The sequence below is a fragment of the Haliaeetus leucocephalus genome, unplaced genomic scaffold (genome assembly GCF_000737465.1).
Source record: "Haliaeetus leucocephalus isolate CR32 unplaced genomic scaffold, Haliaeetus_leucocephalus-4.0 Scaffold251, whole genome shotgun sequence".
In the NCBI taxonomy this organism is placed as follows: Eukaryota; Metazoa; Chordata; class Aves; order Accipitriformes; family Accipitridae; genus Haliaeetus; species Haliaeetus leucocephalus.
In genome coordinates, this window is record NW_010972687.1 from 6,071,945 (window position 1) to 6,144,033 (window position 72,089).

At 40.4% G+C, this 72,089-nt stretch overlaps 1 protein-coding gene across 1 annotated transcript; it reads right to left on the reverse strand.

Annotated features, from left to right (window-relative positions):
- Positions 1-1,057: 1,057 nt before the first annotated feature.
- On the reverse strand, positions 1,058-43,834 carry SLC28A3 (solute carrier family 28 (concentrative nucleoside transporter), member 3). Its single transcript, XM_010568741.1, has 19 exons — positions 43,778-43,834; positions 43,173-43,190; positions 35,554-35,655; positions 30,738-30,820; positions 26,952-27,043; positions 25,343-25,532; positions 23,205-23,349; positions 21,422-21,535; positions 20,556-20,633; positions 14,250-14,330; positions 13,096-13,176; positions 11,945-12,070; positions 10,644-10,774; positions 9,661-9,829; positions 7,885-8,082; positions 4,665-4,746; positions 3,740-3,838; positions 3,051-3,174; positions 1,058-1,172 (listed from the first exon to the last, which is right to left on the reverse strand). Exons 1-19 carry the CDS (start codon positions 43,832-43,834, stop codon positions 1,058-1,060), a joined length of 2,085 nt encoding a protein of 694 aa, XP_010567043.1.
- Positions 43,835-72,089: the final 28,255 nt, after the last annotated feature.

Sequence of the window (72,089 nt, forward strand, 5' to 3'; positions counted from 1 at the left end):
GTACTTCAGTTCTTAGCTTTTTTTCCAAGTCTTTGGCATTAACAATGTCATAGGATAGGAATATATATATTGCAATCTTTTGCAAAACAATCTGCAAACAACTTTTTAATTTTGGAGTCATGAAAGGTCTGAAGCTTAAAAACATAGCAGATTTTTGTCTTCAAGAGGATTTTATAGAGGTGTTCAAGATCTATTAAATTTGCTTTCACAGGGAGTAGTCAGATTGTGACCTGATTTTACTCACATTTGGTTTGCAGCACAGCTCTGTTGTTTCTGGTAGGAATACTGCTCTGAGCTCCTGGGTGGTGACTCCAGGCTCAATTTTCACAATTATTAATAACAAAGATTGAGAAGAATCGATACAGGAAACTTTCTTCGGAATTTGGACATTTCCATTTATATGAGTTATCTCCAAACAGGAGCCAACCTCCTGGATCAAGATGTGGCCTGGATACCTCTGGGGGCAGAAAGAGGGGGACTGGGGCACACAGTGGCTAGTCCCTGATTTGGGTGCTTCAGTGACCAAGTTGGTGAGGTGCCCATGTTAGCGGCTCAGTTCATGTGCAGCCATAGTTACCAGAAGAAATGTGCAGAGATTTCTGAGAACAGAGTCATTTATCTTCGTGCAGTAAAACCACTTCTTCGGTATCAAAAAGAGCAGAAATAGTATTAGGAATGGATGGCAATTCTAACTATTATTTCTAGTTCACAGCTTTCTGTAAGTGACACTCAAAATCCTCGGAATCTGATTTTGTTCTTGCCTGCAGCAGTTTAATTCTACAGATTCATCGGTTTCAGGGTAGAAATGAAATCATGAGTATCGAGCTCAGAAATGTTCTCCTCTTCTGATCTGTAATGGGAGAAGACATTTGCAAAAAGAGGTGTTTTGCATTTATCCTAGTTTAATTTATGAGTAATTCCAAGCAAGTCAGAGGAATTGGGCTGGTAAGAGATGGACAATAAAAGGCGGGGGTAGGGGTGTTCACAATTGTTGTGGAAAAGGAAATTTCTACCAAGGAACACAGCTCTTATTTATGATCTGTCCCCGGCCCCCCAATTAAGACTTAATCCAAGTGCAATGAAAAGCAGGTTGATGCAGTATTTGGCAACATCCTTTCCAGGAACTCAGGCTGTAGTTTCCTCCAGGGAAGATCTCCTGTGAATGATTTACACTGGAGAAGGAGACAAAAGCAGAAATCAGATATACTCCTTTTCTCTTATGGGAATCTCTCTCTCTCCCCCCTCCCCCCCTGTATATGTAGTACATGTATATATACACACATATGCACACATACACATGCACACACACACGTAGTTTCTCCAAAGCAACTTTAAATGTGTTAGAATTTTCATGAGAAATGAAACAGAGAGAAGACTTTCCAAACACCAGCCATGTGCCATGACCAGATGTTCTCCCTTTTTACTGGGGTGATGCCTGGTTTTCTGTATAAAGTCCTTCTGCCCCAAGTATATCTTCTTAGATAACTGAAATGATTGAGGGTTTCACTTCACTATTCAATGTTTTTGCATCTTCAAAGCATTTGCTCAACATTGATTCTGGTGAAAACAGAGCAAGTTCTTGTCTTTGTAGCAAAATGGTAGAGTTAAAATTAGTGTGAGGAGGAAAAGTTGGAGTGATGAAGAAATATAAGTGAAGGAATGTACCCAATATCACAGATGGTTTTTACTGTGCAAAAAAGTTTTTGACACTGGCTCAATGTTATGATAAACTCATTTGGAACATGAGGTTGCAAGAACAGAAATTCCTTGCAGTGGTATGCAAGCACTGATGTTCAGGCAGAAGCTGGTGATCTTGATACCAACAAGAATAATTTTCTTAAATTACCTTTTTGTGAAATCTAAAAATGTTACCATAAAAATAAGGCCACCTTACATATTGTACATGCCCATATTCACAGCTACATTTTATGTCAAGACACAGAAGGAAGAAATGTGTGTCAAAAGAATAATAGAGAGAGAAAAAAATCACCTGAAGTTAGAATTGGAATTTTTATTCCTAACATGAGGAGTTAAACACCACAAGAAATCTCAAGTTGCCACAAGTCTTGACACTAAGAAGATGTAACAAGATACCTCTCTACTACACACACAAAAACCCTGTTTTAGTTAAGCGAGGGGGTGTGAAGGCAGATCTAGTGAAATAAAAAAAATTCTGAAAAATTTCACCATTTGGAGATTTTGTTGAGAGAATTCTTGCAGGTTAGATTACAGCACCTTCACGGTTACATTTACATTGTATGTTTTTGTTGCTCAGTGTCAGAGCATTGTCTTTGCTAAAAGAAATGTGAAAAGAAGGATGAAGTTCTTCTATTTTCAATAGCATGGAAAAAAGCTGAATTAGAGTACTTATTTCTAAAGCAATTAGTTGTGCAAATGTAAAAAAAAGCAACACATTAGGACAAATTTAAAAGGTTCTTGCCATAATCTAAATACATAGAACTTTGGTTCTTTGTGAAGCAGTGTTAAGTATGTCTGAATATACTCCTTATTTAATACCATTATTTCTTTCTTCTCTATCTTGGATAGAGAATTATCAAATACAATTTACCTCAGAATATTTTTCTACCTTGAATGTGTGTAAAGTTTTCTATGTAAACAGGCACAATTACTATTATCTTCAGCCAGATTAATAAACAGCAAAAGGAAAAGATCTTGGCTTTTTTTCAGCTAGTTATCCTCAGATACTATGTTAACATTATGTTAGTTCAAATATTTGATTTATTTTTTGTTAATATTTGAGATGAGCCTGAGCTAGACCACTGAATCTTTTAGCCTTCTGGGAAGCTCAGGTTTGGACAAAGATGTTTTGAGTTCTCTGTTGGTTCTGTTTGTGTTTGGCATGTAACAGAGAAATGCCCAAGAAAAGGAAAGCAATTCAGCAGCCTTAAATATTCGTTTCTTTAAAAGATGCAAGTTCATGGATAGCAGGTGCCTAAGAAAAAAGCCAAATTAAAAAAAAAATTAGGCTTTTAGAGAATATGTGAGCTCCCTAAATTATGCTGACAGAAGGATAAAGAGTTCCTCAATACCTGGTAAAGAGCTGCTGGCAGCATTCAACTACCTCTGTGCCGTTGGCAGGGAAATCTGTGGAGTTGAAGGTGTTTCCTAATAAGATGTGGCAAGGAATTTCCAGACCAGGGACAGTCAGCATTCCTGTGAAGTAATTAACAATTTTCTTAATGACTAATGAAGAGGAAAATAAGACTTGGGGTTATCAGTCACTGGAGCATGGTAAGATGAAACATTCTGGCCACTGTTGAGTCCCACCTTAGGACAGTTTCATTAACTTAACTGCTCTGTAGGAATACTACCAGCCCAAAATATCAATTTAACATTAAGGCAAAAAGTTGTTCAGCTTTCCCCTCGCTCCTTCTCTGTTACACTTCTCTGTTTCTGCTCCATAATTTCTTCTGTATTTCTGTAGCTAGCGGTGTGGAGGAAGGATTTTAACTCAGCTATAACTTGCTTTGCTCATGAGCCATGTGTTACACACAGACTAACAAAAAAAGAAGTAAGACATAATGGAAGAAATAAAATAAATCTTTTCATATCCCAGTTTTCAGGAACCTTTCATATTCCGCATATTGTCTTTTAATTCTGCCAAACCCGAAAATACTAGCGTTTGAGTGACCGGAGTCGCTCAGCTGTGTCTATCGTACCGAGGCACTGCCACCCTGTGGTCACTGACTGTAAGAGACACCAAACTTGGGTACGGTACCTGCAACACAGGCTGTCATGAAACAGGCAACAGTTCCTGCAATCATTGCTCTGAAAGCACCACCAGCTATTTCCTTCTTTTTTGAGGGAGCAATGCTTGCTAGGAAGAAAAAAAGCGTGTGTCAAACATAAATACATATAGACACAAAGAAGATGAACCTGCCAGCTCTCCCACCACAAGAAATTCCCACCCTGCAGTTTGAACTAGGAGAAAAAAGGAGGGAAAATGAGACATTGGCCATTTGAAGGCCTAATGCCAATGTTGGCTTTCTGTTAAAAAGGTGGCTTGTGTATAAAATGGAGACTTCTCTTTGGTTTGGCAGTTCGCACATCTGTGCTGGCTGATGGCAGCTTTCAGAAGCAAACCCCAGGCACAGCACTGGGGTCTGGCCCCGTGGCTGGGTCCTGCTCCTCCACGCTGCCCTGCTGCTGGTACCACGGAGCCCACCTGGGCTCCAGGGTAAAGGCAGCTGCCAGCCCGGTGAGGAACCCAGATGGTTTTTCAATTTTTCTTTTTCCCTCGAGATCTGAAAAGCCTTCCCCCACGCCCATAAGCCTACTGCATATATGTGATATTTTTACAGGAAACAGCCAACTTGTCTTTCAGACCAGCAGGCTACAGAGATGGTTTGCTCCTCCTGAAGCCCAAGGGCTGTACTAGCTCAGGTTCATGGTGTAAGGGCTGGACGGGGAGGCCTATTGGCAGGGCTTGGTCCCCTCCCCTTCCCCTCAGCCCCTCTCCCAGTACCTCCACACCAAAGCCTGCGCCCCTCTGGGATACCCCCCCATGCACAGTTGGGTGCTAGGTCTCAGCAGAGCAGCTGCTCAGCCCCTAAGGCTGCTAAGCTTCACCCACAGCCTGTTCATTTGGGTGTTTTCTTCGGGATTTGCTTGCCAAATAAATTGTCTGTGAGAAGTGTTCTTACTCAGGCCTCCTATTACCAGTCCCAGGGAGCCGAAATTGGCAAATCCACAAAGACCATAGGTGGCAATCACTTCAGAGCGAACCTGGAAAACAAACACACATCCTGTTGAGTGGTTTGAGACAGCTTGTGCTGATTTAGAGGTCTGAAAACATGGTATTGCAGCCCAGGCCTCCAAGTACTGAAATCACTCCATTTTGCTTGGTTGCTGCCCCAGTGTGTGGCTTTCCGCAAGCTAGGCTCATTGTCTTGCTGAAAGGTGCAGGCTTTCCTACCCACTGCCCATGTGCGGACTCATAAACCATGTGATGGTTTTATTTTTCATGTACATTGCTGTGCCTTGTTGAATTGAGTACTAGTAATTAAAGACAAAATATAATTCTTATCTTACTAGTGGCAATTTAGCTGCTGTTTTCTGAAGGAATGAGTCAGAGACCTTTAACTCAGCTTGTTGTTCATAGCTGGACTGCCTCTATAGGCTTGGGGAAGAGTGGCTGGAAAGCTGCCCGGCAAACAAAGACCTGGGGGTGCTGGTTGGCAGCCGGCTGAATATGAGCCAGCAGTGTGCCCAAGTGGCCAAGAAGGCCAATGGCACCCTGGCCTGTACCAGAACTAGTGTGGCCAGCAGGACGAGGGAAGTGATCGTCACCCTGTACTCGGCACTGGTGAGGCCGCACCTCGAGTCCTGTGTTCAGTTTTGGGCCCCTCACTGCAGGAAAGACATTGAGGTGCTGGAGCGTGTCCAGAGAAGGGCAACCAAGTTGGTGAGGGGCCTGGAGCACAAGTCTTATGAGGAGCGGCTGAGGGAGCTGGGGCTGTTCAGTCTGGAGAAAAGGAGGCTGAGGGGAGACCTTATTGCTCTCTACAACTACCTGAAAGGAGGTTGTAGTGAGGTGGGTGCTGGTCTTTTCTCACAAGTACCAAGTGATAGGACAAGAGAAAATGGCCTCAAGTTGCACCAGGGGAGGTTTAGATTGGATATTAGGAAAAATTTCTTCACTGAAAGGGTTGTCAGGCATTGGAACAGGCTGCCCAGGGAAGTGGTTGAGTCACCATCCCTGGAGGTATTCAGAAAGCACATAGACAAGGCACTTCAGGACATGGTTTAGTGGGCATCATTGATGGTTGGACTCGATGATCTTAAAGGTCTTTTCCAACCTAAATGATTTTATGATTCTATAACACTCTGTTGAAACCTCAAGTTTTGGTATATATCCCCGACTTCTTTGTCCCTGAACAAGCAGCGGGATTCATGTGCAAAGCTGCTCTGTGCATGCTCCACCCTGTGCACAGAAGAAGAAAAGGGAAGTGGTCTCCTAGAGAGTGGATGCTTTGATATGCTAACAGGCAGAGGGACATTATCATTTTGGAATCCCCATTAGAGACTTATTTCCTTCCTACCTTCAGGCACCTTCCTCCTCTTGGGCAACAGCATCTCAGTCTGGACCTCATATCAGAGACAAGTTTGGGTTGACCTTTGCCCCCATGGAGGGTCCCCTCATGGGACACAAAATTACTTTGGGTGAAATCAGGCTACAAAGCTCGCAAACCTTTAGACAAATGCAGTTCAACCATTTGGGGAAAGGAGGCAACATACCTCACATATCTCAGCACATGGATTTTTGTTCCCCTGGCAGCTTTGAACTCCTATTTACTGTGTTTTAGGCCCAAGCTGAAGATGCCTGAGTGAGTGTTCTAGAACATTTCCTGTTTATTAGAAATTTCTCTGTTTCCATTACTGTTTTATGAAAAGCAATTTGTAGAAATTTTCAATCCCTCTGCACATACGCAGGAAAAAGCTTTTCAAGTACCCACTCTACCTGCTTTTCCTAGAAAAGGCTTTGTGTACTGTGATTTCCCTGCTTTTATTTGCACTTTCCTCACTCTGAAAACAGGAAGCCTTGTTATTACTGAGTTCAGAAGACAGCTTGTTTGCTCACTTTGATTGAATATCTGTGCCTGGATGTGTTAGAGGGTTCTGAAACTGAAGAGAAATTAAAAGTGGAAGTCAAGCGCACCCTTACCTGAAGTGTTGTGCCATAATTAAAATGGTTATTGCGCAATTTTTACTTCTGTTATGAATCAAAATTATTTTTATATCTTAGAGTTTTTTACTATGGAAGTTAATATAGCTCTTTATAGGTATTAGAAGTGAACATGGAGGTTCTGTATGACATCTTACTAAAACAACAAAAAAAAGAAAAAAAGGTGGAATGTGGTTGATGGGGTCTGCATTTTAAGGCTGACTCCTGGATTTAAAAAAAACCTATTCACTCATTCAGAAGTTCAGAGCCATATTCCCCTTCTAGACCATAGCATGATTATAATAGGGCAGATCAAAGGTCCATCTAGCCCAGGATCCTATTTCCAGGAGTTCCAGGAACATTGGTAATGGATGCTCAGGCAAACATGTGAGTATTTGATCAGACCACCTGGCTTTCCACCTCCACTTGTGAAATATGTTCTTGTAATAAGGAACACAAGTGGTCATGAACATATTTGCAGTTTTGTAAGGCAGGTATCCACAGCATCACACCAGATTAAATGAAGAATAAAAGCTGTACAAAAGGATGCTTCCTAATTAAGGGTACTCTACAGTGACAATTTGTTTTGATTTGAGGAAGAAAGTCCAGTGCAGGTGTAAAGCCAGATATCATGGTTCTCTTTGCCTGTGCTTAGAATGAGGACAAATTCAGCACAGGCTGTGCATGTGGATGCCGCATGGGGGAGCAGTCATGGCTGCAAAGGTCAGCCTTCATCACTGCGTGCTCTTTGCCCGTGTGCACACAACTAGGACGCCCTTTGTATTGCCACCCTATAGGTTTCTTCCTCAGTGCATTGTATCCTCCACTGAATCCTCCAGTTCTTGCCCAGGATTTTCTTGGGATATATCTCATAGGCAAGTGCTAGCTAAGAATGAGGTAAGAAGAAACTCACCTTCAAGGCAGCCTTCATCTTAAGTGCAGTGTCCTGTGAGACATTGCATGTTCCCCAAAACTATGCCTTCCTTTTGCTATGCTTGTTTGAGATAGCTAGTGTGATGATAGTCACAGCAGCCTCACAAAGCAATGCTGAATTTTCATAATTGAACTCTGTCACTGAAAGACATGCTTTAGGGCAATATGCAGCCATTATCTCTTTATGCCCTTATTAAAAAATAAGTTGAGTTTCAGCAGAAAAGCATTAGATCCAATAAATCGGTAGAATAGAAAATGTTACTTACAGTCATATACTGTTTCACACCATCAATGTACATGCTCCCACCCTTTTTTCTGTTGTGAATCAGTTTTGAGAGGCGCTCATAAGCCACAAATTCATTGAAGAAAGTTTTATAACCTAGTAGTCCACCGACAATAAAACTGTCTTCCCAGTCTACCCCCATCATGAAAGAGAATGGCATGAAGACATAAGCACAAATGTTCTGCAAAATATGTAAGACAAAGCAGGTCAAAAGATATGGTTGGTCAAAGAACAATGTCATGTTGTAAATTCTCTAAATTTAAAATAAGGATGGTTTTGTATCAGCAGAGGAAAATTGGTCTTGAATTCTTACTGCCAACATGTCTTGGAGACAGCAGTTTTAGCAGTGAAGTATGCCTGAGTAATTTTTAAAAGACTAACCCAAATAGATAAAACAAAATAATTAGCTATGTCCCTGATTTTACACCTAAGGTAAAACAAGTTTCTGTGCCTTTTTTCCCCCCACAATGGCTTCAGATTGGGCACAGTGTTTGAAGCAAAGACTGAGGGTTGAGTTAAAAGAGCTGATAAAAGAACTGAGAAATCTAGTTCTTCTGCTGATTAAATCAAGTGTGTTAATGAACATGCTTAATTACCAGGTTATTGGACTCCAACTGGTGTAAACAAATGACTTCTCTCTGCATAAAAGTTGTGTATCAGACATAACTAAAGCTGTACCTTTTTGCTTAGCTTTACAAGTTCTATGCAAATTTTTAAAAATTCCATATCACAGTATCGCTGATTTTTATATAAGAGAGAAAATAGCTCCAGCTGTGAAAGGGCTTTGTCAGGTTGTCCTTAATGAATGTAACTGAGGTGTTTAAGCAGTTACTATTCCTGGTTGGTTTCTCTGTCCACAAAAGGCTGGAAGTTAGTGCCTCTCAAAAGGGATGGATGGCTGAATGCAACATGTCTGTGGGTCTCCACTCCTTGTGGGTTATCTGTCTGTCCAAATCTTACTCCATCTCTGCTGTGGGTGTCTGTGCAGTGGGATAATGTATGGAAGCTGCACAGGGTAACATCTTAATATTGCTGAAGCCACATCTGCTATGACTGACTGCCTATTCAATTCTGCAGCACTTTATTGCAATGTTACATCCTTGTTTCACACAGGACTTTTATCAGGAGCTTGCAAAACAAAGAGTTCAAAACCACTGAACCAAGATGGTTGCACTGGGTCAAAAAATTATGTATTGACCTAGGTTAAAAAAGAAATCCTGTTTAAAACCTGTTTCCTCAGCTGAATGATTTGGCTGCAGTTTTACAATGTAATTGTGTTGAGAACTAATGGGTATTGAGTAGGTGTGGGTTCAGACTTGCCCCAGTGTCCTTGTCTAAGTGAAGCTAGCGAGCATTAAGGACTTGATGGGGCTCTGAAGCTAAAGCCACTTTAATGTTTAGCTGGAGAATATGTTAATGGCCTGGCAAGTGTGTAACCAACAGATCTGCTGCACTGCCGTGTCAGAAGAGGCAGGTATTAGCATACAATGCTCTGTAAACATACTCTGCTAGTTAGCAAGAACACCACAGAGGGAAGGTACACATGGACTAATGGATACAGAAATATTTACATGGCAACAATTTTCCTTTGGCTGTAAAGATTTTTTTCAAGAACATGCATGTAAAAACACACATTTCTAGATCATATTAAAAAAAATCACACACACGCCCCCCCCCCAACAAAAGCACACAGGCACTTAATTTGAGAAAGACAAATTATGCATGTATATAAGCTGCATAAAGGACATGGAGACCATACCTCAAAGTTCAGCTGTGGATAGTCAAACAGATTGCCCACCCAAGAGAGGGCTGAGTCAAGGAAAGCCAGCAGGGCAAGGAAGGAGATCAGATTCACGACTATGTTTGCTACCAGCAGGATGGAGGTAGAGGCACCTTGACTGGCTGCTTCCAGCAGGTTCTTTGATTCACTTTATCAATGAAAAGAAAATCAGGGTGTTAACATTTTTTAATTCAAGAACAAATCACAGAACTAAAAGTTACATGGACTTGATTAGAAAACTACTACTGACGCTGTTTGTTCACTCATAGGGAAAATAAGGATGAGTTAGAGTAGATTTTTGCTCTTGATCCTCATGGGAGCCAGTAGGAGGGTATGCTTTTGTTGCCCTGAGGATGAATTCTGGCACATTCGGGGTTAGGCATGATCTGGATCAGGTCTCCGTACTGTGACTGCCTGTGGCTCCACTGCGACAGGGGAGCGGGCATTGTTCTTCTTTCAGGCACCCCTTTCCCCATCTATTCATGAACAGCTCCTTACAAACGTTTTTCCTTTGCCTGTTGTTCTCAAGGCAAGTGAGTCTCCCTGCAGATGGCCAACAAGTTCACTGCTGTCATTGTTGAAACGATTGCTCCACCTTTGCTTTTGTATGTTTGCATTTACAGATTTATTACAAAGCAAAGAGCAACAGAGCAAATGGAAAAACCTCGTGGTGGCTCACCTGAGGTAGGCATTTCCCTCTTTCTCTGGAGAGTTTACTATCTGGCCCAGGTCCTTGTTGTCTCTGTGCCTATCCCAATGGGTAGTGATACCACCATATGTTGTAATAGGCCATGCTGCACCTGAATGCACAAACTACTCATTTGGGGTATATTGGTGTGTAATTAATTTATTGATTGCACATCTATCAAGTACTACCCCTAAAGCTTATGTGTGAGGAGTTATTTTTCCAAACCCCATTTTTGCATCAGTGTTACTATTCACTAGAGCCTAGATCAGCTTACCCTTTTGCCATTTGTAGGCCACCCCTCAGAGTTACTGTTGGCTTTTCAGTTTCGGGCCAGAATAGTTTGGAGGTGGCTAATGATGCTGGTGCTGACATGACAGAAGCAGTCAGTAGGTGGGAGGCGGAAACCTAGAATTCCATGTGACAGAAAATATGCTGTGATAACTACATCATGCACAAACATAGAGAAAAGCAATTAAAATTGTTAGATGCTTGGATGATTTTTCTACAGGGGGTCATTAAAAAGTTCATATTGCTCATAAGGAAGAGAATGAGCAATACAGGAGAAAAGCCAACTGGAGACACGAAAAGTCTAAGTAGTGGAAAGTATGCAGTAATCTTTCCAAGAGGCAAACTGCTTCACTCCTCTCCAGTGGCAAGGCAGAAGGCAAAAGAAACAACAAAAAGCCAGGTACATCAAGTGCAGCTGGGCGTAGCAATTGCAGAGCAGGTGACTGAGAGCCAGCCAGCCTTCCTTTACACCCCCTGCGTGCTCTGTAGTGGCAGAAAAGTGGTTTTGTCCCTTGAAGTTGTATTTTAAAAAAAAAAAATTTACTTGGCCTAACAGAAAGTCTTCAATTCCTCTTTCAACCCTTCTTCCACAAATTTCTACACAAAACAACTTCTTTGCTAACTTCTACAGTATTTCCATCTGTCCTTTTCTTCTCTTACTCTCTTGGTCTTTTTGGCCAATAATCCCTTCTTACTTCTGCTTCTCCACTGTATTTTATTCATATATGGAACTAATATATTTATCAACCGTCCCACAGTGACTCTGATCATTAATCACACCTTCAGCCCTGTTTTTCTGCCTTTGTGTTGCCAGCCCCTTAGCAGATAAGATGTTTACTACCCATGTTTGTACAGCATCACTAGAACCTCAGTCACAAGTCAGGTCTTTAGGGTCATATGGCTAGCAACAGTTCCTGAAGGACTCTATCTATATCACTGCCACAGAAGTGGGAGGGTTGATCAGTTAATTAGTAAATTCCACATGTCAGTTCATCTGGACTGTAGGAAGATATTCAAATCAGTCATTTCCATGCAGCTATGGCAGGAAGTCTCTCTGCATTACTTAGGTAGGTGTTTGTGCTACTTAACAGTATCTTGAAGGCCAGACCTTGGTATCCTTTTTACTGTCAGAATACAGGGGATTTTTGTGGTTAATTCTTTCAGAAAAAAAAAAAAAAAAAAGATGGGAATGACTCAGGTATAATTCCAAAGCATTTTAGCTGGGCTTCTATATTGACTTGATTTCAGGTCAACAGTGTATTTTCCAGTTCTCTTTCCCCATCTTACCCCAAAAGAAATATATGCTCCTAAGACACTTCCAGCAATAGTTGAGAATCCTGCTGTCATGACTGCATGGAGTTCAGATCTGGTGATGTATGGTAAGTAGGGCCGTACCAGGAGAGGAGACTCTGTCTGGAAGTGAAAAACAACTACCAAATTAAGAACTTCCTAACAAACCCGCAGAGGTTTATTTTACTAACAGGGCAGAAAAACAAGTGGCTGCATCACACTTTCTTAGGTGTCTTTGACTAGTTAATCTTAGTGCTAATGAGTGCTCTGAATATTAATAGGCTGGGGTTTTTTTTACCCTAAGAAGGAAAATTGTACCAACATCCATCTTGTCTGAAGACAATGTTTGCTGGTTTGATGTCTGCCCCAAAGGTCCAATGAAATTGCCAAGAAATCCTAATCCAATTCTGAGTGAGTTAGGGACAGCACAGGCAAGGCTGTGTGTCAAGGGAAATGTGTACTAGCCACTACGGGCAGCTTAAAGCTCCCAGCCCCTCTGGCATATGTGCAAGCACATGCTGGAGGCAGTGTCATGAAGAGGTACTAGTTTAAATCTTGAAGCACTGGGATATAGTGATGCACCACTGCTAAATAACTGATATGCTAATGTTGCTTTTCGGCTTGGATGCTACTTGGTCATCTTTCCACATTGCTCTGAAGCCTGGGACAGACACTGCTGTAGTGCAGGTTTAATGAATTTCCCAGACTGTCCCATGCTTTTGTGGCTAAGGCCTTGCACAGCCAGCCCTGGATCTCAGTTTTCTGCATTGTCTGTCTCTCTTGCCCGTGCCTGACTCATATGCCCTCTTTTCACACCATTTGCCTTTTCAATTGAAAAAAACCTGATATTGTTATTTCTTCACAGCCTTGGAGTAGTCTGGCAGTCTTTTTAAGAGAGCTCTATGACCTACATATACGCTTGACCTTCCGTTGGGAAAACACATGGTTTCCAAAACCCACCCCATTGTGCATCACTGCTGACATATGAACGTATTGGAATTCTGGAAATCAACCACCTGTCCTGCTGTACTGGAGTCCTAGCTTCATATGAAATGATGATTTTTTTATACACAGATGCTCACTGAGCAGCAGTATTTCACAATACTCAGTAATCCTGTGCTAGCATGTTTTTCTATATTCCAACTCACCTGTCCCACAAATATGTTACCCGCAGCTACCAGAGACTCAACAGGAGTTGTCCCCATGAAAATTTGCATTATCCAACCAACCTAAAATGATTAAAAGAAAAAAACAACAAAACACATTGGCCTTGCCTATTCCATGCACTTGTTGAATTAATCATGTCAATGTAAAAGTTCTGAGACACCTTACAATATTTCCTGAGTTAATGATTTCAGCTTCAAGATATGGGACATTCATTTAATAGTAGCATGTTGAAATAAGCCAGAGGAGGAATAATTTAACAGAATGGAGAGTACCCCAAGCTCCTCCTGGGCACTAAATTGTTAAACTAAATTAATCAAAGCAGGTATTTTGATGTGTCCTTATCACTTATGTATCTGTCCAAAGGACTTGGATCATAGGAAGATAAAAAAGGTGAAATTTAGATTAAGGCTAAAAATGCCTCATAGAAGTTTTAGCACAGTATTTCAGCTAGGTGAAGTTTGTGGTGTTTATGTAACAATTCTGTGAATGAGAAGGACAAAGGACTTCTTAAGACTATCTTCAAATGAGGTTTAACTACCACCATGCAGGAAGATCTTTTCGCTCAATGTTAAGTACACTGGGTGGACAGGGCAGAAAATGGACTTTTGTGGACTTGCTCTTATCTTAGTTGTCACTGGCACTGGACACAGGAGCTGACAGAAATGAACACTTAGGGCATGAGGTGAGGAACCAGCCTCTGATCTTATTCTGGGGATCTGTGATAGGAAGGTATACACAATTGCTACTGCAATGCTTAGTAGAAAGCAGAAATCCACTGTCTGGGATGTAAGCTCCATCCTGCACTTCAGCGGCTGGGAAAGGGCCAGGCAGAAAGGAAGATTTAAGCAAGTATGGGATCTAAACACAGGAACACTAAAACTAGCCAGGCAAATCTAACCATTACTACGATGTTAGCAATAAAACCAGGTTGGGGGGAGGAAAGTGTGCTATGTGATGCCAGTTAGGATTTTACAGTGGTAACATTTGGAACTATTTCCACATTAAAAATAAAAAACTACTTTTCATATGCCTACCCCTAAGCAACTTGGTCTGGGCCAATGCTACAGTTTGGCTGCATGTGTGCAAGAAGTGTCCCACACTAGGCAAATGAATATCTACTGGCAAAAATTCATACCTTTCCAATGAGCCACTGCATGAATCCAATATGGTAAAGCATAGACATTACTGTGCTGAAGAAAACCACAATTGGCAGGACCTGATTTGGAGACACAAAATCATTAACACTTCTAGAGTGGTTTTCCTTTCCTTGATTCTGTAGGCCATTTAATTTTTGAAAAAGAGGCTCATGTTTTTGGAGATATACTTAAAGGTATTGAAAAGTCATCATTAAGTTTACACTTACGCTGTAAAATTTTTAACCTTCTAGACTCGTTGTTTATGTTTGTGGTGGAATTAACTATTTTTCATGTAGCTATATAGTTTTCTAACAGGACTGCAACAGTTTTGAAACTGTCTGGTTTAACATGATATGCATTAGTTTATAGCCATGTTTAAGTCAGCTCAAACATTTACTGGGCAATGGCACGTAAAAAGACTTGCATATGTACATCTGTAGACTTTGAAAACAGTGAACAGAAATATATACAATGGGACTGTGGTGTAGAATTCAGAGCTCAGCTTCTCTGTGTCTGTGTTTAAAAACCACAGTTTAGACTGCTATATAAACAGAAGTCGAAGAGATTTTGATTGCGGTTGTAGCTGACTTGATTTCACAGAATCAAGGGCAGCTTCCTTAGAAAACCCATACTGTGTAGCTGCCTTTTAATAGCACACTATAGAAAAACCTCTTTTATTCTGCTTTAATTGTAACATTGATTATGCCAACGTGGAGTATTCAAGAGCTCTGTAACTGTACACAGAGACAGAATCTGTTTAAAAACAAATTCATAGGTGTATATTTATTAAATATAAGAAGTGAATATAAGTACATTTCAGTGGATACAGAAGGAAAAATGTTTTCCTTAAACATATAATTTAAAAGAATTGTATGAATGCCTAACCCACTGTCTGATGGGTTATTAAATGTGTTTTTTCATCCTAAATAAAACTAGTATCACTTGATTCTTAAGTATGTTAAATACACAGGATCTCAGCATTTCTATGCTAGTGTACAACATGAAGAAAAATTCCCCCCAAAAGGCTCAAAATTAGGCAGGCAGATCAGTTACAGTTAAAACAGTACCACTAACACTAAGAATCTTTTATGTGTGTTCAACTGAGGGCATAACGCATTATAAATAAAAGCAAGGAACAGAACAAAAAGAACAAAAGACTGTGTTAGTTCAGGCCTTTTCAGTAAATAGAAGCTGTGGCTTTCTAGAGGAGAGTTCGTACTATCAGCAATTTTGATAAAGGTTTGGAAACTCAATTTAGATGATCAGAAACTTTCACTGAAAAGAGAGAGTGCAATTCACAGATACCATTGTGCTCTTCAACAAAGTTAACATGAGGCTGCTTTCTTGAGTTTGATTCTCTGATCCTTTTAGCAATCCTTTAGGGGTGGTTTGCCATGCAGCAATAGCAGAAAGTTTAGTTCAGTAAAAAGTAACACCTTTCCCCCCTGCCTTTTTTTCTCCTGCCATTTCCCCTCCCTGTTCCTAAGCGTGTGCTAGCCAGAAAGGCATCTGGCTTCTAGCCAACTTCATACTCTGGCACAAGTAGGGACTGCTGCGATGCCTGTAGGGAAATGGGTCTGGAAAGGCCGTGGGCAGACATGCAAAGGTCAGCTGTCTGTACCGGACAGTAAAAACCATAAGCAAGTGTCCTCTCGTCTTTTACTCCAAATGGATGAGAAAAGCTCTCCAGTTTGAGAGCTGTGGTTTGGTTTTAGCTGAAGGAGTGAGAAGACAATGTTGTGCCTATGCTGGGTGGCAGCTGGCACCCTTTGACAAGTTTCTTGTGCACATTCCTCTGAAAATACCTTAAATAACTTTAAAACATGTTTTTCCATTTTTGCGGTTGCAGGCATTTCTTGGATGAAACATTTTTCTTTACAAAACAGGGAGTTTGTTTTCCAGTTGTGATCATTTGTGCCTTAACTGCATAAAGAAGTTGAGGACTACTTTATAACTAAACGCTCCTGCCTTAATCCCCAGTGACTTAATGTGGTATCTGTTATGTTACGTCTTCATCAGAAAAGCATAGCAACCACTTAATTACAAGTAATTGTAATGATTTGTCATGTCCAGACTAGCTTTTATCTAAGGCATAACAAAATCACGTGGAAAGCACTGGCAAATTATTACTCTAAAATAAGCAGAATGTTAATAAGCTACTTGCAACACATGGCATTGTGGTGGGGTTTCAGTTGTGTTGTCTGCAGAGATAAATGCAATGAAAAGCACTTGAAACACGAAACAACTAGTTCAACTGAAAAAAACCAGAACTCTTTTACAGAAAGGCTCCCCATGGTGTTAATACACTGAAGTGTTAAGTCAGTGGTTTTGAAAGTTGGGAGAGAGAACAGCCTCAGGAAAACTCCTTCTGTCCCATGTCTATACGGAGGAACCACGTTCTCTCCACCAGCCCTGAGAGGAGTTTTGCCTTTGTGCTGGGCCCATGTGGGTTGCACATTGCGGGTGGGACAAGATGGGAAAACTGATGCAGGAGTGTCTTCTTCTGCTCCCCATCCTCTCCTTCCCCCTCTTTGCGGTGCCAAAACCAGGGGAGTAGGTGACATGGGGTCAATAACATCAGAGGGCTCCTTCCGTGGGTCTTAGGGCTTGGGTAGCAGGGCGTGCATGTCCAGGCAGTACCTCGATGGCAAAGAGCTGTGCAGGGGCATGGGAGAGGGAGGGGAAAGCTCTGGTGGTGCTCCAGGGTCAGGCACCTGGCGAAGCACTCAGAGGGCAAAGGGAGCCCAGGCTAGGAGCAGGTCTGGGGAGGGTGGAAGGAGCCCAGCCTTGCTGGAGCTGCGGGTACAGGATCTGGGGAGATGAGGAGGGGAATGGACTATGCAAACCTTTGTATTTGAGGAGGGGTCTGGAGGGCTAGGGGATCAGGGCACAGTCATATGTACACGGAAGCAGGACTGTTAGGAAAAAAGGGGGCATGGGGATGATCCAAGGAGTCTGAGAACAGCTTCCCTCTGTAACTATGGGGCTGACGCACACCCTATGTGTGTAAGAAGATCTGCACAGCAGGGGAAGGTCACGGTGGAACACCAGCCTTAACTGGCAGTGTTTCCTTTTTTGGTTAAATGTGAAATGTATTTGGAAATAAAAGGTCAAGAGTCCCCTTTGTTTTTTTTCAAAAAACATGCACTGATTGCATGAAATTGCCTTTAAGAAAAGAAAAGCTCTTAAAACTCATTCTTCTGTCTCATGGACTTCCAGTTCCCTCTTTCTGCTGCAGTGCCCTTACCCTCTGAGCAGCAGAGTCTGCTTCAAAGATGTGGGTACTCTGAACAAGAGGTGACAAAGAGATTGTCTCCAACTTGCATCTGCCATTAAAAAATCCACCAGTTTAATTTGGATATACACACACCATTACAGCCTGTAGGTAGAGACAGTTGTCAACTCTGAGAAAAGTGCGGGGAGAGCCACAAAAGTAAATATGACAGGGAAGTCATATGGACCTCAGCTGCAGCAGAGGCCTACTCCTCAAAAAGGGCTAGCCTGTTTCCATATGGGAGGAGTGGATGGGTCCTGCAGTGTAATTATACTGCATGGTTAAACTATTAGAGTTATATTTCTATCTGTGGACAAACTTGTGTGGAAATTTAGTCTCCAGTATGTATAGTTCCTGATACCTACTACATACCTTTAAACAGTCAAGTTTTAACTGATGAATAAATTTAACAAGAACTCTGAAAAATCCCACAATAATGCAATGGAGAATTTGTACCAACGAGCTCTTTAGAATTACATTTATGATGTGGCCTACAAATGTTGCAGTTAATTCTTCCCATAATATAACCTCTAAGAAAATAAATTCTTTAATTTGTATTTTTTATAAACTGGGTGATTTCATATTTATTATAAATTCTGGAATATGGTTTGACCTTACTAAAGAGCTACTTTCCGGATCATCATTACTGCCTATGCTACGTGCAGTGCAGAGAGTTGAAATTGTTGGCTGCTCACAACTCCTCTCCCATTTGTGGCTTGATGTTTAGGTTCTTCCTTATGTTTCTTTAAAGGAGAAGTTGCTACTGATGTTTAAGGAACATCCTGGATTCAGACACTCCTAAAGCCTGACCTTCAAAGTAAAGCCTTTCTTAGGGAGCTATAATCCTCCTGGCATAAAAAGGGTGCTACTGATATAACAGAAGTCTCATTTCCCACTTGCTCGAAGCAAACTTTGCCTTTCATAGTCAACAGGATAGATGACTTAGTACTAAGAGGTTTTTTCTAACTACTTAAGTATTTGGGTGCTTGTTTATGTGGGCAAGTGTTTTTTTCAGAACTCTGAAACTTTGCATCTACATACATAAATACGCATTTAAAATAACCCAGTTTATGCATGCACATGGATGTATTTATGACTAATCAGTGCTTCCAAAACTGTGTGCTCAAAGGCTGTGGTGGGACTGGTCAGAATGCCCAGTGGGTGCACACAAGGGATGTGTCTGATCTGGTAACTGTGTCCAAGTTAGCAGAAAACTGAGGTGTCCCTGCATATTACTAAGGATACAGTATGGATACAATTGGGCTCTGACAGTTTTCTGCAAAGACATACCCTACCACTTCTCTACTCTCTCTCAAGAGTGAAGGCAAGATTGAGCTGTTTCTCTTTTGGAGGGCACTTTGAAATATCTAGGGGCAAGATTTGGACAGCTCAGCACTACATGCAAACCTCATAAAATATCTGAAAGACACAAAAAAGCACTTTTGACCATCTTAATCTCTAAATAAATGACAAGCATTTCAAGGGAGATAGGCTTGCTGTCACTGATATTGGCAAAGAGAAATCACTTTCTACATAAGGACCAGATGGAGCATGTTTTGGTGTTGCTGTGCACTTGTCTGCCACTCTGTTTACCATATATATTCCTATACCAAGACATATGCAGCTCTGAAAATCAACTCATGGGTTTTGCTTTCTTGTTTTTCAGTGTGAAAATAACCTACTGGTCCTTGTTATCCTCTTCCAGAAACTCCACATGTCTTCTGCTGTCTTATCCCATAGAATAAGACTGATGGATGTGTGCATACACAGAAGCAAATTTTTGACTGTCTGATCCCTGGTTATGGCTTTAGTCAGCAAAGTTTTTTGCATCAGCACTGAGGCATTAAAAAGCACCTTGAAAAAAATAATATTCATAAGGCATTGTGGAAAAACACAGGAAAAATAGCATTGGGGGTGGGCATTAAAACCATTTCATCTCCAAAATTTGTAATTGTGAATGCAAATTGTCATATAAGTGCTCAATAGAGTAAAGGTCAGAGGACACTGGAAAGTGAAACAAAAGGTACAAAAATACTGCGATTAAAATATAGTTTATATTTCTTCATAAAGTGCTTCATTTTTTTTCCCCTCTAAGATGTTCTGACTGTTCTTATTAGCAACATATTTTACATGTAGCATCTTCTTTCTTAAATAGTGAAAGAGCTAAGTGTGAAGAATATCCAGCTTGGAATATCACCTCCAGAAGAAAAAACAGATAAAAGGTGTGTAAGCCCATGGTCAGGTGTCCGAAATACCAGACAGAAGGATGATCTCTGAGAACGTCCTGATACATTTCTCATGGTTGGGGTTTTGGGTTTTTTTTTTGCTTTATATGTTCTTGATTCCAGCCTAAGCATGTATTATAGCATGGGCTATGTGTGTGAGTAAAACCAGACAGGATGCTGGTGCATGTTAGAGAGCACAGAGCACATAAGCTGTATTCCAGCAGTTTCCCGACAAGGTCTCTAAAGGAGAGCGGTGAAATCTCCCTGGGATCTTACTAATGTAATAATAATGTCATGTAATTCTTCCTGCTTATGCATGGGCAGCTTCTACCCCTTCTACCTGGTTTAAGTGCATATCTAGGCTTTCCACTTCTACAGGGGTGATGTCTGTGAGGCAGTGGTCTGCACAGCAGTTTGGGATAGAACAGCATAGCACCTTTATTTGTGGAGACGTGGGGAAGATAGGCTGGAGGTAATATTTCTTTCAGTGACCAGGTAGGAGCCTTTTAACCTATTCCTTGTAGAACCATATCCCAAAATCCTATCTACTTGTATTATATGTTGTTATACTTAGACTAAATAAGTGTAACCTAACCCAGTGTACAGCAGTAAATGAAGGGCTTTATATGGGGTTCCCAAATTTTCTGTTTGGAGTGTCACACAGTAAGGAATAGTTTACTTCTTAGCTGATTTCTCTGGTCACTGCACTGATATCACAAGACATACAATGAATTTATTTCCCAGCCATACTGTTCCTTTTTCTGTTGTCTATCTGCCACGTACAGCATATATAAAACCTGACTTACCTTAAAAGCAAAGAAATGATTCATGTATTTCTCACCGAACACAAACTTAGCACCTGTATCAGAGTACTCCAGAAAAGTCTAGGGACAGAAAGCAAAGAAAGTTAGCCATAAGCTTCGGGTCCTTGCCAAAAACTAAGCAAATATTGCTAGCTGTGTTGCAGAGATCTGGTGAGGTCCAAGGAGCTTGTGCTCTGCTCTGTATGGGTCCAGGCTTCACTGACAGTGTCTGGCCGAACTGAGGGTCTCTGCTCTGCTCTGCCAAGAATGCAGGCTGCTTTCAGAGTACATAGATAAACAGCAAGGACATAGGGCATATTTTCCTGCAGTATCCAACACAATAAAGGCCATAAGCTATACTAAAAGAAGAATTTCTTTTTAAATCCTGATACAGTGGTGCATTTCTACACTCCCTCTCATGCAAATAAGTGCAGTAAATGATACAGTTTAAAATGGAGATTTAATGGCTGAAGTAATGAGTTTTGAAAGGAGTAACCAAAAGCTAGCCTAAAAAAATGAATTTTTTAATTCTGATACAGTGGTGAATATTTATACTCATGATGCCAACATATGCAATTAATGATACAGTTTAAAATGGAGATGTAAGTTACAATTTCAGGCCAAGGATGGTAAAGCCATTAAGAAACAGGGTCACTTTGGCCATTACTCATCAGCCTGTCCCACATGGTCTTGTGGGACTAGACAAAAAAGAAATTAATTCAGGTAGTCAATTACCTTTCTAAGAACTCATTTTTTCTCAAGACAGGAAAACATCCAGGGCAAACAGACCCTTGAATTGTCTAGCTGTTATGTGAGAGTCTCAAGACAGAAATGTATACAAAAAATAAATTTTTTGCCCAGTAGCTTACCTGTATCTGAATGCCTAGCCAGTTAAATACAGCAAACCCCACTTTGGTCCTCAGAATAAGAAGCCCAAGAATAAACTGCATTCCTATTCCTGAAAATACTGGTCTCCAAGCAACCTAGATGGACAGAAAAATAAAAATAAAGAAACCACTTGTTATTTAAATAAATAATAATTTACTTTAGATGTTTGTTAAAATAATGTAAGGGTACTGTCTGACTATATGGTAGGATAGGAGCAGCTGCCAAAACAGGTTGTGCAAGACTTGGAGCTTGAATCACCTCTCCTAATTTGAGAGCTCTGCGATGTGGATGTCTCCATCTGAGCTAGCTGCTGAAAGCCTGGCTAGGTAAGTGTGGACATGCCCATTTCACCATCACAGACTGCAAGTAACCAAGTAGTAGGAAAAGGAGAGATAATTCTCCCTGTTCTACAGTTTATAGATGAAATAGACATAAATGAGGGCAGCAGACATTCTTCTTCTTCTTCTTCTTTTTTTTTTTTTAAACTGGAATGGAAACATTAAAAAAAACGTAATTGAGCATGCAGATTCTTCACGTATCTGGACTGGGAATAAGGAGGTTTTGCTACAGGGTTTTTTTGTGTGCTTTGGTAATTTCAATTTTGTTTCTGTTCCCCAGCTTTAAAGAGGGATGCTTTTGATACTCGAGAACTACTCATAGTTAGATACTGTGATTCATATGACATAAAGACAGTGTTAGGAAAAACAGTGGCTGTCTGTGACCGGTCCCTCTTCAGTACGCTGCAGATTTCTCTTCTGCTGCCTCAGAAAACATCTTTGTTTTGTGAAAGTTGAATCTGATTATTTACAAGGCAAAGAGCTGAGATGGCACTGTCTAATTTATTCAGGTGATATCTGAATAACACAAGCCAATTAGGTGTAATGAGGACCCATGGGAGAGCACAAGAGCACATGAGTTTTCACCTCAGTTGGAGACAACAGCAATTGTAAAGGATGGGGAACAGCAGGTCCATTAGTCCCTGCTGGGGGGGATTTTTTCCGTTAAGAAGGTCTCAGCACTGATGCAGGAGTGTTGAAAAAATGTTGGTGAAACTTGGTGACCTGGACGATGGATTAATACATGACTGATGAAAGCATGCACTATGCACTAGCTATTGCACTCAGGGGTAAAAGCTGAGGTGGGAGTTGTGGCAGCTGAAGTAACCCCTTTGTAATATCACAGCAGTACAGAGTGGACATCTTATTAAATTAAAATAAATGGCATTGACAAGTCTATGAGAGTGGGTTAGTGAAAAGCAAGGACCTCGGCTTGGAGTCAGCTGCTGCATGTGCAGTGGGAATCAGACTTGTGAGGTATTAAGAGCTACACGAGGGAAGCACATCTCCAGTTCCATGCGATTTGTGTTGATGTGATGACAGTGTCCTCAAATAAGTGCCAGTGATGTCCTGACAACTGCAGAGAGCTTCCTGTGGGTGGGAAGCATGGAGCAGGCCTGCCTCAGCTTGCACCAATGCTCCAGGAGCAAAAGTATCCCAATCTGCATCAGGGCTGGAGCAAAGGATGGGCAGTGGCATCCCAAAATACTAAGAGATTCTGGTACAGCCTGACACATGCTCCCCAAGACATCAGAACAAAATTACTTTCATCAGAAATTAAATACCTCACTGGGTTTTGGCAAGCTTAAATTTTGATGTTCATGTGTTTGCTGTTACTCTTACTGAACTTGGTGCTAGGGTAGGGTAATAGCTTTTGAGACATTGAACAAAAAAAACCCAAAAGGTCCAACATGGACTAAATACTCACTCTGCTTGGATATTTGGAAAAGATAAACATCAAGAGAACATACAGCACAAGCCCACCAAAGGAGATCAGTTGGCGGGATCCCTGTTTTGCTGTGTCAAAGATGAGCCAGCAGATGATAGCTATAATAAAAGCTGCATACAACACCCTAGGAAAAAAAAAAGTGTCAGGCATGACATCCTGAAGAAGACCAGATATTCCTTCCCCTTCCCCTCCCCACAACATCTACAACTCTGCCTGTGAATAAACTCTCTGAGCAATGTAGTAAGCTGAAATGTGTAGCTCTACACAAGCAGGAACCTGCCTTTGCTGATGCAACTGTGACAATAACATCCCTTGGTGGCATCCAGAAGAAATGTCTTCCAACTATGTCCCCAAAGCCAGAATTTGGGGAAACCCAGTAAAGCATGAGTGATTCTTGTCTGGGTGTTATTTCTATTAAATGAAGTGTGAGAAGATACCCTCCTTTCTCACTCCACCCTCCTTTTCCTTTCCTGTCTTCATTGAATCTTTTCTTAGCTCTGGGCAAGACAGGCTGTGTTTTTTATGAATTGCACTGTGCTGTTTAAGTGGTGGGCCTATGAAACACATACTATTGAGGAGCATGTAACAAACTATTTACTTCTTTGTAACCTGCTATAGTCTGCTTAGAAAAAGAAGTTTTAATCACAACAATTTTAGCTATCTCAGAAACAACTAAAAAAGCCATGTGTACATCTGTGTTCAGTGTTTCTATGGTGCTCAGTATCACAGAACCGTGTTCAGCTTGCATATTGAAGGTAACTATCACAACAACAGCCTGAGAGGCAAGGAAATACATCATTGTATTTACAGTAGGGAAAACTAAACATAGACACAGTTCTTTAACGTTACTTGTGTCTAAAAGTTGTTTAGCTTCCACTGATCTTACTGGTACGTAGATACCTAAATTCCATTTTTAGACCTAGATTAAATATATTGCAGGCCAAGTCCACAAAATGGCTTGGCCATTGCAATGTTGAATAACACTTTGTACACCTGGGAGATTTTCTGTCTCTTGGAGGAACCCGTGACCTACAGTGAAGCACTTAATCTGTGATATGTACAATTTAAGGATTGCAGCCCAGCACTTATTGCCCCTGTCTTGTTCCATCTGCTCGTCAGGGCTCTCCTGTTCTGTTTGCTCCTTTCCCTAAAGAGCCTGCCAGATCATCTAATGGAGGTGCCTGTGTATGACTGCTTTCTAATGTGGCTCCTGAGCAGAAGGATCACAATCTTTATAGCATCTTTCTTAGAAATTCCTGGTCCCGTGGCAAAATCACTTCAAAATCTTGAGAATAAGTTGGGACATCTTCCAGAACCCAGAATGATTCCTCCTTAGAGTTCTTTCTCTCTCAAATAGAAGGTGTTCCCAGCTGAGATAGAAAGCATGTCCCAATTTCCTTTTCCTTTTCAATGAGATTTCATTTGGTCTTTTCTTTGGTCTGTGAGCCTCCTTTGGCTCGCTGTTTTCCCAGAAATAACTGAAATATTCCTCAGGAATTGCTCAGGAATACTTGAAATAAGTATCTACCAGGCCTAAGTATCTACAATTTATGTACCAGATGAATGTCTACCATCCCAGATAAGATTGTATGATCTTATTATGACACTAAATGTGGCTGGCATGTTTTGATTCCTGAAGGTCAAGTAAGAATTGCTATGGGAATATGTGAAAAAGTAGTGTCTAGATAACATACTTCAGTCTTTAGCAGTTTGCATATGCTAGAGTTAAGGTTTTTACAAACCTCACAGCTCTCTGAACAAGTGACAGTGAGGCACTTTCTGGCTTGCAGAATGAATGCAGAAGGCTACAACACATCTGAACTTCTGTGAACATGTTCTCTTGCAACCACAAACTTGTCCTATCTCAATTTGAGGAATTTTTTTACACTTTCTGTCAAGATTTTTGATACCTACCTATTGTACTGCAATCTTAAAGGTGTGCCTGACACCTAGAAACTGGAAAATGTTTAATTATTCTGTATGTATTCTTTGATATTATTGCAATTTGTACGATCCATCTCCCTGTGCTTATGGGGGTGTCAGCTGAAATAAAACTATAGGGGTAAATTGACTAATGCTTTGTTCTTCTGCATAAATAGGAAGTAATTCATATTTACCATTTCAGCCAAAACCACTGTTTCTCCAGATATCTTTCTCCAGGGGAAAAGAATGCAGCAATTCTGTCTTCATACTTAGCTATTAAAAAATCCCAGCAGATGAAGAATATGGCTAGGACAGTGACGATAAAGAGTGGCAAGGCTCTCTGAAAATTCAAGCTGCAGGCTGCAATAACTACTGCCAAGTATGCTGTCACAGAAACAAGAATATACATGTCTGTTAGGTTGGTCTTTTTAAAAACAATCAAATCTTGAATTTAAAGGATGTGGTTAAAGTCAGGCCTGTGTTTATCTTTTAAGTGCTTTTCTGACTCTTGGCCTAAATACTGAAAAAATTTGCTTTCATAAGATAGTGTTGTTACTTACGATATGCGCATTGATATGAAAGGTGGCTTTCATCTTGTCAGAGCAGGTTATATGCTTTGGCCAAGCCAAGTTCATATCAAACATGTTAATCACTTGGGAAAATTAAACTACAGAACTGCTTCACTAAAAAACTGTGAATTAAGAACAAAGGCTCTTGTTCCTTCTTTCACAGGAGGATGAGTTTATCCAACCAAACTAGAAGAAACACTTAGAAACATTTGTCAATTGCCTGATTTGATGGCCCTCTCAAGTAACTGGGAAGCTTAGAAGTATTTTATTTCATAAACTAGCTGTGGAATGATTTGCCATTTGGCAGGTTCATTGCTAATATGTGCTGGCCAATTAAATACTCAGTTCTTTTAAATAATATTCTGATTTTGTCTCTGGCAAATAAGGAAGAAGATCTACTGATTTTTGTAAGGCAAGTTTTTTTAATAGAAATAATGTCTGAAACCCTGACATATCCTTAGAAGTCACTTGCTTTCTTGAGCCAGGATATGTCTGTACTATGACAAAGCAAGACAAGCTGATGCTAGGTGGGCAGGATATTCAGCATGCAAGTGGCCCTTTTATAACGACTTTATGGTATGCTGATGGCTATCACACAGACATATTTTAGGTCTACATGTTCTTAGTGTTCAAGTAGGAGGATCTCAAAATGAAACTTGGTGAACTGGAATGAAAACAAACCAATCTACTGGCTAATTAGGAAAGGGACAAAGCAGAATATCTGAATGACTTTGCAGCGCGTGCTGACATAAAACACATTTCCTCTAGTAAACATTTGCTATGGATATCGAGTGATATGGGTCAGAAAAGAAAACTTCCATTTCTAGCCTGCTGACTTAAGTTCAGTCCAAGCTGGTGCCTGAGTCTTTAATGTGATTTCATGGGTTTGGGCAAATTCCTAAACCTCTAATTTAACAGGCCTGTTGAAGGGGGCTGGTAATGGAGTAGACACAAAGACTGAACCACCTTTCTATCCCAAATGTAACTGCTAGTCAGTGTTCAAACATGCTAGAGGAGCAGTGTAGCAAGATCTGTGGATTTGTTAAGTTTGGGAATGAGTGGAGGTTTTGCAATCTGGAGCTTTCTCTGGGACTTAATTCACTTTTACCTCCTTTCAAATGCATTCTTTAGGACAGTCAAGAGTTTTTGTGTCAAATGGAAGACAGGCACAGTCTATAATCTCATATAGGTAAATAAATAAGGCTTCAGCAACCCTGGATGTAATATACTGTACCTGTTATTAAAATTCCATAGATCACATAGTGAATTCTGGTTTTATGTTTCTTGCAAAATTCACAGGCTTTATCATATTTCTTTTCTAAATGCCTATGGAAAAAAGAAACAAAACAAAACAAAACCCAGAACAGAAACTTAAGCTGTAGATAAAAAAGAAGAGCAATTTGCACAGGGAGATCAGGTTAAATTTATCAAAATTTCTCCACAGGAGTATGCTGCACTTGGTAAGGGGTAGATTTGGATCCCAAAGTGCCAGAGAAAATCGTGCTGACATCTGTAGAGCTTTTGGGGGGGGGAACTTCTTTGGTTTGATGTTGGACAAGCAAAAAAGAAATTCTGGCAGGTATCTAATAGGCCAATCTGTCAACTATCTAACAGGCTGAAGTTAGCAGGCTAGTTCTGCTAGCCTCTGAAGTACAGCTCTTCTGTGAGGAGGTCTGTTAAAGGGGTTAGTGCAAACTGGGTAGGTAGTTAAAGATTCAGTGCCCATTACTAGACCCACAAAGATTGTTAATACAGGCAGCCCAGCATTTCTATGTGGAGCAGTACTTTTGAAGGACTAAGGTTGCATTTGTGTGTGCAAAATAACCAATATCCACCTAAAACCTTATTACAGTGTGCATAGATATTTCTGGATATTTGAAAATTTGGGTTTTAGTTACATTAACTTTTCATCTAAGACTCATCAGTTCATGGAAGCTAAAATTATTTGTTATACTGGAATGTCCTATTCTAGTATCTGTTCTTCCAGTCATTACATACTTCACTTTTGTTCTTTTCTTATCTCACTAAGTGTAACACAGAGTGATTTCACGAGGGAGGCTGAAATTTAGGGAAACAGCAGTTAAGGGATTTAATTCAACACAGATGTCCCATGTTAAGTATGCTGGTGACGAGGACGTATTTCAGTTACAAAAGCTGTAGCTAAATAAACACCCTCGTATTGTGCAAGCTGAAAAACAAATCATAGCTATAGCTCTGTCTCTAAAGCGGTGCCTCACACCCTACAGTCTATAAAGGCAACATTATATTTAGAGATGCTAATTATCCAGACTGTACTTATTTGGAAACTGGATGCAGCTGGATTCTGATGCACACCAAAACTCAGCATGAATACCCTTCTTTTCTGTGCTAAATAAAAAATCGATTAATTTAAAAGAAATTGGAGAGAAACAAGGATATTAACTTAATTCATATCAGCACTCAGAACAGCAGAGCAGGAACATACTCCTTCACCAGTAAAAAGAGTAACAGGGTCTCTGAGAAATCTTGATTGCTTTTGATATTTCAGTTCTAGTTCTGGGAATTTCTGTTGCCTCATAAATCACAGCTCTTTTGTAAGAACATTAGGTTATCTACACAATCTTAGCAGAGAGATTAGATACAACAGGAAAAGGAAGAAAAGGAGAAATGAGAGACAGATGCATGAATAAGCCAGAGTTACTTTATAAAATTTACAGTTTGTCCATCAACCAAAAAAAAAAGGAAAAAATGTTATCTACTACCTGTTACTGCTATTTATGAGTCCTTTGGGATTTAAAATTGTTATTTTAAGATTACAATTCCTTGTAATCTCTTCTTTGCTCTAACATCTCTCTCTCCCTTGTTATTTTATTAATTTAGGTGATTATCACTTTGGTACGAGGACATCTTAAATGTTTAGGCATTTATGTCATGCATGCAGCTCTGTTCTGAAAGGTGGCAGAAAAAACTTCTTTATGAAATCTGGTTGATTTACTAAGGAAACAGTATCTTCTACAAGCTGATCCTGTAGGCTTGAAGTGCAGCATGTTGCTGATGGATTTTACTGAACCAAAGATATTGAAAAAACAGGTATCACTTAAGCACATTTAAAGGAGAACTTTAACGTGAAATACTTGTATATGCCAAAACTATTCTTGCTTGCATTTTGCAACTCAGAAATCCTTTTTCTGGTCTGCATGTACTCTATAAATGAGTGTTAACATCTTGTACGTGTAGTGAATCCTTGCTAATCAACGGACTGATCTTTCAAAGGGGTTGTGTCTCGAACCACAGGCTATTCAGTGCTATCTGATCGATGACACATTCAAAATGGAGGCAGGCTTTGTGAATGTCCCTTTTGAGCAGATACAAGGAAGACAATAGATCACATTAGTGCCTGCTTTTAGGAGCTAATTTACAAAAAAACCCCAACCCACAACCAAACAAAAAACCAAAACTTGGTAGAGATATCATTGCCCTTGTCAGGTGCTCAACATAAAAATAAACCTAGACAAAGTGCAAGACCGAAGAGCACAGAACAAGCCGTAGCCTGAGTGCAATCGGAATAGAACAAAGTGCTCTTCAGCTTCCAGCCTACAAGGAGCTTTCGCTGCCCGAGACAATAGTACCTGCTGCTGCTGAAAGAACAAGGGGACCTCGGAAACAGTAAGCCCTGTGAATTAAATCTTATTTATCCCTTGGCTCTCCATGGGAGTACAAATAAACAAGAATGAATAAAAACCGTACAGGCTTCATCTCTGCCCCAACTCAATCCATCTCTGTGCAGAGATGCCTCTTGTTGAGTGAGTCCTGTGGGCCCAGGTTTGAAGGGGAGAGATGCCACTAACCTTGTACAGCCATTTGTGTACCAACACTTGCCTGTGCAATTAGCTTACTTCTGGGGAGACACTGGATACCTGCCACTGGAGAGGCTTATCAAACTTGGCTGTTAGATCTATCAAATATCACCTTTTGTTTTTGCTAATCGTTTTAAACAAGAAAGTGTTTCATGTTATGTACTGCTAAAGGAATGACAAATCTCTAAAGAACAGAGCGGAGAAACGAATGAATATTCAAGTGACTTCTAAACACTTTTGCTAGATCTTTGAAGTAGTATTTTAATGTGATGGCATCAGTAAACCTGATCATATTAAGAGTCTTTAAGTTCTGTATGTACAATGCAAAAGCATAATTAACATCTTCACAATTACTTCTGTATATAAGTGTATCATTTGTACAGGCATGAGATCTTTTCCAATTTGAGTAGACAAACTCCTATTTGAGATACCCAGTAAGTAAGTTGCTAGAATCTGCTGATAGAAAGAGAGGTTCAAAGCTGAAATGGTGTGCTGTATAACAGAATGCAGTCATAGAAATCAGGGGAAAAGTATAGTATGATTTCTATGAAGGTGTATATAAAGATTCAACATGACAGAAAAACACTAAGACATTAAAACACAATTTTAAGTATTGTGTTGTAATTTTTTTAATGTCTTATACAGGGTTTGTAGTTTTCATCAAAAAAACTAATCCTCAAGCAAAATGTAGATGTGTGTTTTCACTGTGTGTTCACTTGGCACCAGTGCTAACGAAGTGTAAAAATTCTGCTCCATCAAAATGGCTTTTTTCATAGCTATTCTATTCTTCTTTTGCACTGGGGTAAATACCTATGCAAACTGAAAGGCAATAGTGAATCTTTTAACTTCCTGAAAGACATCACTGTTTAAGACCTCTCTTTAAAAAAGGCTCCTATGAAAATATTGGAAAAGTAGTTAATGTACGAAAAGAAAAAATATTGCTCCTTTAATTTGCAAGGTTTTAGAAGGATAGTTCCATGATCACATGTGCTAGCTGAAAGGTGTAATAATTTTAAATACAATGTGTTTCTGTATTACACAAATTGCTAGGCAATACAAAGGTCTGTGTAGCATAGGGGTATAGCAGTGAAATCTAGAGCAGTTGCTCCAGAAGCGGAAACACTGGCAGCTTATTGCTTAGGTCAGGATGGAGTGGAAAAACTTACTCAGCCGAAAGACATTACCCTTTCAAGCGTGGTTGCTCATCATCTACTGAGTCACGTTTCTTTTCATGCAGATCACTCTCAATATTGATGTATTCATCCTCCTGGAAAACAGAGCGATGATGAGGCTGTGAAAGGGGTGCATGCTTGTTAAGTAAGGTGTGAAAAAAGAGATCCCCACTGGCAGATGGCTGAAGCAGTCTCAAGACTTTCCCTTCTGCACTGAGTGCATGGCTCCGGCTTGCCTGTCTGCTATCAACGCTGTGATCAGTATCAGGCAAACCCTGTGGTTAGACAGTGGCTGTGAACATTTCCAAGCCATTCACATAATTTTGAAAGGGGAAATAAAGGGGAAAAAAAATACCAGTGTTACTCAGAGCTGAAGAGGGCCCCGTACAGAGTACCACTGCATATACGCTGAAAAGTGAGAGCTGCAGGTAGGGATGGTAGAGCTTCTAACTAGCCAGCTTGCCCAGCACCTCCTGTTGACGACCCCCTGTTTTGTGGCTTCCCTCTTTGCAGAGCTTTAATATGGTGGAAATTTTATGTATGAGGAATGGTTAAATTGAGGGGGGGCAGGGAAGCTTATTGTTTTAAAAATTTAACTAAGCCAATAAATTTATTCTTAAGAAAAGCTGCTGAGAAAAGGTAACAGGTAATAGTCCTTTAAAGTGAGCTAACATCCATGTGCTTTGTAGCAAAAACTTGAAATTTGGCCAATCATAGAATCATAGAGTCATGGAATCATGGAATCATTTAGGTTGGAAAAGACCTTTAAGATCATCAGATCCAACCATTAACCTAACAGTGCCAAGTCCACCACTAAACCATATCCCTAAGCACCACACCTGCCTGTTCCAATGCCTGACAACCCTTTCAGTGAAGAAATTTTTCCTAATATCCAATCTAAACCTCCCCTGGTGCAACTTGAGGCCATTTCTTCTTGTCCTATCACTTGGTACTTGGGAGAAAAGACCAACACCCACCTTGCTACTACCTCCTTTCAGGTAGTTGTACAGAGCGATAAGGTCTCCCCTCAGCCTCCTCTTCTCCAAACTGAACAACCCCAGTTCCCTCAGCTGATCCTCATAAGACTTGTGCTCCAGGCCCCTCACCAGCTTGGTTGCCCTTCTCTGGACATGCTCCAGCACCTCAATGTCTTTCCTGTAGTCAGGGGCCCAAAACTGAACACAGGACTCGAGGTGCGGCCTCACCAGTGCCGAGTACAGGGTGACGATCACTTCCCTCGTCCTGCTGGCCACACTAGTTCTGATGCAGGCTAGGATGCCGTTGGCCTTCTTGGCCACCTGGGCACACTGCTGGCTCACATTCAGCCGGCTGCCAACCAGTACACCCAGGTCTTTCTCTGCTGGGCAGCTTTCCAGCCGCTCCTCCACAAGCCTGTAGCGCTGCATGGGGTTGTTGTGACCCAAGTGCAGGACCCGGCACTTGGCCTTGTTGAACCTCATACAATTGGACTTGGCCCATCAATCCAGCCTGTCCAGATCCCTCAAGCAGATCAACGCTCCCACCCAACTTGGTGTTGCCTGCAAACTTACTGAGGGTGCACTTGATCCCCTTGTCCAGGTCATTGATAAAGATATTAAAGAGAACTGGCCCCAAAACTGAGCCCTGGGGAACACCACTTGTGACTGGCCACCAGTTGGATTTAACTCCATTCACCACCACTCTTTGGGTCCGGCCATCCAGCCAGTTTTTTACCCAGATAACACATTTTCATCAGGAACACACCTTTTTGCTACCTGAATCCACATAAGCCAGCTGCATTAAAGGTTTTGAACAACCACAGTCTGACCTCCACCGTGTTCAAGGACTGTCCTTGAGGCGGCTGGGAGCAGCACAGCCCCCCCGAAGCTGCGTGCACACTGCCAGGGGCTGCCGTGCCCACCCCACCTTCCTTCCCCTGGCCTGGTCCGGAGGGGCAGAGAGAAAGCTCCTGTCCCACGGGTACATACCTCCATGCTCATGGCGGGGCCCATGGAGGGGCCGGGGACCCAGGGCAGGCGCCTGTTGCATTCAAAGGCAGGAGCGTAACTGCACATGGCCACGCTCATGCCTCCTCATTTTAATGCTGTGCCAGGGCAGCGTGACAGGCTGCCTGCCCTTGGGTGTCCAGCCAGGGCCACAGTGAAGGCAGACAGTGTTTTCCCGAGCTGGTGGTCATGTCCTACCTTCTTGAGAAGAGCTGGCCCGCTGTGCCCCACCACTTGGAGACGTGGCATTCTGCAGGTGAATTTACCTTTTCTCTTTGTGTCACTATTATTTATGCTAGACCCATTCCCGAAAGGGCTGTGTGAAGCAAGGCCCAGAGCAGACCTCGCCCTGGTCCCTGACTTCTGTCTCGCTTTCCTGCTGCAGGCATGTCCGAAAGTCCCAGCAAGCCCTCGCTTGGTTCCTTCTGAGAGAACTGAACCAGCTCAAAGCCAAAATTAACACATGGGCAGTAATTAAAATGGTGCAGAAGAGTATGTATGTAGAAGCCACTATTCATTCCTCTAGTAGAAAGCTCAGCGTGACACAAACAGGAATGTCTCAGTCCTCAATTGCAGTTTTTGGAAGCGGGGGTAGGGGGTGGGAGTCTTGTGGCTCTGTGGAGCTGCAACGTAACTTAAGGCCGCATTTTTGCAAAACTCGATTTCGTTCTCTCTTTGGTCTTGACTGTGAAATAAAGCAAACCTGAAAAATGCAGATGCTGCCGCCTACTAAGTTGCTATTACTTATGGTAACTGAGAGCACTCTTCGCAGCAGCTGTAGAATGTGGGCTTCTCACCTGAGGGACACCAAGTGCTGATAGTATTGAAATATCATTTATTCCTGGGCTTAAATTGGGGGTATAATGCATGCCAGTATACCTCACAGATTTTTGAACCTACATTATAAATCAGGAGAGTCCAGCCCTCTGGGTTGAAAAGCCATACTTTCACATTTGCAGGCATCTGCGCTCCCTGTGGCACCATGCCCTCTCTCCTGGTCACAGCTTGAAGCCCATGTCCCACACCTCCTGCCTCTAACTCCCCCACCATCCCCAGTGCACCCACTTCACATGCTTCTCCGGACAGACCGTGCTCCCCTGTTGCTTTTCCCCATGCCACAGCATCCTCCCTGGGCCAGGAGCTTGCCTGGATCACCCACAGCTTGGTCTCTGGCTTTCTGAATTTGTGAAATACACTGTTTGTCTTGAGAATAACCTATTTTTTTCTTTTGAATAGTTCAATATAAAAAGCATCAATCTTGCATCACAGTGTGAGTCTACAAGGTATTTAAATATGCTCAGAATATTATTAGGTTGCTATTTTATTGTCACAAATGCTTTCCTACGTCTACATTAAAAGGTGTTGAGAAAGTCTGAAATCAAAGATCACTTTGTGCCTAACTGTGCAGATACACAAGGAAAAGGGAGAATGGATCCAAACCCCTTTTATTCTTTTTTTCATGGCCAAACACAATACCAGATCTGGTTCTTGGGGAGTGTTGGCCCTTGCTGAGGCTAACCCAAGGGCTGTGTGGAGCGTGTGGACTTGTGCCAGCAGGGGCACAGCAAAGTCCATACTCTCAAAGCCTCAGAACAAACTCTTCTGCCTCAGTCACAGTGTGCCTGAGAAAGTGTTGGTGTGGGTACACGTATCTCTACTACATTTGCATAAAGTAGTGGCTGAAAGCTTTCAGCTGAACCTTTTCAGTGGGAAATTATTTTCTTTGATTAAATCAAGCTTTCATTGACTGCCACTACTTCTCTCCATTTTCAACAGTTTCAATCAGTTCTGAAAGTCCTTTTATTCTTTTTTGTGTTTGACGTTTTCCTTTTTGCTGGCTTTTTTTGAAGAGGAAGGTATGGGCACTGACTACAACCTTCCTTTCCTAGGATTGCAGATCCCAGCCCAGCTCCCAGGAGTGCATATCAGAACAGTCCCAGCGATCCTGTAAATCACTGAAAATCTAGAATCACTTCAACTCTGAGAGCAGAGGCATTTCTTTGGCAACATGCCTTTACTGCCTCTGATCATATGCAAAAACCATTGGAAGACAGAAAAGAATATCCACAGCATCAGGAACTCTCTATTTCTTATGTGCTGCTTCAAGTACCATCAACAAACTTGGCAAGTAGATATGATAACAACATGGGAAAGTACTAGTTTTTAACGGAACTTTTAGAGTAGCAGATTATTTATTTCTGGGGTGTGGATGTGAAAATATTAATACATGACACTAGTAAAATACCTCTGTTTTTTAACCTCACTCTCATGTCTTCATAGTGAGCTACTCACTATGTGGGGTTAAACAAATGTACAGTCAAAAGAAATCAAAATGGATGTGTTTATTATGAAGTCATCTGTATTGTATTCTCCTTTTTCTAGTCAGTTGTATGTCAGAGCTGTTGCCTCCAGTTTGTGTTTGTCTGAAATTTCCCCTCTTCTGGATGAGTAGGTATTTAATAACATGTATTCCCTGTCTGACTGAAAGATTGTATCACTAAACCAAATGTTTCCAGTTTCTCTTCTTCCTTCTATATTAACTCCTAGTCCGTAGTATTCCCTCTGATGACCATTCCTCATGCCTCTTTTGTATCTTGTATGAAGCCATTTTGACATTAGAAATAATTTTTCTGAATCCTACACGTCCCATTTTCTGTGTTTTTTTCTTAATGTATTTCTGAGAACAGAACTCACTTCCCTGTCAGTTTATGAATTTAAAAAAAAAATCAGGTTTTGTTAAAATATCTGTCTTGGATATCACAGCCAATTACTGACATTGAATTTGAGGTTTATAAATTTACATAAGGTTATTTGAAAGAAAAAAAAAAAGAAAAAAAACATACCTCATCAGTATGTACAGTTTTCCTATCTGGTGAATTCTTGATTCTCTGTGAACTCTCTCTGAGACCTTTTGGTCTTAAAACACGCACACCTTCACTGTCGTTCTGGGGCATGACAAGACCAGAAATTGTGTTGTTCAAATGAAAAGCCGAAAGCTTTCTACTGTGCAGTAAGAACTAATTTATACTCTGATGCCTGTTCTTCCCTGTTTTACTTTACCAGTACAGGGAGCCCGAAACTCAGTGTACAGAGCTCAGGAGTTCAAGTCCCTGCACTATTACATAAAGCTGCGTCAGTCATGGATGGTGCTTGAATAATGTGATTCTGCTGTTTTCTTGACCCAAACTCACATGTGTTCCTGGTGCTGCCCTTTGCCTCAGGACTGGTTCAACAAGTTTACAAAGATAGAGCCCGTCTCCACACCAAGGGCAACGGCCTATTTGGGCCTTTCCCAGGTTGTTAGTATCTTTGCTGCAGTGCATATGCTCCTTATGCATATGCAGTAAATACATATTTTTTTAAAATACATACTTCTGTTGCTCTTGGAACAAAACACTCAGAGTATGTTTAAAGAGAGCAGTTAACTTTACTACATTAATTCTCTGCGGTGTACCTTTTATCAGAGTGCACTGAGAGTTGAAGACAGCCATAACCAGGTCCACTACTTCTACTTTTTTTGTTGTTGTTCTGAAGCTGAGTTTTCTTGTTTCTTAGTGTTTTGAAGAGTACATTACTTCTTTTTAATGATCCTTGAAGGGCTGGTTCTTATTTTGGTTTCATAAGAAAGCCGCTTAAACAAAGTGTCAGATAACTCATATCCGCAATTGATATAAATGTTTTATATTTCAGTGGTTTCTTATGGCAGCAGTTACGGTATGGTCACTTCACTGTGTTATATTGCATGCAGTATCTCATTATTTACATGGTAATAAAACCAGTAAATTAGTATCTACATTTAGCCCTCTAAGAAAATGATCATTTCCAAATGAACAATACAAAATAAGCTTAATCATAGTAAATTTTGATAAAGGCAGGAATAAGCAGTATTACCAGACATAAATTAAATTTTGCTTTTTAGCAGAAACATGACCCTAGAAGCAACCAGAACACTTTTATTTTCAGTAACATATTTGCCTTAAAGATACTCTGCTTCCAAACATGATAAAACATCCATTTCAGTAAAAGCATTTCTGTAACATTGTGTGTCTGGGGAAAGAGAAGGAAGTCGCAAGAAGCTGTTGATTCACCTGCTGTGGCACTGATAAACCAGATGCCGCTACATCAGTTCCCTTCCTTCTAAGAGAAGAGTATTTTTGCATTCCCTTAAGAAGGAGGTATTTATTTTTCAAAAAGCATCCCTGTTACTTGTTTGCCTTCTAACCATGCTGTCTTAGGAGTTTGCCATAGCTGCCCTGCAGTTGACAATGAAAGCCTCTACTGAACACTCCATACAGTGCAAAAAAAGAATTATCACAAGAAGCAGTGCTTAACTGTAGCACTGAGATGTAATATATTAAAAATACTATACAGGACAGCATAGTGAAGTCAAAGTGGCACAGTTCTGTAATTGACACCCACCCACCCCTGGGGATAGCCTCTCTGAAGATTTCTATACTAGTTGCTGAGCAAGAGAAAGCAAAGATTTCTTAGGACTTTCGTCAGAAAACATGTGAAAAACAGCAAGCATGTGAGTTGCTATTTAGAAGCAACAGAAGTACGGAATAATTTGCATTAGAAGAAACCTCTAGAAGTCACTTTGTCCAACCCACTGCTCAACTGCAATAATTACATAAGAGTTTCATTTATAGAGTAATTAAAATATATGAATGTATGAGTAATGTAACAGAAAACTAGTAAGAGCATCACATGATTGCTGGAACTCTAAATAGCCTGCACTGCAGAATGATAGATTTGTGTTATTTTCTGCAAGCATAAAAAGCACTCATTTCAAATGATCATACCACATTTCTGGCATATTCCAAATTCAGTAGAAACTGGTTAATTACTATTGATAACAGGTTTACTTCAGTTAGAGACTACTTCTGTTGACTAAAACAGTCTTTGAATAAGTGCCATGAAGCTGAGCAATTTTCTTATATTTCACAGCTCATTCTTCAAGTACAATCTCTTCATCCACCCCCTTATACAATTGTTTTATTTTGTTTGGTGAAAATGCATGCTATTTAGCCCCACCCCTTGAAGAAAAAGAATTCTTTTAAATTTCTCATACAAATAGCAATATTCAATTGACAAACAAAACTGTCTTTTTGCTATTTGCTTAGAGTCTTTCTGAGTTTGCTGAAGGAACTCCTCACCAAAATGTTAATCTGTCTGTGCTTGTCAGCTGCTGTTGCAGATTGCTACCTAAGCACCCAGCACGGACTGAAAAGCTTCTACCTCATTTTCTCAGTATCATTTTCCACCTCCCTGGAAATGCCTGCAGAGCAAAACATTGCAACAGAAAATGAGAGTTCAAGCCTTAGGGACTATAGCTAGCACAGCACTGTTGTGAGCACAGGCCAGATCCTGCAATACGCCAAGTCACTCCTGAACCTACTCAATCTGTAGTGACATAAGGAAGCAGGAAGTTAAAACCAAATTAGAGAAACTTGGATGGGAAAATTCTCTTTCCTTTTGGCCACACTGGAAGGATTACATAATTGATCCATTTACTTTGAATGTTGACAATATGAAAAGCGTTTCACAGTTGCACTTCTGCCTTCACAGTCTGATGTACTTTTACTGATCAGAATTTCCTGCTTGTAAAACATCAAATTAAAAGTCAAGGGCATAGAGCTATCGCATACTTGTAAGTCAAGTGCTCTTTCAATGTTTGTTGTGTTCCCTCTAGATGAGCAGCTCACTTGCCCTGTCTTTTTGCATAACGACATTCTTTGACCTTCCCTTCTATCTCCTCCCTGCCTTTCGAGGGACGGTTGGCTTTGCAAAGAGCTCATAACTTTTATTGGTTGTGCTTTTAACCACAGCACACACTTTAGAGTAGATGGTTTTCTGCCCCTGCCAGTTAATGAGGAAAACAGAGTGGCTACCAGAGAGAGCATCCAGGCAGCTGCTTAAACTCTTTATGGTTTAAGGGTGGGTAGTTACATTAGCTTTGGAGATTAGAATCAGAGTACTTAAGGAACTCAGTGGAAAACAGATGCTTCAAAAGCAAATATTTTCAGTTATCATGTTGGATTTCATTGGATTTCTGATTGCATTCAGTCAGCTGAAATGAAGCCATCTGATTTACAGTTCAAAACTTTGTTATTCTTTTAATATTCAGTGTAACTGAAGATCATTCATCGAAGTTTTCCCCCATGTACTACCTTTTGCTAGCCAGAATGTCATGATTCTGAAGGAGTTAAAATGCATTTTAAATATTGAGGAAATTTTTTTCAATCAATAATCACAGCATTCATAAATTCCTGTCAAATGATAAAATTCAGTGTACAGGGCAGGAGGGATGAATGTTCATTATCCATGTGTTAAATTATAGTAAATGAGCTGTAGAGACAGCAGATAAGAAACATGTAATGCCAGATTTAAATTCAGCTTGCTAAATCCTCATGAGGTGTTTTGAAATGGGTTGCAAATTAGGCTCACCCACCTCTGAGAACATTACTGTTTTCTTTAAAAGCTTAAGCTGTCAGTATTGAGTAGGATAGTTGGATAGTTTCCTGAAATGCAGGATAAACAAGTTAAAATGATACACTGGCACAAGCTGGCCATAATAAAAGAAATAGGAAATCCTTTTGCTCTCAAAGCAAGCAAAATGTATGGGAGGCAGAAAGCAAAATCCAGAAAAACTGAAACAGGAAAAAAAGATCTGCACATTCCTGAGAAGATAGCAAGGTGCACATGACCCCTGCAATGATGGCATTCAAAACATCTGTTGATGGCAAGCAGGAACGCAATGAGAATAACAAGGACAAGAATCCTAAAAATGGTTTTCACAAGGAATATTTACTTAGCATGAGAAGCAAAGACCCTAAAGGTATAACTAACTTTCACTGTTTCCTGTAAGAGACCAGGTAGTATGTCACAGTTAATTTTTTTTTTTTCCCCAAAAAGCATAGCTTTGGAAAGCAAGTTTTGAGAATTTGGAAAAGGACTGCATAATTTCCTGCCTGGATCTGATGGAGTTATGCAGTGCAATGTCTTCATAATTTAAAGGGAAATTACAACAACAATGCCCATGAAATGTAAATTCTTAATAGTGCCTATAGTCTTAATTAACCAACCAGACAAGAGTATCTAGGAAGTGTGGAGAATGGTGATAAACACAGAAATAAATGGCATTTTTTAGGATATGTTTTAAGCCTGTTTGAATGAAATGGAGTACAAAAGCTGCATATGTTATGGCAGTACCAATATCCTTATGCAGCGTGAGTAAAAGGCAGAATTTTAAAGGGGCTCCTTCTTCAAGTCAGCTTCTTAAGAGTATGGTGTGCTCTGCTACAGAAACAGGTACCGACTACTTAATGCATCATAACGCTGACAATAGGAGGCCAGTGAACAATAAATATTTATCAGCTGTTATCTTCCCTTTGCATTGCATTTATTTTGTGTTTACCTCTGAGTTCCCTTTAAAAGTCAGGGAGTTTTTTCATCTCACATACCATTCCTTTTTATGAGCCAACTCTTATAATTCCCTGAGGAATAAGTGTGACTCGTTGTTTAATGTCATCATTAGCAGACATCTGAAGCATCAGAACTGATTAGGTAAAACCTTTGCCTCTTAAATAAGGGCTAAACACAAGCTAGGTAAATCCAATCTCAGTTTTAGGGTTACTGTTAGTGTTGCAGGGTTTCTGAGCAGAAAATTCTGTGGGCAGCTATAGTGATGCGCAAGCTGGTGCCATCAGAGAGAAGTTAACTGAACCACATTGAATGCAAGAGACACAGTAGTATTTCTGTACATTATGTATGATATTACTGTAGATATAGATACAGAATGTATTACATTAGCATGTAGACACTTAACATGAACAATCTTCTGAATTGCGATGAGACTATGAGGATAATGATTTAGGTTCCTTAAACTGCATGACATATTTAAGGGGAAAAAAAAATGTTAAAAACCTGAATGTCTGGGTATAAACAGTGTGGCAATCTGTTGATTCTAGCTATGAGGTAGCATCCAAAGCAGGTAAATTTAGCAGGTAGGTCTTAGCAATTGCATTGGGGTTTTATTAACGTTATGTTGCGCTGAAGAGTAGGAGCGTGCTTGGGAAGACTGGCAGTGTGGCTAGAGCTATGCATACTGTTAAAACCAGTACAGGAAGCTTACTCATTGTAATACACCCAAATGGCGTTAGTAACTGAGATGTCCCTAACATCAAAGAGAGAGTTGTCTGTTTTCTGTTGTCTGTTTTCTTCTGAGACTGTTTTGAGCTGTTAATGACATTAAAAGTTGCTTCTGAGTCTCCCAGGTACTGGCATTATCAGAAGGCAATAACACAGGACGTGCAGTTTTTGATGCTATGCCTATAAACAGTTCTAGTGGAATCTGCGTAGTGTACAGAAGAAGTAGCTGATATTTTGCAGGATCATGCATTTTTTGAAATGTAATTGATGGTGTTAATAGAAGCCTACGCTACATGGATGCGTGCCCTCTCTGAAAGTTAACATTGGTTAACTGGTTTCTGAGGGTCTGCTACAGTACAGTTGAAAAAAGTTTTATGCTTCTGTGATGCAGTGAAAATCCTATCATAGTACAGAAGGCTGTTTGTGTTTAAATATCAATAGCCAATGTGAAATTGAGAAGAGCTCAAACAGTTACCCCCCTTTGACCATTTGTACGACTAGTTGAAAAGCAGATTACTCTGGTATTACAACCCTTTGGTCCTGTTAAAGAGTCTCTCCACAACAGAAGGCACAATGCCTCTCATTCTTGACATAATAAAGCTCTGATATGATCCTTCATCCATCATTTGTTAGCCTTGATCTGCTTTGTATTACGTTAAGAGCTGTTCTCTTAACTTATTTGCTTTATAAAACAACCTACCTAACCTGAGTTTACTTTATCTGTGTCTTATTTTTTCTATCCCTTTGTGCATTAATCATTGAATGGCTCAGGTACATCTGAAGGTACCTATGGAGTGCAATCCCACAGACACTTAAAATGGCTTAAATTAATCCCTTTCCAGAACTTTTTATATTTTGTGGTTTAGAGAAGATACTCATTGCTTAGTACTAGAAGACACGGTATGTTGGAGGTAGAAAAGCATTCATTCTTTGTGCAAGAAAAACTCAAATACAAGAAAGTAAGAAAAAATGATGAGATTGTTTTCTTCTCAGTGGCTTCTACTGTGAAGTGATTTATTTTTCTATATGCAGAAGTTTACCTATTTCCTTTTGTGCCTTATTTTCTCTAGGGAGTGACTTATATGTTGAGTCAGAGATAGACAGTGTAAATGTAAATTTGAACACCTTCTGGTGGTGTTCCAGGACAAAAAAGTAACCAGAAAACTTGACTCGGGCCCCAGGTTTCATTGTTGGATAGTCTCCATGATTTTGGCATTTGAATTATTTAAATTCAAATAGAGGCTCTTGCAGACCTCTGCAATGGACAGAAAAGGAAGCACCTAGGTTCCCTGCACATTGCCCAGGTGAACTACCTGCATAAGGCAGAGGATTAACCTGAGTCACAGTACTGTGCTCCACAGAGACTACTGAGGAGATTTTCAGCTTAGGTCATTCAAGAGCATTCGGCAGAGAGCTTCTGCAGCTAAGGAGGGACTTCTTTCTTCCTTCACAGACTTTGGAAGTCTGTAGGCACAGACTTTGGAAGCTGACTGCACTATCTTAGGCACATATTTTGTGTGAAAATGCAGCCAAGACGAAGCCCTCTTTTATCTCATTCACTTGAACTGAAGGAGACCCAAGTTCAAATTGCTATCTTGTCTATCTGCTCTGAAGCACAGATGTATTGGGGGTGCTCTGATTACCCAGGAGAATGCCTTAACCACTGGGCTATCGTGTTTTAAGAGTTATCTCTGTCTCCTCTTGAAACTGTCCCACTCAGCGTGAATTATTAACTAATGACTGGAGTAGGGACTTGACCCTAACTCCCTTACATTCCACAAATATTCCCTGACTGGCAGATTATCAAATCAATCTATTCCTTGTCTGTCTCTATAGCCCAATGAATAAATATACAGAGTGGTTGGATGTCACTGGCATTACATAATATTCCACATGCTTAGCATCTACAAAGACCTTTCTGTGTTATTTGAATAGTGTTGGCTGATATTCACGCCCATTCACGTGCTACCCTTCCTGCTAGCTGAGCTCAGGGGCAGTGTAAGGATCAGAGGCAGTGGAGGAAAGCAAGAGATACTTTGCTAACACACCACTCCTTAGAGCCACTGTTTCTCCCGGAGCTGTTCTATCTTCAGTGACAATTACAGTGAAACAGCCTGGCCTGGCTGTGGGTTTACAAATTTCTGTTTGTCCCTGCTCTAATTCAAATGAAAGCACAGGGATGCTGGGCACTGAGAACCAATAACTACCTGGTTAACTTGGTGCTTCTGCTTTTGAAACCTGCATTTTAAAAATGGCTGTTAACATTACTTTATGCATGTAATACACAGAATCTTCTGGGTTGGCTACTTACCTCCTCTCTGTGCTCTTCCTGGGAGCAGAACAAGACAATTGCACTTACATTATGCTTGGAAGAAAGAAGATATATCCTAATGTGATTACATTATTATTTTTCTCATTAATATACATTGCTTTGATAAGGTATTTGTCTGCTGCATAATGATGACCTCCTCTTCAACAGAACTGTGAATTACCTATCCTCAGGAAAAAGCATCAACCGATAGACCAGATAGGAGGTGGATGAGCTAGTTGTGAGATCCATCAGCCTATGAAATATTACTGAGTCAGAAGACTTTGGAAGATAGCAGTATACCAGGCAGGAAATGAAGGCAATAAGCACAGCCTACTCCTGAATGTGTCGATTGTGATCCAGCTTTTTATACAAAAGCCATGTACTTTGGCAGGATATCAGTGCAAACCATGTGGGGTGTTGTAAAACATCTGCAGGCAGAGAGCAGAAATTGCTTTCTCTTTGTACAGGGACTGAAGAATTTACAGTTGGACCCGATGATCTTAAAGCTCTTTTCCAACCTAAACGATTCTATGATTCTAAGTAAGCACGGTTTATCGTTTTTAAGTGCTTCCTCTTCCCCACAAAGCAAAGGAAACCACACTTACCTGGAAGGCCAAATTGTGCACTCCTGAGTGATCACGGGTGGTCTCCTTCAGCTCCATGTGGCTAGCATGGGCAGGAGAGTTTTGGGTGGATGTTGAAAGCTACTTGCAGCACAGGGCAACAGCAGCAAGCACCTGGTTAATCCATCCACAGGGTCGGTGAGTATCACTTCAAATGTAGTTTGTTGTAGTCACTCTCAGGTTGCTCTTGCTCACTCATAGCTCCACCTTCTCGCTCCCCTGGCACAGCCCCTTTTGGCCAGCGTGGGAAACTGCATTAAATGTTTCTTGAGACAAGAAAGGAGGATTCCTGCAAGCCACAAGAGGCATTCATATCTCTGGGCCATCCCAAAGGCAAATGTGTCTACTTATATGACTTCTGGCTTTCCTCACTTGCTTGGGGGAAAATCTTCCCCACCCAGATCTTTGAGAGGTCAACACAGTTTTTGTCTTTTTTACAGCTATTCGCAAGTCACTGTTTCTGCAATGTTATTGTGTCTCTAAATTTCATAGTGGGTAAGGACTTTATCTGGCAAGAGAAAACAAAGGAAAAGGAACAAATCCCACACCTCCAACAAATATCGGTTATGCATTTTCAGTGGGCATGCCAAATCTTAGGGCATGGGGTCATTTGGTTATCTGTCCTCAGATTACTCACCTTTAAGTGAAGAGTTTTCTAATGCAGGATTTCAGGCTTGCTATTTGCAGTAGGGCAAAGTTATACTCTTAGAACTATCAGCTGAGTCTCTTACCTTTTGGTAAGAGTTTTTGGTTGCCTATAGACTTTGTATTTACAGCTTGTTCTGTGTAAATTCACTGAAATTAGCAGCAGAATTACAGACACTAACGTCAAAGAAGATTTCAATGAATATAATTTTTGTCTTCAAGGACAACAAAAATGAGGAAGTGTTCTGTATCTTCGAAATACAGCAACATATATTTATGTACACATTAGGTGCTTAAATTCCCAGCTTTCTACATGGGGATTGAAACTGTCATGAGTTTTGCCTCATCCTGTGAAAGAGAAAAACATGATGTTCTGTTTTAGGAATAAAGACAGAATGGACTAGTGTGAGTGAATATATTATTGGAAATAAAGAACAGTTACATGAAAAATAAGATGGTGGATCTTTCTGAGGAATCTTCCAACTATGTTGATATTATAAATCATACAGTTGCAATATATGCTTTCTGAATCTCATAACTATTGCTTAAAAAGGAGGACTAGTTTTTGTTTTGTTTTGTTTTGTTTTTTTCAGTAACGAGCGCATTACTTTTAATGATGTATTCTGGTTTTCAGTGTTCAGAATCTTTTTTGATGCCCCAGGTTTTGAAATCAGCATGTTTGTTCTATTTGTATTTGCACTGTGAGTAGAGCAATTTCACTGACTAATTGCTTCTCTCTGCACACTACTCACCGGCAAAAATAGCTGCAAATATCTTTAACAAGTTTGATGTAAGTGCCTGCTAATTACTGCATGCCTCAGCTGTTTCTCTCTTCCTTTCTTCCTTCTCTCCTCCTGCCAGTTTTGGACATGCTTTTACTATCAGAGGGAAGATGGCAGAGAAAACAAGGGAGTGAATAATTTTCAAATCCAGCCCCTGCAATCCTAAAATCTGTAGTCTGCACTTGCGTGGTTGGAAGAAAGTTCTACCCTCTCACTATGCCAAGACACAAATACTTATTGCTATTGTTCCTCTTCTTCTGGCAACACATTAGATCATTTTTAAAACCGGTTTTCTCATTGAAGAATGCTAGATTAACACTGACTTGATCATTTTAGTGTAAAATTTCCTCCTCTGAAATATATTTTGTTAGTAAACTGACAAGGTACTAAAAGCAACACCCCACCCCAACATCCAAGACAAATCCTGAACCCACTATAGAAAACACAAACTATGCCATTTCCCTGTAGATAAAGGACCTTTTGCTAAACAAAGGTGGGAACTCACTGATATTTTTTGTCAGGATCAGCCACTAGTCTACTTAATGTTTGATTTATAGCAAACCCCTTCCCATTTCTGGTTAGTTTAAATACTTACATGAAGACACGGACTTTTAAGAAATGTTATGTGTCTGAAGGATATCACATCCTGCCATTTCAATTGATAACAAGCCTGGACATCTGTTATCCACTTCTGTGATTCCTCCAGCTGCAAGAAGGAATTAAAGACTCGTACTCTTAATTTCTAGGGTGTTTTTACGATATTAGACTAACAGTGCTAAGCTCAAGAAAATATGTGTTGCCAAAACTCTACTGACTAATAACAGAGAGAAAAATTTACAATAACTGAAAAGCTGCTTCCTAAGAATAGCACTAAGAAACTCTGTGTTCCATCTGAGTATTTCTACATGAACTCTAGACTCTCTTTCTTTTAGTTATAGGAAGACCAATCAAAAAGCCTAATTCTTTCACTGAGTTTCACATATAAATGAGTTTTACATTTTTTCCTAGTGTGACTAATACATGAAGCAAGTTAATTCTCATTTGAAGACGTAAACATAATTTTCCTGGGTGCTTCTCACTTCCCTTTTTAATGGTAGAAGTTTATGAATTTATTGAAAGAATGCTGCTGGTTTGGTTAGCAGGCCTGAGAAACTAGGAAAGGAAACCATTTTATTGTATTAAAACAGAAATCTGGAAAAGGAGCTCAATAGCACAATAAGTATGCAAAACTAGTTTTTTGGTACAGACTAAGGAAAATTTTTTTTCATTGTATTGTGTATCTTTACAACTTTGCAGGCAGCTAGCACAATGAACCACTGTTATTTCATCACACACATGACTGAAATAGAGAAAATAAATAAACTTGAGAAATGAAGATTTTTTAAAAGTTTCGTATATAATAATTATTTTCTTCAATCCTTTCCTCAAAACACTAGAGGTGTTTTCACTCATTCCCCAGAAATTTACTAAGGAAGCAGAAAGCTTGAACATCACCCTCTCAAAGTGTTTTCCTTGGATTCTAATACAGGTAAAGGAAACCAGAGGTCTTGCTAGCAGGAGAAGCTTTCAGCTGAGCTTTATGCTTTCTGATATAGAAAAATGTTCCTATCTGTAGCATAAAGTAATATGGGTCAATATAAATGGGTATCTTACAGGCAGTAGTAGTTCTGTGCTGACACCAGACATCAGTATTTACCATGGAATATACACAGAAGTCTGAGCAGTAAAAAAAATGGAGTGTTATGGCAAATAAATAAAACTTTTCATTACCAAAAGAAAGCCTTCCCACACCAGTGTTAAGTAACTTTGCCATGAAATCCTAGTCACAAGGAAGAGCATTCAGAGCCTTTTTGTGCTTCAAATAACAACACAGCAATGCTCAATCTGCTCTGAAATTGTCATGAAGCCTGGCTAGGCCAGAAAGGGCTTTTTGGGTTCTATAAAAATATTAATCAACAGCACTGCTTACTGTATACACAGAAGGCAAATACATAGCAATATGATTCTTAATAATTTGCTAGGTACATAGAGAAGATAAGCAGGAGTAACAGGTGAGGTATCCAAAAAGAGTAAGGTCTTTTTTCATTGTAATGTTTTTTTCATTGCTGAACTTCAGGAAACATCTTCATAGCTAGGACTTGTACAGTTGTTAAAAAATTCAAATTTTTTACATACCTAATTGATCATATTCAGTATTTATAGTTGTACTAATTTTACTCAACTGTGGTGTCTAGAACATTTTGGTAAAAATTTCAAAAGCTTTGAGACAATAAAATCTTGAACAATCTCTCTCACATGCCCTGGGTAAATGGTGACTTCAAACAAAAAAAGGGCTAGGCCATGAGGTGGGCAGAGCAACTTCAATCCTGACCTAATGACAAAAGGCAGGTAAATTTTCCAGAGATGCTTTCATTCTGGTCAAACATTGACCATGTTTTTCAATGCAAATTTTTGCAAAAGCTGCTGAGATCTTCATAATCAAAGCCAGAAAAGAAAACAAAAGAAGAGTTGTGGGAAGAGTCAGAGTGAAACCATAGACAGACAAATATTTTTATGATTATTTCATATTACTGCTTAGATTTTACTCCTCAAAGGAAAGGTGAGTGAAAGAAAAGCATGGTTATCATTCACAAATGGTTAGCAAGTAGATTAGTTGCTTTACTTTTTGCTGTACATCCTAACATTTATTTAGCCAGCTGTGCTTATCCCTTTACTGACTTTTCTGAGTGAAAAAAGTCCTTTCCATATTTGAAAAAACTTGGACCAAAAAGGCATTCTTTGTTAATATCTATAATCTCCAAGCTGCAGCTGTTTACACTGTGGCCTATTCAGTTTTTAGAAACATTTTCATTAGGTTACCAATGTAAAAGATAAACTCTAAAACTCCACAGTATCATGAGAATAAAGAATGAAGTGAAGAAATTCTGTCTTCTGGAAAGAAACACAGTTTTACTTGTGTAAAATCACTCCTCAACATAGAGTTGTCGAAAAATCTGACTTTGGGACTAGTTTTTATCAAAGGGTAACATTTCTTTTCAAAATTCCCAGCTACTGGTCTGTCCCGGTTTCAGCTGGGATAGAGTCGATTTTCCTTCTAGTAGCTGGTACAGTATTATGTTTTGGATTTAGCATGAGAATAATGTTGATAACACACTGATGTTCTCAGTTGTTGCTAAGTAGTGTTCAGACTAAGTTAAGGGTTTTTCAGCTTCTCATGCCCAGCCAGCAAGAAGGCTGGGGGAGCACAAGAAGTTGGGAGGGGACACAGCCAGGGCAGCTGGCCCCAACTGGCCAAAAGGGTATTCCATACTGTGTGACATCATGCCCAGTATATAAACTGGGGGCAGTTGGCCAGGGGTGTGTGTCACTGCTCGGTAACTAACTGGGCATCAGTCGGCGAGTGGTGAGCAATTGCATTGTGCATCACTTGTTTTGTATATTCAAATTGTTTTATTATTATTATTTTTGTTGTTGTTATTATAATTATTATTATAATTATTGTATTTTCTTCCTTTTTGTGCTATTAAACTGTCTTTACATCAGCCCCCGAGTTTTACCTTTTTTTCAATTCTCTCCCCCATTCCATTGGGTGGGGAGGGAGAGAGTGAGTGGCTGCATGGGGCCTAGTTGCTGGCTGGGGTTATACCATGCCATGCTCCTGCATTCTTAGGGGAAAAGCAGAATGGTGTTAAGTTTGATGAAATGTCGAAACAAAAACCTGAATCTCCATTTTTTAAAAACCTTTTACATCTGTACAGTGACAGTAAGTGCTATTAAAGAAACAGTATCTGGTTTTGCAGCCATTTTTCTACAAATATATTTTGCATACCTCATAAAGCATTGATACTGATTGAACTGTTCTGTTCCTTCATCTGAAGTCTTTCACTAAGTAAGAAAAGAAATTATTAAACTTTTTGGAAAATTAAGTAAGCTAATGGCAGGAGGGGCAGGCGGGGGGAGGATAAAGGTTGGACAGTCCAGAGCATCTAACATTTGAGACATATATCTAGCCTGTCTGGAATATTTTTAATTCTTTCATAATGCATGTTGAAGAATTTGTTTGCTACATAAATGGTGCGGGAAAACCATCAGCATTTTCAGAACAATTTTAACTTTTTGCCAGATGGACTTTATGAAAATATACTTCTCCCACAGTTATGAAGCAGCTGAGTGGCCAGGCGCTGCCTTCTCCTCTCCCAGGATCTGCTGTGAGTTCAGTCTTTGGTCCACACTAGTCACAGCCTCTTGCCCAGTAAATCTCTAGCTCCTACTCTGGCTCCCAGCTCTCCCTCTGAGATACTTTTGAAATCTGTGTGAATATTTGAGCAGACTAACTGCTGAGAAAATTATTCATTTCCCCAGTTTTCTGTGGCAGTGGAAGTGAAACTTTTTCATGCTTCCCTGTTGTCCTGAAGTTGCCCCTTGACAGGAGGGAAACATTAATGTAAAAGAACTTCATGTTTAACAAACACAATGAATTAGGGAGGAAAGACTTCTTGGAGGAAAGTCAAGGGCATTTGAGGGCTATTGTGTTTTACCTTGTGACAAATACCCGTTTAAGGCTAAACAGCAGGAATCCTACAGCTGTTGATTCTCATACATTAGGAGCAACTTCAGGAGAGTACAAAGAGACCACCCCAAAAGGAGCAGGCTTTCCAAGAAACAGAGGAAAAGGATTTTATGTGATAACCTTAATCATGCGACACAGGCTAAGTAAAAGAAAATAACACTACATAGGTGCTTCCACAGCACATTCATGTGAATACAGAATGAAAACAAACAAAACTCAAATAAAAGAAAGGTATACACTTAAAGGTAATAGGAAGGATTATTTCAAAGAATACTAATAGGGAAATTACTTAATTAGGGTAGAAGTCTTATCTAGGTTCAATGATGTTTCAGAAAGGGTTTGGCCATCTGCAGGTGTGAACATAATCTCAAAGACAGAGAAATGCAATTGGTCTTACAAAGCTGTCTTTTAATGTCTTATTAATCTAAAATATCTTCATCAATAAGTGGTATTTAGCTATAATTATCTTAATCTAACTGAGGAAAAAATACATCTATTGCCTATCTGTCACTTGGACTGTTTCTTCTAACCTTTTATGCATAGAAATATAACTGGCCTCAATCTGTAAATGTCACATGCAAAGATGAGCTGAAATGTTAGCATACCATGCGTCCTTTGGGCAGTGGCTTTTGTTTGTTTGTTTGCTTGTTTCTTGGGGGATTTTTGTTGGTTTGGGTTTTGTTTGGTTTTGTTTTTAATTCTGTACCTTTTGTATGCTGGAAATCTTTCCAACACCACTTCTGGTCATTGCTTAGCCACATAAATAGAGCCTATAGATGGTGTAAAGACGACTGGTTTTGGTGGGACAGTTGTGTCAATACACTTCATGCAGGATGCAGTTTAGCTTTGGGCATGTGTGCAGACTGATTGGTTGATTTTTTGTTTTGTAAGAATTTTGCCTTTCTGTTCAGTGGGATGAAATGCTACAGAGTCAACAAGACAGCCAATCACTGCTGTTGTGACCTCTGAGGTAGAAAGTGAATTAGCGGTACGTAATGAGTGTATGTTGCACTTTCTGTGAAGCAGGTGTGGCAAAACCTATGGAAATTAATTTAGAAATGTGATATAAGGAGGAAATTAAAGTTCTTCCTGTAGTCATAGCTGTGGTGTGGCTGGCATGTGCAAGGGCTGCGTATACAAAGGCTGTGCTCCTGTGCATACCTGGAGTGCTTAGTCACAGGAACTCCCCAGCTTGTCTCTGTACAGAGGAGAAAGTGGACTCATTTGTGACAAATTACTTGACTGAATTCCTTGTCACAAAGCAACTGCCCAGTTGGTACTGCTTCTCTCCATGTGCTGGATTCCCAGCGGTTCTCAGCGGAGCCAGGGCTTCCCCTGGCAGCCCCTGCGGGGCTGAGACCAGTGGAGAGGTGCTATGTGTCAATTAACACCCTGGGTGGAGAAACAGAGTAATCCTGAGGGCTCCCCCAGGCAGTTCCTACTGCAGAGAAAGGAGTTGAACAAAATGTGCATAGATAAGAGAATTTGAATAGTCAGTAGAAACTGTTCCTGCACAGGTAGGAATGGTAAGGTAGGATAGTCTTTTGAGCACAGCTAAGATAGAATATGTTTTGTAGGTACTTAAAAGTAGCCCATAGCAATGGATCATGCATTTGCTGGAGTAGTGGTCCTGCTAATAGGACTGAGCAGGACATGTATAATCCTAGTAAGATCACTAAGGCTGTAAGAATTCACCTCAACTACAGGTTGGGGAGTCTCATGATCCAGCGAAGACGCCATTGCAACAGTTGCAGTTGCATAGTGACTGTCAGCCCTGTTTGAGAGATTCAGTTCTGCACGTAAGCGTTACCCTGTCCATGTAAAAGATCACAATAAATTATTTTTGTAACTAACACTCCATATGTGAATATCTGTACACATCAGGGACTCTTTCTCCTGGAAAAAAATCTTCTGCTATAAAATGATGTCTATTATTTCTACTTGTTTAAAGGTGAGGTCAGAATCTGACACGTTTTGAATATTTCTGTGTTTATTATATGATTGTTTGTTCCTGTTACAACCCAAACAATGATACTTACCTACTTCCTGAAGTGCTTTTTACATAAGTAGATAGAGATGTCTTGCTCTGAACTGCCAGTACAATATAAGCTTGAGTATGGTACCGATCTTTAAGTTCTAGCAGCACGAATAGATGTTTTTCTTAGGATAAGGTATTTCAAAAGGACCAAAAAGAGGGCAGCCATGGAACAGAAATGTGAAGAACATGACCACAAGTCCTGAAAGTATTTAGATGTTTGTCCACAAGAAAAAGCTATACACATAATACTACACTTACTCTTTTGTGATTATTACTTCCCTGATGCACTTAACAGTGTTTCTGGAGCTTGGAACTGCAGGATAATGTTGATAAGCAGGAGCTTAAACCAGCCAGTGGGAATCCGCACTTACTGGGGAGTGAAGGGGACATCACAAAAAGCTCTGTGCTTACACTCCTTACATTTAATGGTAAATCACTCACTGATATTATTGGGATCCAAGCTAATTTAGAAACAGTGTGAATATACAGTGCTCATTGTGGTTCCCTGTGGAGACAATCATTATGTAGGCAACAGAGCTTCACTGCTGTGAAAACCACAACCAGCATAGCTTATGCGGCTTATAGAGCTCTGCTGACTATAGTCCCTGGACTGGCACCATCAGAGTGAGGTTAAACATTTTTAAACAGAACCATAAATTTACCTGCAGTCCAAGTTACCTGGATTTGAAAACCAGCAGCACTGGTGAGAGATTTAAACTTGATGTCTTTGTAAGACCCTTAACTGCCAACAAAAGGTCCTATCTTTCTCTTTTTATCCATCTACTGGTCCACCTATTTTTGCTTACTGTCAATTCAGCAGGCTTACATTTTCAAAATAACAGAGCTAAGGATTGTGCTGAAATTTACTGCTCTGACCAGGACACCCAGCTTCCATTCCTCCAGTCTTAGAACCTCCTTACTAACACAAGAAATGTGGTAGGAGTAAGAGGATTGGTGTGCATCCTACCCTAAGTAGCTTTCATCTAGTACTAGAAGTACTTTTCATCTAGTACAGAGAACAAGGCCTATCCAAGGATGTGAACTGTGTGTGTGCTTTCATGAGGAACTAGAGAAAGAATTTGGACTTAATCAGGCTAAAGGACTTTACTAATACAAGTTATTTTGGGGCAAATTTCTTACCCGTTAGCTTTATCTTGGTTTCTGTTTTTAGGGTTTTTTGCTTGGCTCTTTATTTAGAGACTGATACTTCCTCTGAGGGGATGGAAAATACACTACTCATACACCTTCATTAAAGAATCCTACTTTAATTATGTATCTCAAGTTCAGTAGAATGAATGACTTTGAAGCAGGGCAAGCACATACTGTGGTTTTAAATAAATATTCTGTAGGTCTACAGCAAGAACAAAAGTTCAAAAGTGAAACCAGTATGGAAAATAAAGTCTTGAAGACAAATGAGGTTGAATATAACCCATTAACTTGAAGTGACTGAGCTAAATCTCTCCCCCATGCTGGTTCCCTATACGTACTAGAGATGATATAGCGTCTCTCTGTTTGATGCAATGGGATCACCCAGTGTGCTTCTATTAAAGGTCATCTCTCGAGTGCTGAATGCAACTTAAAAGAAATAAGAACATCAAAACGTTTTAAAGGAAAGAAAGAACCCTCCCCTTTGAATATTGGGAATTAATTCATTGAAATACTTAAACATGATTAAGCACCGTTTGGTATTTTCCGTATCTGCGTATTTTACATTTATTGACCAGATGCAGAAGTTGAAGTAAAATATGCTTCAGAAGAGAAAATAACTCCTTGGGTTGTGAAATACTACACCAGCCAAGGGCAATGTGCACTCAGCTTGAACTCCAGGGCATTTTTTTAAACTGCTGCTGCCTGGGGAGCGAGAGGCACCATTTAAAATGCTCTGTTGAATTTTTAATGGGTATTTAGCAGTTCAGACCTTTGCCACAGCTGAGGGGATGAAGAGGTCAACAGTAGCTATACACCACTGTTAACATACTGCTGTTAACACAGCTAAAGTTGTTATCACCCTGATAGCATTTTGGGGAGGGTTTGGCCTAGAGCACAGTTTGGGGCAGCTCTAGGCTGCCCCAGCATCACAGCAGTGTTGCCCAGACCAGTTCTCCCAGCTGAAATGAACCCTGTGTTGGAGCTTGGAGATGTTTGCGCCCTGTGTTGTCCCAGCAGGACCATTTCACCCATCCCCTGCGCTAAGTTTTCTTTGTCTGGGAAACAGTTAAACCTGTCTTGCAAGACACCAAGCCTGGAATTATGCCTAAGCTTAAAGAATATGTGTGTTCCAAGTGCAGTTTAGTATGAGGAGTAGCAATGCCCCCTCCCCAGGAAGGAATTCAAGATATACATCTTTAAGGTCCAAGAGACACAAAACTACAGCTTGTCTGTCAAGGCAAAGGATTTAACAGGGTGTAAGTGGATTTGGACATCCAGTACCGTAATCACCCAAAGGATCCCTCCTTTGGCCAACAAATCTTGTGTTCACACAACTAATTTGTTAGTGGGAAGTTTGTATATGCAGTCTCTTTTTTTGCAGATCTTGTTTTACTATGCTTCAAAAAAATCCAAAGCTCCTGCCTTGCAAGTTTATTATAGAATGTTTCCATACTGCAGGGTGTATGTACTGATGGTTCATTAGTACCCTTTCAGGTAAGTATTTGCTGACCTAATGACCTTTTTGGATTTCTTAAATATACTGCTAGACGAAGCAACCTAATCATAAAACTGACAGAACAGAACCCGAAGACAATTTTTCCTTATGTTTCTGACAGACAAATCCATAATCTATCCCACTTCACCATATTACAAGTGTAATTTTTCTCTCAGCTTCTTCAACAACAGAGCTCCCTCTAGCTGATTTATGCCACCTAGATCCAAGTGTTGTCCTAAAAGCGGATTCATTACCTGGTGTACAATAGGCTAATCTCACATACCCAGGAGAGATACTGCTTTATTCTGCACAGGGTGCTTGGTGGACTTTCCACAAATCAAGCACACCAGGTTCATCAGGTGTGTCCCTTTTATACAGTAATTGCATCTAATTTATTAAACTATTCCTACCTAATACATATCCAAACTATCTAATGCATATGCATAGGATTATGTAACCATGACACATCAGATGCCTTCTGCTCATGTGCGGGTGTCTCGGGTGGTCTTCGGTGGTTGTTTGAGGAGGTGTCTCCTCCTTATTTTGACCACTAAGTTGCTCTGCATCAGGTCAGTGGTTCATTTTCCTGCCAAGAGAGTTGCACCATCAATCGGGAAGAATAGAAAGGATCAGAATTGGTGCTCCAGGTGAGGCACCATTAAACAGGAAGAACAGAAAAGATCAGAATGATCTTGGCTGACTAACTTAATTTAAAACAGGATTTTCTAATCTACCACAGGATTTTCTGTAACTGACATCACAAGGACTGATGACACACAATGTTAGGGCAGAAGAATTAGCTACTCCTGTGTAGATCTCACTTACACTGGAAACACTTCTGCTAATTTGCTGATAGATATTGCACAAACCTTCTAAATTGAGAAATCTTCTGTTTGCATTAGTCTTCTGATCCCCCATATTCATGTAGTTCCTTTTAATTTTGGCATATCTCAATACAGGTTGCAATTTCTTTTCATGTCTTTAAATTCCATATGTTTTGGCCTGTATAGGTCAATGGCATCCTTAAGGGTTACTGGTGAATAAATAAGACCTTCTGAAGAATTAGGAGAGGAAGCAGAGTACTGTAAAGAAGGTCAAACTCAAATCTTTCCAGGCTTTATTTCCAAACCTGAACGGTGCATCCAAACACATCGCAGTGGGGTGGGACAGGGGCATATTGAGTGTGTATGAGGAGTAACACATAGAAGCAGCAGGGGAAAAATGGAATTATTTGCCATTGGACTACAAAGTAAAGAATTAATTTAAAAGCAGGAAGGAATTGTAACCATGCAGCTGAGCAAGATGTTCCAGTTAATTATGGAATCGGGTGCAAAACATAATGAGATAAAAGATCTTGTGTGCCAGAAAACTAGCAAATGCCAGCTGAATAGTGAATGCCACATAAAAAAACCCAAAAAACAACTGAGTAAATAAAATGACACATCTCCCTATAACCACTGTAAAAGTACTTGCTAATTCCTTTTCCATTCTTTCTCTCCTTTGTGGCCTTTTCTCGTATGAAAAAATTACCCATTGACACCCTCTGGAGTTGTAACTACCGTCCACGTCGGCGCCTCTATCAGAAAAGCTGAGTCTTCAGGCCACGCATAACCAGTAAGTTAAATGCATGACACATCTGTTTCTGACTGACTATCCAACTCCTCTAGGAGCAGCTCTAATTATTTGTGATGGATTATTCATTTTACAAAGCTTTACACTTAAGTACTTTAAAGCATATTCGAAAATTCCACTGGAAGCAAATTACCTTGCAGAGCTGCCCTGCACCAGCTGTACATGAGATTAATTGTTAGGCAGCACCAAACCACAGTGTGTGGGAATCGTATTACAGTCCTAGCAGTGATTGATGTGGAGAACTATGAAAGGTCAGGTGCACTCCCTGCCCCTTTTCTTTCTTGGGAGACGGAACAAGCTCCAATAAATTATCTCATTCTAAGCAGAGGAGTAACATTTGTTGGTAGGAGAAATTCAGTGTATGTGTGGTGTTCTCCAGATAGGCCATGCACCAGCCAGCAGGAAGTGTCTGTTTATCCTAAAGTGACACTGTTGGTAAGTACTGGTCTTTTGAGCTGTCTTTGAGGTCTGAAAATTGAATATAAGCATTATTCTTCCTATTACTTGTACATGATTATTCATACATATGCCCTCATTCCCTGATGAAATAACAAAACCAAAATACCTGGTCCGTACATGCATGTACATGTGGATCAGTTTTCCTGCCAAAAGTCAAAGTGTGACTTGAAAGACAGTGCTGGCTTCCCTCACTACCTATAAGGGCACACGGACCAAGGGGTCATCCCTGGACCTAGACCCTCTGCTGAGGTACAACAGCAGGCAGCTCCCTGCTCCCACCTCCTCCTCTACTGGCAGCGAAATCCTCCTTTCTGTTTTGCTCTGATATCTCCTACTTGGGTTAACTGTAATCTTCCTCTTTCCAGCACTTTTATTAAACCACTCCTTAACTTGTTTATATGTCTAGTCTTCCTGAGTACGGATTTTCTTTCTTTGTTGGTATAAGGATCCCTAAGCTCAACTATGGCCAGTAATATTAATTACCGTAATACTAATATTTTACATGAACAGAATAATCTAAACCACTCCTGCCTATAAAATTATCTTCATGTTCAGTGTCTTGGATCACATTTAGAAACTCCACATTGATTATCTGATTATCTTCCTACATCATATTCAGGTTTTTAGTCTTTACCTTTAAGCCTTATACAATATTGAAGCTATTTATTGTATCTCATCTCTCCTGTGTTTTTACCTCGAGTATCCCATATGGCCATGCTTCTCCTTTAATCTCCAGCTTTATTTATTGTAATTTCCTCCTAAATTCCTTTGGTTTTCCCTATCTTTTAATTTCACCCTTTCTTTAATCTCTATCTCTGCCTCTCAACTTCCTATCTATCTCCTGCCCTGGTGCTTCCTAAGCTTCAAAAAGTTGCACAATTTCTGTCCACAAGCAGGTCCCTTCAAGTCTTTCTAAAGACTTTTTAGCCAGAAGTCTTTCCTGCTCTGCTTTTCTTACTGACGATTGTTGTTTGTACTCAGTTCCCTCAAAACTTTGATTTACTTTGCTGATTGATAGAGACATTTACAGTGGTACACCTAACATGGCCAGAGGACACACATTTTTTTTGATGAATGCAAAGCACTCTTTGTAACTGCTTAAAATAACAGCGTGAAAAATGCAAGCATAGTTACTGATAATGAGAAGATATCCAATCCCGATCCCTATTATGGATCCACTGGCTCACAAGAATAATAAGAAAAAAACTTGGGTAGGGTTTCTCTTTTTCACTGAAAATCACCAGTTTTCAAAAAGCATATATGTTCAGTTAGATTTAGTTGAAATTGGTCTGTAAGCTCAAAAGTTAAGGAGGGGAAAGGTGTTTTGTGCCCGTGAGCCAGCAGGCAACGGGGTCTCACCTCCCCTGGTAAGCAGGGCGGGAAGAAGTGATAAGACCCCGGAGCTGGTCCCTGTCTTTGGGGGGGGGGTGTGTGTGCGCGCGTGTGCGCGCGCGCGCCCTGGGGGTCACCTGCGGGCTGGGGGGTCCTCCCAGGCATTGTAGGGCCATGTGCTGCTGGGGTCAGGGCATCGACTGAGACACCCACATTCTTGCCAGCCCGTGTGGGTGCTGGCAAGGATCCCGTGCATTTAAGTGTGCTTTCTCCTGAAGCCCTTGCCAGCACACCTAAGTGCTGAATCAAGAGGGAGGGTTTAAATTTAATTTTTGGGCATGCCAGGGAATGGAATAGGCCTTACAGTCACAGACATCAGGTCATGGGGAGAATGATTTCCCATCCTGGCTACACTTTTAAAACTCTAATGCAGCTCTGCCGTGTCCAGGAGGATGGTTGCATTTATCCGTACATTCAGATTCATTAACTGTTTGACACTGTACCAGAGAGACTCGTATACGAGCATCCATGGCTGATGTTATGCTGTATTTTAAAGTCCACATATCTGCACGTAGCTGTAGGTGGAAGAGTCTGCACTGCGAACAGGTCTGTTGGGCACTTGATGGCAGTATTTGCACTGGGTTCTTGCACCAGTAATTCCATTAGCTCTGTGGTTTCCAGTGTAGCCTCTGGAGAGCTACGGGCATTTTTGGCTGCTTGGAGAGGGGGGGCAGGGAGGGAAGGGAAAGGGAGAGTCACAGAGGGAAGAGAGGTGAAAGGACAGTAAATATTATTTACTCTTTTCAGTCCTACTGCCACAGTTGTCAGACACAATTTTGCTTTAAATATTTAATTTTCCTGGTTATTGTTGAATTTCTGCCTCAGGAGCTCTCACTGACCCCATCTGTTCAATCTCAGGACAAAAGTTAAGTGAACAGTTATCTGAAATCTATCGCAGTACAGCTGATAACATTGATCTGGGTTATATTGATTAAGGATGAAGGTAGGATTGTTACAACAGGGTTAGCCTCCAGTAACTATTGCCTTCAAAGGGCTACAATGCTTCAGCAGCAACTGAAGCACTTCGCAACTTGCCGATGCTGCAAAATATCTCTAAACAGGCGAGTAGGTGAGAGCGGTCGCCAAGTGCAATGAGGGGCAGCCTCCTGCACGGCTTACTGCTGATCTGCCACTGGTGATACCTTTGGAGACGGTTATCTGAGGCTGCCTGGCCTGTAGAGATGACTGAAGCAATCCCCTGCTAATGCTGCACGCAAATGGCAGAGTTATAAAGGTGGCAATATGCCATTTTGGGGGGGTTAGCAAGTGCCCCCTGGCTCAATATAAGGACTGCGGCCAAGAAGAATACATAAAGCACTTTGGCTGATGTATACCAATACCTAAATTCAACCCCTTCTATGTTCTGAAACTTGTAGGCTGTGGCAAATTTACATTCCTACCGTATTAACAAATAAGAGTTGTGGAAATGCTTCTTTTTTTTTTTTTTTTTTTTCCAAATATGAACAGCAGATCCAAGTGTTTGTGGTACAAATGGTAAAAGCTATGTTCTGGTGCTCTGGTAAAACTGTGAAATGTCAGGCATTTATTCTGGGTGGATATTTTGTTTCCTTAATATAATCAGCTTTTTTGCAGTGGATTAGAACAAGAAAAATGTTTTAGGGTCGTATTGTCTCTGGTGCCCCCCTGATTTTGCTTCTCCTTTTTCTGCTTGTTTCAGAGAAGATCTGTTCGTCTCATGAGGTGATTTTCACAGCTTTGGGTGTGCAATAAAATTATGTTATAGTATGGCTTTCCTCATGACGCTCACAACTCTGGATTTTTGTTCTAAAAAATAATGTCATGAAGTAAAAGAAAATCACACAAGAAAACAACTCAGTCCCCCTCAAATGCTAACAGAGGGCCTCAGCTGGTGTAAAGCAATATAGATTTAATATTGCTTATTATTACCAGCTGTAGATCTGATTCACCAAGTAATTAATTTAGGGATGAAGCTGGGGCACTTTCATTTCCAGTTGAGTCAACTTTCCACCTGTTTTCATTTGAAAAGTTGCAAACAGAAATTTTCTCCTTTCACTACACAGGAGTTTCACTCTCCTTGTTGCAGCTGATATCTTTATCCAGCTGAATTATTCCTCTGTCCCCTTGAAATGCTCTATAATAAATTAATAATTTATGCTAAGTGAAGCAATACTGCTGGGAGTTGGGAGTTGAACTAATCAAAATTCAGAAGTTGCAGGGCCCATTGAAAACATTTGCTGAAATCACTATGGCTCCAGGACATATTAAGATGCATGTGTGTGTGTGTTTGGGGAGAGAGAGGGGAGTTTTGGCCCCTTTTACTTTCCCAGAGGGATGACTAGCAATCACAAGATTTAGGAAGACAGCAATGTACTGAGCAATCTTGCTCAGCGCCAGAACACTTTGGAAGCTGAAATTCCCCTCCATGGAAATTTCTAAAAATGTTCTCTGTGCTTGGAAAATGTAAACAGATTTTCCAGCATTTCCAGTGGGATGAAGAATTTGAGGACCTTTATTTAGAAGTGATTAAAGTAATTTATTTAGGGTATAGTTGTCGGGGTTTTAATTATTTCTTGTGGGAATCCAAGTTCTGAGCTTCTTGATTTGGCTATGTGTCTCCCAGGGAGAAGGTTAGCTGTCCTGAAACTTGTAGCTGAGGCTCTCTCCAGCCTCGACTACCTGGAAGGATAATGGTGCCTTAGGCAGTCTCTTGAGCTACCTGATGGACCCCAGAGAGAACAGAAGCCTGCCTGTTTTGTTGGACTATGATCATGCGATATTTCAGTTTTCACAGGCTGCATTTTAAAGTATATTATTAAAAGCCATTTCAGATAGAAACTCCTAGCCAACATTTTTTGATAGACAAGTCAAATATTGGTGACACTGGAAGGACACCATAGTAAGTAACCGTGGCTCCTGTTGCTTCCCTAGGCACCACTTCTGGAGAGTGAATTATTGCTCCATACTGGGGCTATAATGACAGTGGCCATTGTGAGACAAACCAACATATTTTATTAAGGACCCCATTCCACGTTTATTCTCTGGTATCTCATTTAATGACTTCTTGCTGCCCTCCCAAGTGAGTCTACATTGCCAAGCCCCTGTTGCCCTGGGCTGCCTTTAAAGCTGGGCTGTTACAGCTTCTGAGCTGTCCTATGCATTCTGAGATACAGGTGAATTATAAGGGTGAGCTATAAAGAAAGAGATAGCTGCCTAATGCGTATGCTGAGGGTGGCTGGAAATTCTATGAATCTTTTTGTGAAGTGCAGCACTTTTTCTTAATTTAGTCAAATTCTCCACTTTCTATTAAAACATCAACTCCCCCTCCCTGCTCTCAACTTTGCTACCCCTGCCCAAGACTCCAAATCACATAAATACAAAGCTCCTCACTGAAAAAAAAACCCCAGACCAAATCAAATACTCTAGTAGCTGAAGAATTGGTCAGGTACCAGCAGATGGTGCTCCAGAGTACGCAAAGTTGCTTTCTGCTTTTCTAGAACAGAAAAACCTGTTGCTCCCAGTAATTTAACCTAAAGATGCAAAAGTCAGTCATAAAAAATGGCTGCAAGTTTTCAAAAATCTGAGATGGGGTAGTGTTTTCTTGTGTATTTGGATAACTTGATTTACTCAAGCCCAGGTTCTCTTTAGTACCTCTAGGAAATATACAAATAATAATAGAAATAAATAAAAAAACCCCAAACCACTCCCCCCAAACAAACAAAACAAAACAAAAACCAACCCCCCCCCCAACAAACAAAACCCCCGAAACAAAACCCAACAGCTGAGAGAGTGGTGGCTAGAATATTTGCAGTGCAAACATCAGTCCTGAACTAGTTCTTTGTTTTTCTGCTTTTCACAAACAGAAAATAATCTACTTTGATTTGTAATTTAAAATTGTGATTTTCTTTTTTTAGCTTTAGAACTTCCACAGAGTGAGAAGACCATAAACCACCAGCCAGCAAGCTGGAAGTTTTGTCTCATCTGTCAATTAAAAACTGTTTTGGATCACCAGAGGAGAGGTATAGTCTTGCAACAATTCTTCACTATTCCTGAGCATGTTTATACAACTTGCAAGGCAGAGCTTTTCTCCATATACAGACTTCCCTTGTCTAAAGGCATCCTTAGTAGTGTTGCTAATTGAGTTTTATAGATTTCCATTAATCTTAGGTGTTTAAAGGAGCTGCAGTGTGGTTGAGACTCTGGTCCAAATGTTGAGGTAAAATTCTGATCTGAAACTGGACCAGGGTTTTAAATCCTGCACAGTTCAAGAGATGTTCATCCTAGGCCTTTTTTTTTTTTTTTTCACTTTAGAGTGATCAGTTCAAAATTGTAATCTGGATTTTGTTTTCATTCTACATCAAGAACGATTAGCTCGGTCACTTTGGGTTTGGCTCATCCTTCAGTTGGGTATTTTAGTCTAATGATAATAGTTAAGGAAAAATAGTTAAGGCAAGCAATCTTTAAGGGAGATCTAAGTCTTCTCTGCAATCATCTGCCCCAAGCAGCATTATTATTTTTGATAATAAAAGCTTTGAAATGTTTGATCTTCAAGATGTAATTTCAAAAACAGGTTCTTGAATCAGTGCTCAATTCACTGGCTTGGTTACATGTATGATCAATAATGAAGCTCACAAAGACATCAACAATGGAAGTATTTGGCTTTGGCTTGGGCTTTGAGGGGGGGAGGGGTGGAGCTTTGAGGATAGTGAGTCAGAATATTTCAAAAGAATATAAAAATCAAAGCAATGTGCAAAGACCTTCATACAGAGTAAATCAATAGCTGCACTGAGGTATGTTGTATCAGGTTGTGGTCCTTTTGCCTGTTATGAGATGCTTACCTCATTTGTGGTCCCAGTGATCTCTATGTGTTTAATTATCACAGGTTTACTTAGGAAGTAAGGCAGTGTTTCATACAAACAACGCTGTTGAAGATTTTCCTATTAGGACCCTAATCTGCCCTATTGACTCCATAGATTCATTGACAAAGAGGGGCCACCTCTCCCCTGTTTGTTCTATGAAGTTGCCCCTGCCCCTGTAGAACAGGATCTCTGAACCCTTCAAAAAAGGAGGCATGAATTCTTTTACAATAAACTGTACAAAACCAGACGAAAAACCACCCCAAAACACCCCAGGATAAGCTTCTGTGAGGTTCCCTAAAATGGTAAATTTGATTTGGGGTACTTGAATATGGATCAAAAAAGATGGATTACTATGGTACAAATAATGAAAGCAATATAAATTCACTTTCCTCACTCAAAGTGGTTTTAATGTATTTTGTCTGTGGTTTTCCAGGCCAATTTTGTTTTGGATCAAACATAATTTGTCATACTTTTCTAACTTTCTATTGGATTACAGATTGCTTACTATGGCTAACTTGATAAAAATGCGATTATGTGTTCATACCTGATTCAGGTCAAATTCATAATATCTGGTAATTCAGTAGTGAAAATCTCCATTACTGCCTCTGAAACTGTATTTTATTTTATAGACAGATGTTCTCTTATGAGTGCACCAGCATCAGCTGATGACATTATTGCCTGCTTCCTCTGGGTGTCTTTCTTGGCTGGTTTGAAATTTCCAGCTCCCATGGTTGTGGCTGGTTAAAGTGATCCTGGAATACTCCCTAATCCAGATCAAGCAAAATAAACCAAGTTAATTCAAACCATTATATTAACTGTTTAAACTAATGCAGCTTGTTTGCTGGCAGTGGATTAGGCATCATTCACGCATGCTGCTCTGCAATGGTGGCAACCTCCAGCAGGCAAGCAGTCACTAACAGCTGGGAAGTGGAGAAGGGGAAATCTTTAGCATATCTGTGAAGAACAAAGGTCTCTCTGCAGCTTTTGTCTTTAATTGAAAGACTTAGCACTTCATTAAAGGCAAGTTGTAAGTGAGCTAAAACCTGCATCAGTATGAAATGTAATTACTGTAATGTTCATGTCAGATTGTTCTTGAAGGATAGGCTTTTTAGTGCTATTCTGGCATATTCTATAGGAGGATGCAGAAGAGCTGACCTGATGCCACTTAAGATTGAGAATTCAAACCAATACACATGAACATTTGGAAGCCGAATTTGTAGTGCAGCACTGGTATACAAACACAAAGCTGAAGGCCTTTTTTTCTTTTTATAGTCTGTAAGGACAATGTGTATTTCAGGACAGTGTGTATTTCAGAGCAGTGCTCCAGAAAGTCTGTATCCTGAACAAGTCAATAGGAAACACCTGAAAGCAGAAGTGTGGTGAAATCTTATCCCTTTATAGAGGGGTTAAGGAGTTGGTAGGGGCCATCTTAATACATTAGAGTTTCTTCAGTGCTGTTAAAGGACTCTTCAATGTAGAAGGTTTGGGTTGTACAGATCCCCAACCTGTGTTCCTCAACTTTGTGCTTGTCTACAATGAGTTCTTGTCTCCTGTGCACATTTTATGATTGGGTAGAAGAGTATAAAATTTCTTGGGCCAGAAAGAGGTAGCTTGCTGGTTAAGTAAGGAGAAAGGCATGCCAGTCCATATTCCTAGCTTTTTTCTGTATGTATTCCGTGACCTATAACCAGGTGGTTAGAGTGTTTTCATGGCTTGAACCTCATCAGAAGAGGGCTAGAAACTCATTCTGTATTACCTATGTGACTGCTTTATTTGCTGGGTTGTTACATAAAATGAAGGGGCCTCTTTGGCTGCATTTTGAGAGAAAGCAGCTAACAAACTTTGGTCAGAGTCTGTGTGTAAGAAATGCACTTGCAGCATCCAACTGGACAAGGCTTGTCAAAGAACTTAAAAATTCCTCCACTTTTTCTTGTATGCTTTTAAGGCAGTTAGAAACCTAGCTATTCAGTCTAAAGTAGTTCGGCTCAAGTTTAGAAACGGAACTGCTGATGTCTTGCAAAGTCTCAGGTCAAACAGGATGTGATGGTTTATATACCTTTCCTTGCCTCATGTTTCCACCTGAATGCATATTCAGATGTGAATACATTAACTCCACATCCTGGGTATAAATCCTGCTTAACCATATCTGTAAGACAGATAGCCCAGCAAAGAGTTTGATGTAATTTTGTAGTAGTTTTATGCAGTTTGAGCTAAGCAAGATGAGCAAAGTAGTAAAGGTATCTTGTACCGAAGATATATTTACAGCTAGAATGTATATTTTCCTTTTTTTTTTTTTTTTTTTTCCACCCCACAGACTGTCTGGTGTGATTTTTAATCCTTTGATTCCTCACTTCACATTTATTTCTTTTTTTTTTTGAATTGGAGGTTTTCCATACCTACACCTGCTCTGCTCTCTTAAGAAAAACTAAAACACTGCATTAAACTTATGAATTTATGGTTGCCCATGGATTTCAAAGTTGGAGGCAAATCTAGTATAGCCCTAAAAGATATATAATTTCAAAAACTTAATTAGTAGGAATGTGCAAATGGTACTGATAAATCATCACAGAATAAATATGAATAATGTTGTAGAGTATGTATAAATAATAGAGATGGAACTGTATTTCAATTATTAATAGATTATTGCCATCAATAAACATGGGTATCAATCTTACATGCTTACTATAAATTACATCCATTAAGTCTTTCTTTCCTCAAGCACATAAATCCATACAATCCAAGCACATACCAGTTTTTAAATCCATAAATATATTATGCAGTAGTTCTTTTTGAGGAGCTAATGCTTTGTTCAATATTCTGTTAAAATTTCTTAAATGAAGCAAATGGGCTTCTAGAGTCTTATTTATGAAGGCTCAGGAGAGCAAAACATAAAACATCAAAGTAAAAACACTTGCAAGCTCAGAGACAACAGCACCATTTTCTTCTAACCAAATTGAGAAACTGACTAAGTTTCTGGATTCACGTGGCTCACTGGTCTCTGAGAGAATCCTGACCATCTGAGAAGCTTTTCCCCCAAAAAAGGAAAGATACAGAAATGTGACCTTAAGAAAAATAAATCCCAAATGACATCAAATGAAGTTTCCCTTCTCTTGTGGTGTTCTTTTACTGTATACTGATAGCTGATATGGAAGGGCCAAATCAAGATGGCATAGATTTCACCTTATGACCAGACCATAAGTTGACAGATGAGTTGGCATGAAGCTGCATTACCGCTGTAAATGCTTGGTGTGCATGTGTGTTGTGTGATAATGATAGAGATTATGCCACTGCTGGTATAAATACAACTGAAAGATGTATGTTACCCATGACACAGTGAGGGGAGCTGGGAAGTGAGTTGTGTAGAGCATGAGATAAAAGTATTCATGGAAAAAACAGTGAATTTTCTAAACAATCCCTTTCTTTCTGTAGGTCTATATAATACAGGCCGTCTTTGATTGCTTTCATGTGTAATAGATAAGAAATACATACTAATGATGTACTTCCTTACTATTGTATGTGAACATTAAATCAAGCATTTTGCTTCCCGAGGCAGTAACATCAGAATTTCCAGCAAGGAGGTGGTCTAATGTAAAACTCCCACTGAAAGGCCTGCAGCAGTTTTGGGGGAACTTTCTAGCAGTTTACGTAGCTGTGTGTTTCCCTGACCACTTGTTACCATCTCTGTGTTGTTCTTGGTTGTGTGGTGAACCAAAAAATAACTCTGTTAAAATAACAGGTTATTTTTCTACCCGGTTCATTCCCTAACCTGGTTTGCCACACAGTTGCTTGTTCTGGGAAAGCACATGGGATAGCGTTGGGACAAAAGGAGAGGACAGGTGTCCAGGAAAAGGGAGGAAAACAACCAGATAAGCTGGTTTACACACTTCAGCTGAATATCTAATCCTTATTTAAGAGCTGGGAGAGTGCTTAAGAACACAGCCTTGTTCCCTGGGCCATCATCACAATGCCCGGCAGGGCTACTTGGGAGGTAATATCCCATTTGCCCCTCTGATAATTTTGTAATGGCCCTAAATGGGATATTGTCAGGTCCTTTGTGCTGTGTTAACCCTACACAGAATACGATGCTGCTACAAGGAACAAAATTCATGTTATCACAGAACTATAGAATGGTTTGGGTTGGAAGGGACCTTTAAAGATCATCTAGTCCAACCACAACATCTTTCACTAGATCAGGTTGCTCAAAGCCCTATCCAACTTGACCTTGAGTACTTCCAGTGATGGGGTATCCACAGGTCCTCTGGGCAACCTGTTCCAGTGTCTCACCACCCTCATTATAAAAAGTTTCTTCTTTATATCCAACCTAAACCTATCCTTTCCAGTTTAAAACAGTTGCACGTTGTCCTGTCACTACAGGCCTTGGTAAAAAGTCTCTCTCCATCTTTCTTATAAGCAACCTTATTGAAAGGTCACAGTAAGGTCTCCCTGGAGCCTTCTTTTCTCCAGACTGAACAACCCCAACTCTCTCAGCCTTTCTTCATAGGAAAGAAGAGTGCCGTTCCCAGCCCTCTGACCATTTTTGTGGCCCTCCTCTAGACCTGCAATAACAGGTCCATGTCTTTCTTGTACTGGGGACCCTAGAGCTGGATGCAGTACTCCAGGTGGGGTCTCACGAGAGCAGAGTTGGGGGGGAGAATCTCCTCTGTCAACCTGCTGGCCATGCTTCTTTTGATGCAGCCCAGGATATGGTTGGCTTTGTGGGCTACAAGTGCACATTACCAGCTAATGTCCAGTTTTTCATCCACCAGTATCCCCAAGCACTTTTCTGCAGGGTTGCTCTCAATCCATTCATCCTCCAGTCTGTATTGATACTGGGAATTGCCCCAACCCAGTTGCAGGACCTCGCACTTGGCCTTGTTGAACTTCATGAGGGTCACATGAGCCCTCTTTTCAAGCCTGTCAAGGTCCCCCTGGATGGCATCCCTTCCCTCTAGCGAATCAGCTGCACCACTCAGCTTGGCGTCATCTGCAGACTTGCTGAGGGTGCACTTGATCCCACTGTCTATGCCATCAGTGAAGATATTAAATAGTAGTAGTCCCAGTATAGACACTTGAGGGACACCACTTGTTACTGGTTTCCAAAGGGACATTGAGGTGCTGACTGTAACTCTTTGGATGTAGCCATCCAGCCATTTCCTTGTCCACCTAACAGTCCATCCATCAAACCCCTATCTCTCCAATTTAGGGACAAGAATGCTGTGGGGGACCATATCAAAGGCCTTACAGAAGTCTAGGTAGAGGATACCCATAGCTCTTCCCTTGTCCACTGATGCAGTTAGTCCATTGTAGAAAGACACGAGATTAGCCAGGCATAATTTACCCTTGGGGAAACCATGTTGGCTGTCTCTAATTGCCCTTCTGTATTCCCTTTGTTTCACTATGTCTTCCAGGAGGATCTGTTTCATGGCAGGCACAGAGGTGAGGCTGACCAGTTGTTAGTTCCCAGGGTTCTCCTTTTTACCCTTTTTAAAGATGGGTGTGATGTTTCTCTTTTTCCAGTCACTGGGGACTTTGCCTAACTGCCACTACTTATCATATACGATGGAGAGTGGCTTGGCAGCTCCATCAGCCAATTCCCTCAGGAGCCTGGGATGCATCTCATTGAGTCCCATGGACTTATGTATGTTCAGGTTCCTCAGGTAGTGTTGAACCTGATCTTCCTCTGAGATAAGAGGGACTTGATTGCCCCAGTCCCTGCCTTGAGGTTCAGGGGCTTGAGAGATGTGGGAAGAGAGATTACCATTGAAAACTGGGGAAAAAATATTGTTGAGTACCTCAGCCTTCTCCATGTCAATTGCCACCAGCTGTCCTGTCATATTTGTCAGGGAGGGCACATTTTCTTTGATCCTCCTTTTCTGGCCAATGTACCTGTAGAAGACCTTCTTAATATTCCTCACATCTCCTGCCAAATTCAGCTCCAACTATGCATTTCTGATCCCATCCCTACACATCCAGGCACCATCCCCATATTCTTCCCCAGATACATGTCCCTGGTTCCACCGCGTGTGCATTTCCTTCTTACACTTTAGTTTGACTAGGAGGTCCTTGCTAACCCATGCCGATCTCCTACCCTCCTTGCCTGACTTCTTACATGTGGGAAGTGAGAGCTCTTGCGCTCTAAGAAAAATGTCTTTAAAGAGCTGCTGTCCCTGTTCAGCTCCTTTGTCCCTGAGGGCAGTTTCCCAAGGGGTCCCATTCACTAATTCTTTAAACAACTGTTTATATCAAGCTTATATTGAGCAAATGATATAATTCAGCTGCAAGTTTGGATAACATAAATGACACATGGCTCTGCAGAAAAAGCCATGGGCAATCCTGGTCAGATGATAGTCTGTTTTCATTTCCTTGAGCTACAAGATTTCTTGCAGTCATTTTATATTCTGTGAACTCAGTGTAAATTTCAGATACTACTGAGCTTCAGCAATGGTGACTGTAGATGTATCTGACTGGAAAATTGCCCAGTGGGCTGTTGCAGGCACATAATTGACCATTTAACCCCTGGATCATATCTCAGCTGTGATAAAAGTTTGATGATGCTAGATTCCTTTAGGATCTTACATGGCTTTTGTCTCCCTCATATAAATCCATGAAATGTATTAATGCTATATAGGACTGCTTCTGTTCTGATTATTTTTTATGGTATCACATTGCTTATTGCTCCCCGTGTACACTTTCACCTCTAAAGTGTGCTCACAAATGGAATGCCTACATGAGACTAAAGAATTTCTCCAAAATAGTCTTACAATTCTGATTCCTACATTCAATCAGTCAAAGATAGTATACCATGGAAGTTAATGGGAATGTTGGTTTTTATTGAAGTCTTGCAGAAGCAAATATAATCCTGAGTTTATTCACATTAGTAGTTATTTGTAGGACTTAGCTAACTAAGTGCTAGAACAAACAAACGAACAAAACCCTGATAGGTCTCCTTTGCTTATTTTGGACCTCTGAAAAGGTTAGAAGCAAACTAATCCAGACAAAATACTGTATATTACTTGCATAGCACAGAGGACTAAATGCTCATCATGTGGAATATGAAGTGTGAAGAATTGCTTGTTTCTTAAGACACCAGCACCAGCCTGTGCTGGCTAAAGTGGGAGAGCTGTTATAATGGGAAATGGGGGTAGTGAAGGTCTCTGGTGCTGAACGCTGCTAATATAGCTATGGATGGCAATAATGTTAGTTTTAGGAGGAGGCAAAATTTTAAACAGAAGCAAAATACTAGAAGATTTTAATATTTTCTGTGGATTTTTTTCCTCCCATTCATCTCCAGTTGTAGGGGTTCAAAAGTAAGAGGTATGAACAACCATTTAATCTTTAAAAGGGGTACAATTTCAGGCATTTCTAATTTTGGCTGTCATAATGCTGCTGTCCTGGAAACAGTATGCCAGGGACCAGTTTCTTATGCATGGAAGGGGGAAAATATTCTTCCCTGTCATTTTACTTCTGTGAATGAACACTAGGAGAAACTCTTGAAACTGGAGGAATTTTAGCAATGTAGAACTTGTGTGAGAGGAGTATCAAGCCTCTGCTTGCATAGAAATCCCAACAGTCTGCCGTCACAAGGTGGAGATAAATTATACTTGTATCTTTGCAGATATCACATTACATTCCATAATATCAGTTTAATTTGATCTAAGAAAGCTAACAGGGTATGAATAACCTGTAATCTGTAAAGTAAGAGCTTAACAGAATGCTTTAGAAATCATGTATGACAAAACACTCTCCCTTTAGGAGTTTAATGTGAAATATGGATAGGTGTAGCTGTCGTCTTAGAACTGCCGGGAGTATAATGTGTCAAACTGTATAATTTCTTATATGTCAAAAGAGTTGAAAATTTGGTTACACCTTGCATTATGAATCATGAGAACTGAATTATTGAAAGAAGGCAGGAAGGGCTAAGAATTTATAGCCTGTGTTTACACAAGATGTTCCAGCAGTTATTATTTTCCTTCATTATAAACTGTTTTCGTATTAGACATCTGTGTAAAAATCTCTTTCTGTTTTTTAGAAAGAACAGGTTTCTAGATTTGGCATGTAGATCTCACTCAAGCCTTAATTCTGCAAAGTATTTTCTATATGTTAACTGTTATGCCATTGAAATTCATGTATTTTCAATGAGGGCTTTGCTGAATCAGGGCCAAAATGTCCTAAATGTTTTACTTTTAGAAGGGGAAATCCCTGTTACACCTTCATGAGACAAAGAGAACACAGAGACTTGTACGTAAAGCACTCAGAATAAAGTATTGCACCTTGCCTGATTTTAATCTAGTGCAATAAGCTAAGGAAAACCAATACTTCAAAACTGTACTAGGTAAAGGGTCCAGCGTTTGAGTAGGGTGGGTTGGGACAATTGCAGTGGTTCCTCCTGCTGAACCTTTATGGTTCACAGCCAAGCACCATAAAGGAAACTACTACTACTGATTCATTTTTTAATTATACAGACTGTAACTTCCAGTGAGTTAGTTGCTGCTCTATGAGAAGCTGCAATCATCTCTACACTAAAGGTGGAACGTAGGAAGCTTCTGAGACATCATAGTATGGGCTTTTCCAGCCAGTGAAACTGAGCTGTAAAAGCTTCTTAGGCTTTGCAATCATATGTTGTTTCTTGGAATTGCAGAGCAAAGTCTTGAGCTCTCTTTCCATCCTATAGCCCTGTAAATCACAGGGAAGGAGTGGAAACGGGGACATCTAATCTGAAAAGTAATTAAATAAGAAGTAATTCTGACATCTTCACCCTTTGCCAGCATCAGAATATCTTGTGAAAAGGCAACTTTAATCTATGGCATCCTTGTTATATCCATTCAGAAGAGATTTAACTACAATCACCATCAGCAGCAAGATTAATTTCAAACAGAACTGAGCTTCAGGTCAGGTGGGAATCTAAGTGCATGTTGATCAAATGAGAAATGAAGCTTATCAGTGTCCCTAATATTCTCTGAGCATAGCACTGGCTAAATAATCTACTTCACTCTCCTCTGGCAAAGGCTTCTGGCTTTGGTTTCAGAAGCTTTCAAGATAGTAGTCTTACTTGGCTTGAAGGAGGTGGACTTCAGATGTTAGGATCTTCTGGAAATGCACCGAGTGGGAATGTGAGAACATGTGAGCATGTGAACTCACTTAAGCTCAGAATGGAATGGCTGAAAATCTAGGGGTGAGTGAAAGGCAATAAACTGCAGACATATTTCATGCAATGAGGTGCTATTTTTGCTGAAATTTTATCTGTGCCCTGTTTCATTAATCAGAGGATAACTTACTAATGCAATAATGCTGGTC

Bases quoted from the DNA above. Each gene is read 5' to 3' on its own strand.
- SLC28A3 (XM_010568741.1), bottom strand. From the start codon at position 43,834: ATGGAGCTGAAGGAGACCACCCGTGATCACTCAGGAGTGCACAATTTG. The intron at 14,331-20,555 runs GTAAGTCAGGTT...TCTCCAAATCAG, and splicing joins ATCATTTCTTTGCTTTTAAG to GTCCTGCCAATTGTGGTTTT. The intron at 13,177-14,249 runs GTATGAATTTTT...TAATCATTTTAG, and splicing joins TGCAGTGGCTCATTGGAAAG to GTTGGTTGGATAATGCAAAT.